Source organism: Drosophila busckii, chromosome X, assembly GCF_011750605.1.
Source record: "Drosophila busckii strain San Diego stock center, stock number 13000-0081.31 chromosome X, ASM1175060v1, whole genome shotgun sequence".
In the NCBI taxonomy this organism is placed as follows: domain Eukaryota; kingdom Metazoa; phylum Arthropoda; class Insecta; order Diptera; family Drosophilidae; genus Drosophila; species Drosophila busckii.
In genome coordinates this window covers 22,122,588-22,194,676 of record NC_046608.1, presented here as the reverse complement: position 1 = coordinate 22,194,676, position 72,089 = coordinate 22,122,588, and the positions used below count along the sequence as shown (strand labels likewise).

At 32.8% G+C, this 72,089-nt stretch overlaps 3 protein-coding genes across 3 annotated transcripts in view; 1 reads left to right on the top strand and 2 right to left on the bottom strand.

The window, feature by feature from the left end:
* Nucleotides 1-7,313: 7,313 nt before the first annotated feature.
* LOC108605778 lies at nt 7,314-9,355 on the bottom strand. Its single transcript, XM_017995581.1, has one exon. The coding sequence runs from the start codon at nt 9,227-9,229 to the stop codon at nt 7,553-7,555; it is 1,677 nt and encodes a 558-aa protein (XP_017851070.1). The 5' UTR covers nt 9,230-9,355; the 3' UTR covers nt 7,314-7,552.
* A 10,406-nt stretch (nt 9,356-19,761) lies between these two features.
* Nucleotides 19,762-54,460, bottom strand: LOC108605415 (protein folded gastrulation). The gene is made up of 4 exons (XM_033294529.1): nt 54,334-54,460; nt 42,528-42,636; nt 21,367-22,899; nt 19,762-19,774 (listed from the first exon to the last, which is right to left on the bottom strand). Exons 3-4 carry the CDS (start codon nt 22,800-22,802, stop codon nt 19,762-19,764), a joined length of 1,449 nt encoding a protein of 482 aa, XP_033150420.1. The 5' UTR covers nt 22,803-22,899; nt 42,528-42,636; nt 54,334-54,460.
* A 14,240-nt stretch (nt 54,461-68,700) lies between these two features.
* The window catches only part of LOC108606668 (protein artichoke), a 22,472-nt gene continuing 19,083 nt past the window's right edge, over nt 68,701-72,089 (top strand). Inside the window, exons 1-2 of the mRNA XM_017996998.2 lie at nt 68,701-68,926; nt 70,770-71,032. Coding sequence (XP_017852487.2) covers nt 68,701-68,926; nt 70,770-71,032 — 489 coding nt within the window. The remainder of the gene's footprint in view (nt 68,927-70,769; nt 71,033-72,089) is intronic.

Sequence of the window (72,089 nt, the reverse complement as noted above, 5' to 3'; positions counted from 1 at the left end):
TTATAAATTTATTTTCACTGACAAGTTTGCTGTTGAAAAAATTAAAGTATAAATATTAATAAATTTAGAAATGGATTAAAAGATAACATGAAAACAAACTAAAATAATATCTAAATTGATTTACATTGATATAAAATTAAATACTTAATTTTTTTGAACTTAAAATACGTAAAAATTAATTTTTACTGTTAAAAAGTTCAAATAAATTTATATATGTGTTTAAAGTGAGTATGGAAACAAACTAAAAAATTTTTTTTATAAATTTATTTTCACTGATATAAAATTAAATACGTAATTTTTTTAAACTTTAAAACAAATTTGTCTGCTGTTAAAAAAATTAAAGTAAAAATAAAAATAAATTTATATATGTGTGTTTAAACTGAGTATGGAAACAAACTAAAATAATTTATAAATTAATTTGCATTGATATAAAATTATATACGTAATTTTTTGAACTTAAAATGCTTGAAGAATATTTATTAAAATATATATAAATATATTAATAAATTTATATACATGTGTAAAAAATGTTTCCAACAAACTAAAATAGTACATAAATTTATTTGCACTGATATCAAAATAAAATTTATAATTTAGTTGTGTCACATAATTCGCTCGACTCTGGGCCGCTTAATTGAGCTTGAGCGCTCACTAAATTACCAAATAGGCCTTTTGTTAATTGAGTTTTAGCAGCAGCAGCAACAACAACAGCAACAGCAACAATAATAAAAATACTTACTACGCTTCTTGCTGTGCTTAACATTTTATGTAATTGCAAATATTTTCACGTTTACGCATATTTTGGGGGCTGCCTGCAATAAATACGAAAAAATAATTAACTCATTAAATAAGCATTTGTTGGCTGCAGCAGCCAAAGCGCGAAAGAGCGAGCGAGAGTGTGTGAGCGAGACAGAGCTACTCGTAAATATTGCTTAATGTTTTGGCATGATTCTGGTTCGTAGCGTTTTTGGCAATTTTGGCGCATTTTTTTGTTAAGTGTATGGAAGGGGGAGGGGGTGTGAGCATTATTATGTGTGTTTTGCGTTTTGACTAATGCACACACACACACAAGTGTGGGCGTGGCAAGCGCTGGTTGCCAACTCAGTGTGGAGAGTGTAGCAGGTAATTTGCGTTGCTGCTAGGCCGCAATTAATGCCCCAAAATGCTTAGAGCGAGACAAGAGCAGGCATAAGAGAGAGAGAGAGAGCGAACGATTGCCACATGGCCGGACGGACGGACGAACGGACGGACATCAACATTATCGTTTGCTCAACAACTTGCGGCGAATAATAATAAAAGCATCATTTATAATATTATTTCTTGCTAGCCATAAATATAAATAAATACATATGCATACACACACACATGTGCATGTGCATGTTAATAATTTAGTTAATTAATTTGCACACACACAAAAGCCGCAGCACAGGTCTAAAATTCTTGACTGTCTTAAATTTCTTACACTCAATTAACATGCAGCATTATTTATCTAAATTATTAGACTACAGCTATGTGTGTGTGTGTGTGTGTGTGAAAGAAATCTGTGGCAAGCGCTTAATGGCAAATGGCTGCTGCTGCTGCTGCTGCTGCTGCTGCTGCTGGAATTTGTAGCAACAGCAACAACAATGTCAACAACAAATGTTGCAATTGTTGGCATTTGCAATTATTCATACGCCACGTAGACAAATGTGCTGACAGGCAAACACACACACACACGCATACACACACACATACAACAGATGCACGACATGGCTAGTTTAGATTTGTTACCGGCTTGTAATTGTCGCAGATAATTAAGTTGCCTCTCAGCTCACAGTCGTAACTTATACACAGGTGTCGTTATCTCTGCCCCCCACACCTCCCCTACGCTCCCCTCGCTTGTGTCGTTTACATTAGAATAGCCAAAGGACCTTTCGAGTTTGCCCATTTGGCCAGCAGCAGCAGCAGTCGCATCAACCGCAACGCCATTGAATGCTTAATTGTTAGTGTCTGCACGTGTATTAAGCACACACTACAGCTATCTCACTCTATCGCTCTCTCTCTCTCTCTCTCTCTCTCTAGCTGTCAAGTCAAAAGTAATGCCCCAGTGAGCGAGTGAAATCAAGAGTATTAATGGTCTTGTAATTAGGAACACAAGCCAAGGCAATATGGCCAGCCAGCAGCCTGAGGGCCCAAAGCTAATGCATAACTTGATCAAATTCAGTTGCACACTTAATGCATAAGTGAAGTATTTCATTTGTAAGCAGTACTGAAAGTTAAATATACAAATTTTAGTACTTAAAGCAGCGTTCAACAATTTTTAGCATCAATTATTAATTTGAATTTTTAGCTTAACATTGTCCAAGTGCAATGCAAATTTATTAGTAAAATTTAAAATTATTAAAACTCTTATTTTTACACTTAAATAATTTTAAGTGCTAAATAATTTGTTTTAATAATAATTTTGTTATACGTAAATATAAAAGTTATGCTCGTTTTATTATTATATTTGTAATTAGTACTTATTACGCTAATTATTAAAACTTTTTCTTAATAATATTTTTAATTTTACATATATTATTAGCATGAGTTTGCAATAATTATTATGGCTTACTAATTTACATTTACTAATATTATGATTGCAATTATTTTTTATTTACACTTCTACTATTATTATAATTATAATTCTATTTTTTATCTATTTTATTTCATATTATTATTTATTATTATTATTTATATTATTCCATTACATTAATATTTTTATTTACCAGTTAGTTAGCTCCTATTTTAATGTTAATCGATTTAATTTGCTAATATTATGATTGTTATGATTTTTTATTTTTAACACTATTACTATTATTATCATTATCATTATATTTTTCTAATTATTCCATTACATTAATAATTTTATTACTTTTACTATTTTTATAATTATTATTGCTTGTTTTTATATTTACTAATATTATGATAGCAGACTCTTTAAAATTTTATATTATTTTAATACATCGTTTATTAAATCAGTACAGCACATATATTTTATTATTATTATATTTTTTGTTTAATTGTTGTTTTTTTACTATTTTTTTTTTGCTTGTTTATTTGCATATTCTAAATGTCCTATTTTAATTTACTTTTTTTGTTTATTTTGTTTTTACCATCTATATCTTTTTATATAAATATTATTATACATTTTGTGCACATATAATACTTATTTGTATTGTTACCATTATTTTTCCTATTATTATAATGCCTTATTACTTATTTTTATATTGCTCTTATTTATTATTTTAATATCCTTTAATATATTTATATATTTCTACTATTTTCTTTGTTTTAAATATTATATTATTTTTATCACTTTTACTAATAATATTATTATTATACATTTTTGTATTGGTTGTTGTTATTACTTTTACTTACATTAGTATTTTTACTTTTTTTATAATTAATTATAAATATTATTACTTGTTATTATATATATATTATTTTAATATACCTAATTCTAAATATTATAATTATTTTATATCTTTTATAATCTTTTGATTATTTGATGTGATTTAATTAATTTCTATGCATAAATTTCGACTTGAGCTGAGCTGAAATCTTCAAGTCTTCAATGCATGCGTCAGTTGCAGTTAACTTTAGGCTAGAATCCAAAGGCTTTTGTCCTAAAGAGGGCGTGGCTAGAGTCGAAAACTCAGCTGCTGCTGCTGCTCTTGTTGTTTTGCTTTGCGCTGTTGTCCTTGTTAGTGCTCATTATGTCTATCAAAAGAAACAAAAGTGCACAGTTTTTTGCGTCGAGTCTTTTGTGAAATATTAAAACACATAATTTACAAGTAACAGCAGAAGAAGCTATAGCCAGAGTCAGAGCCAGAGCCAGAGCCAAAGAGAGCTATAGGTAAAAGCCAGAAGGCAGCCAGCCTGGCCAAGATTAAAACCCTAAAATGCAGCCAAACAAAACTAACAAAAGCTTGCAACAATTTTTAGCTGCAATAAGAACTTTTCAGTTACAGACAACAACAACAACAACAACAAAATTACCCAAGGGACGACAGACAGAGACAGAGATAGTGATAGTGAGCGAGCGAGAGCGAGCGCATGAATTATGCCAAGCTATTTATCAAAAAAAAAAAAAACAAAAAAAAACAACAAAATCACTACAAACTGCAGAAGTGTGCGGCATATAAGAAAAAAGTCTTGAGCTGATTTATTTATTGTATATGTCTGGGCATTAATAAATATATTTGCAAGCAGAGAAAGTAAAACAAATTTCAGACAATTTTTGAAAGTAAATGCAAATAAATTGCGATAAATTTAAAAAAAATGCATAAAGCAAATGCGAATAATTGAAATAAATAGTAGTGAATAATAAAAAATACAATGAAAGCAGAAATATTTTTAAAAAATTAATTATTAAACTAAATAATTTAAATAGAATAAATATGAAGGTAAATGCAAATAAATAAATAAATGCAAATTAATTTTATTTTAAATAATGAATAAAGCAAATGCAAATAATTATAATAAATAATAAAAAACTAAAGTAAAAATTATTTTTTTTAACTAAATAATTTAAATAGTATGTAAAGCGAAAAAATAAATGCAAATAAACTGCGCATTTTAATTTTTATTATGAATAAAGCAATTGCAATAAATAAAATAAAATGGAAGTGAATAATAAAAATTAAAGTAAAGCAGCTATATTATTAAAAGTTATTTTTTTAAACTAAAAAATTTAAATAGTATGAAAGTACAGCGATTAAATAAATGCAAATAAATTGCGCATTTTAATTTAAATTATGTATAAAGCAAATGCAAATAATTATAATAAATAGTAATAAATTATAAGCACTAAAGTAAACATTATTTTTTTTTTAAATAAATAATTTAAATAGTATGAAAGTAAAGCAAATAAATTTTAAATTATGAATAAATCAAATGCGAATAATTGAGATAAATAGTAGTAAATAATAAAACTAAAGTAATTTTAAAGCAGCAAAATTATTAAAAAAATTTTAAACTAAATAATTTAAATTATGTGCTTCAATTGCTTAAATAGTAATAGTAATAGTAAATTAAAATAGTATATAATTATGCTAAAAAATAATTAAAATACTTTTTAATTTTTTTTTACTAATTTTGAAGCAAATTAAAAAACTTAGCTTTAATATTTGTACTTAACGCTTATTTTTATTATTATGTTTTAAATTTGAACGCCAGTGGGCGTAGCAATTGTGGGAGGGGGCGTGTCAAAGCTAAGGCTGCATAGAGTCTAAAGTCGACTCAAGCTGAGTGAGTCAATTGGATTCGATTGCAGCATTTTGTCAATGTCCATAAATAATTTGAGCTGAGCTGAGGCAGCATGTGGCATGCAACAAAAGAGAAAAGAGAAAAGAAGCAGCAGCAACAGCAATAAAATAAATAAAACAAAATGGATCAAACTTGTGCCATTTAATATTAAATATTCTGTCTCTCTATCGCTCTCTCGCTCGCTCGCTCGTTGCGCTGCTGTTTTTTTTCCTTTGCTGTTTTTGCTGCGGAAAAGTTTTGCGCGCAGCGCTTTTGGCGGTTGCAAGTTGAACTAACAACAACAACAACAAATAGTTGAAAACTTAAAGTGATAAATAAAATCATAAATAATTGCGCAAAACAATTAAGCAATAACAAAAGCGACAAGCGACTTGAGCAGTTAATAAGCAATAAAAATAAAGAGAGCAGAGCAAAAAGATTGCTCAAGGCTGTGTTCGCACTTAAATTAAAAACTTTAAGTACTTGAGTGTGTGTGTGTGTGTGTGGCCTAAATAAACTCATTGACTTGCAAATTTGGCAGCTCGAAGGACACTTGTTATATATTGATGAGTGGCCATTAGTGAGCCCGAAGGACACGGCGTTGGGACTAATTGCGGCCTGGCTGACAAATTTCACACCTTTGCCAATGCCAAATGACAAATAAACAAACCGACAAACAACAATAAACATCAAAGAGCAGCAAATCGCATGTGTGTCCCTTTTTTTCGCTCCCTCTCTGCCACAATAAAGCGCAACACGTCTAATAGAGCCGCTAACTGGGCTAACAAACCAACCAACAAGCGTTGGCCAGCAAAAGCAACAGCAACAACAAAAAGTAAGAGAAACCAATCAGGCAAAGCAAACAGCAGTAACAAATAGACTGAGAAACAAATACGCTAAAGAGAAACAATTGCAAAAGTGTGTGTGAGTTAGTTAGAAAAAGAGGGGGAGAGAGAGAGAGTGAGGAAGCGAGTTAGAGACATTCAATTAAAAACTCTAGTTAACAAATTTTAAACAAATTAAGCAGCTCTCTATATTAATTAAATGCACTTTAATTTAAAAATTAGCGCATAGCATAAACAAGAACTCTAAATAATTAATTTTTAATAATTAGTTGAATTAATATAGCAATGTTTATAAATGTATTAATGTTAAACATTTATTATTAATTATTTAACATTTTTATAATAATTAAATAATAATGATAAATTTAATTGCAAATTTATGAATAATTACCAAGCAGCTTAAAGTTTTTAGTTTAAAAATTAAGCAATGAAAATGATGATGCGTTGCCATTTAATTTAAATAATTATTGTAATTTATGTTGCTTGTGTAATTATTATAAGAAAAAACAATAACTCTATAATTATTAATTTTAAAAATATTGGCAATATAATATTTAGTTACAAAATTTCAATAAGATATTCAAGTTAAAAATTAGCAACTTATTAAACATTGTTGCTATGCTAATTCAATTAAATTTGCAAATTTATTAATATTTACCAAGCAGCGTTAAGTTTTTAATTTAAAAATTAAGCAATGAAAATTATGCGTTGCTAAATAATTAAATAAATTTGAAGTTGGTAAAGTGCGTTAAATTTTACCAATTTAATTTAAGTAATTATTGTAATTTATGTATAAAAACAATTAGAAAAAATTAATTCTTAAATTTCTTGAATTAATATAGCAATGTTTATAAATAAAAATATTGGCAATATAATATTTAGTAAAAAAAATATTAAAGTTAAAAATTAGCAACTTATTCAACATTGCTATGCTAATTAAATTAATTTGCCAATTTAAAATATTTAACAAGCAGCGCAAAGTTTTTAATTTAAAAATTAGGCAATGAACTTAACTTAAATTAACTTAATGCAATTTTGCTAATTTTATTTAATAAACTAAAATAATTTAAATTTTTTTAACACTAATTTAAACAGCAGTAAATAATTGATTGCTTATTATTATAAAAATATTTATAAAATTACTTCATATACACAGCTTAATTTATTTAGACATATTAAAATAATTAATTTGTATTGTTAGCAAAACAAAGATAGAGAGAGTGAGTGAAAGAGAGAGGTAGAGTGGCTGGCTGGCTGGTTGATTAGAGTTGCACTTGGGTTTAAATTGAAAACCAACAACAAAATGTTTGCGCAACGTCAGTGGAGGCGCCTCCACTCCAAAGCAGCGACGAGTGCTTGGCAAACAGGAGCAAATTGCCAAAGGTAGTGGGAAGAGGAAGAGTGAAAGCCAAGAGTGTTGACTTGGCCAAGTGAGATTGCTAGACATTGAACTCTTGCTGCAGTTGCTCCTGCTCCAGCTCCAATTGTTGCTGCTGCTGCTGCTCTTGGTTTGCTCTGCTGGGCAGCAGCTGCAGCTGACGATCTGGCAGCTGCGACGTCGACGTCGACTGCGGAAAGTGAACTTGACGTACGTCGGGCAGACTGCGCTGCGGCGTGGGCAGCGGACCACCAAAGATTTCAAGGAAACTTGGCAAAGGCGGCGATGCTGGCGGCGGCGACGCTGCTGCTGCTGCTGCTGGAGTTGTGGGCGTGCTTCGATTCAGTTGATGCAGCGTGAGGCAAAAGTTTTGAAATCCATGCACAGTGTGATAGCTGCTTGGCCCTTGTGTGTGCTGCTTGGCAGTGGGCGTGGGCGTGGGCGTGGTTGGAATTATCGGCCGCACGCCCGGCGACCAGGTGTGATGATAATGCGGCGCATCCGGCACCTGCTGCTCCTGCTGCTGATCAACATCCAAGCGATCGATGGCGCACTGCAGCTGCGGATCACGCAGCGCCACCTGGCGAGCCAGGCGCACATCATGCCGCCAGAATTGCTCGTCCCGCTGCATGGCCGGCGCCACCTCCTTGATGCGCAGCACGACCACGCCCATCAGCCAGACGCACAGAATGTTGAGCAGCGCCAGCGCCATGCTGACCACAGCGCAGAGGAAGAGCTCGACCGGCAGCTGGGGCGAGTAGATGCGACGCTTGGAAAGCGCCACCAGCAGCTGCTCATCCAGCTGCAGCAGCAGCGTGCCCAGCGCCAGCGCCCACAGCAGTCCCGCGTTCACCGCCGGCGGCAGCAGCGACGCCGAAATGGCCACGCCCACCAGCGAGCCCGTATTGCCGCCCAGCACGCCAATGGCCGCCGCCGCGCCCGACGCCAGCGCCGTGCCCAGTCCAATGGCCAGCGAGTGCGTCTCGCAGCGCGTGAACATCTCCTCGGTCAGTCCAGCGCTCAGCACAAAGTAACGCGCCAGGCCGCGCCAACAACAGATGGCGCCACCGCACACGAATCCCGTGCCCAGCGCAATCCCAATCCCAATCAGCTCATTGCGTATCCCCAGCCAGCGCAGCTGCGTGTCCCCAACGACATGTCCAAAGATTGCCGCAATTATGGGCCCCATCAGCGGCGAGATGAGCATCGAGCTGGAGAGGAACAGAAAACTATTCTCGAGCAGTCCAATGCACGAGAGCAGCGCTGCCGCCATCAGCAGCACGGCAAAGTCAAAATTGATGGTCGCATCGCGTCGCACCACACGCACCACTTGATTCACATTCAGGCGACAGCGCACCGAGTCCATGAAGCTTTGCCAGCTGCCAGCCGAAGATGCTGGCGCTTGCGCTTGCTCTTGCTGCTGCTGCTTCGGCTGCTGCGTCTCCATGCAGCTGAGCAGAGTCAACTGCGTGCCCAGACGCTCGCCAATGCCCCAAGCCGCCAGCGCTGCCAGCAGCCGCTCGTAGCGTTCGTCCTGCCGCAGCTCGAGACGCGCCTGCAGCTGCTGCCCGCTCAGATCTTGTGTCCAGAACACTTGCTCCACCCCCAGCTGCTGCGCCTTGCGTTGCAGCAATTGCTGCAGCGTTAGTGCTGACTCATCCTCCTGCTCTGACTGCTGCTGCTGCTCTGGCTGCTCCTCTTTGGGCAGTGTGACCAGCACACACACCAATGCATTCATTTCTTAAAATTCGCTTTGCCTTAATTTTGATTTTGCACTTCGTCGACTGCACCAAGCGGCATTTCCACCAAAAAAAAACTAAATACAAAATTCAAAATTATAAACAGCTCCAAGTAATTTGCTACGCTTGCTTGGCTACAAATTAATAAATTAATAAACATTAAGCTGCAGCTACGTGCACCTCACGTTTAGTTGCATTTGAGTTTGTAAATTATTTTATAATTTATACAAGCTTTGAAAAATTATATAATAATTTTATATAACAAAAATAATATAACTAAGACATTAAAGCGACATTTAGCTTAATTATTTATTTATTTAATGACAACTATGGACAGTCGACGATAAAAGAAAAGGATTATAAAAAATATTTAAAATTAAATTTAAAAAATATGTAAAATTATGTTTTTGTTTTTAGCTTTGATAAACTTATAAACTTATAACTAACTTAATATGTTATTTTTTTTTTTTAAGAATTTTTAAGTATTTAATTATAATATTTAACTTATAGCTTAAGCAATTTTACATTATTGTCAGTCAGACGAGCTGAGCAGCGACTTTAATTGATTTTGCCCAAATAGCAGCAACTAAAACAACAAAGTTAGTCAATGAGCTTATCGTAGTTGACATTAAATATTTATTTATTTATAATATCTTTCTGCTATTAAAAGCTTTTCATTTAAATATTCAGCCTGTAGGCCTTTGTTGCTCTGGCTACAATTCAAAATAAAAACAATATAAAAAATTTAAATATTTGTACAAAAAATGTAGCAGCCTGCTTAAGCAGTAATTAATCAAATTTTATACAGCAACTTTAGCAACTTTTAAAATGAAGCATCACAAAAAATTTAAATGCGCTATTCGAAAGTTTTTACGCTCTATATTATTATTTTTGTTTGAACTAAATAAAAATGAAAATAATTGAAAAAAAAATATATATATTAATCTTTAGCAGCAATTCTATAAACATAACTACCAAGTTAAGTTGCTAACAATTGTTCAATTGCTATGAATTTATTGCCTTTTGCCTAACTTAGACTAGTTCATGACTAAGTCAATTGAAAATAATAACAAATTTATTCACCGCTCAGCAAACTTTAGCATTAAATTGATTAAGAACATTTTTTGAATTATTAAGCTTGCAAACTTATGATAAAAATCAAACTAGAATTAATAAAATTGATGCTTAAATTATCAGTAGCTCAGTACACGTATTTTTAATAATTAATAAATAACATAAATATTTCAATTTCAATGTAAATTAACTAATTATTAAATATTGCGAGCAGCTCACATTTTTTATATATAGTTATATATATATAATTTTATATACATAATTGTATCTAATATAGTATATGTATATAGCTATTTATTATTATGCGATTTATTGATTGAATTATCAGTTCACATATTTTAAATAATTAATAAATAACATGAATATTTCAATAATATGTAAATTAATAAATATTTAATTTTTATTGATATATTTGCGAATTGCTTACATTTTTTTAATTTTTAAGAAGCTGCATATATAATTTTATCTAATATAGTATATGTATATATAGCTAGCTTATTATATTGATTGAATTATCAGTTTACATATTTTTAATTAATAATTAGCTGCATTTGAAAAATAAATATCTGCTTAATTATTTCAATAATTTGTAAATTAATTAACACATTTTTTATTTAGATTATTTGCATTTATTTAAAGTTTTATTAAATTAGACATATGCTTAAAATACTTAGCTTAATAATAAATTATATTATCTTTAATTATTTAGCTATCAAAATATGTGCATATATTTATTATATTTTAAATAATTTAATTTAAGTTATTTATATGCGAATATTTTAAATTTTATTAACTTGGGCATTATATTCATAGCTTAATCACAAATTATATGCAAATTTCGTTATTAGCTTGAATTAACTTATTTAAGTAAATGCTGCTAAGCTATATAAAGTTTATATATAATTCAAAGATTTCGCAGGCTAATTGGGGCTATCAACTGATCAACTTAGTTAAGTGCAATGCTCAATGTGCTAATTAAGTAATGTATTGCTATCTCGCTCTCGCTCAATGACAATTGCTGCAAGTTGCACGGTGAAGCAAGAAAAAGGCGCCAACAACAAATGTCAACAATGTGCAACGCCATGAAATATTATGAGGCTGTTTGGCAGACGTTTGCGGTTTTGCTTTTTGGCAGTAATAACACGTCTGTGTGTGTGTGTGTGAAAATCACACAGGCAAACAAATAAAAATGAATGAAACAATACACAGCCAAAAAAGAAAAAAAACAACAAAAATGCAGAAAATATTGCACGCAACCAAAAAAGCGCGCAACAAAAATAAAAAAACACAAACACACACACACTCACACACATATTTGTGGCAAGCTGTCTGTGTGTGTGTGTGTGTCGCATTCCACGCTGTCCATTATCTAGCGGTATTTTTTACGCTCTCACTCTCTCTCTCTCTCTCTCATGTGCGCTGCCTTTTGGCAGCTACTGTCTGTCTATGTGTGTGTGTGTGTGTCTTACCAAGATCAAGCGTCAAAATTACATTGTTGGCATACGCTGCGTATTTTTTTTTTTGTGTTTTTCGTTCTTTTCATTTTTTATTTGCTGTTTGCACTGCAAGCTGCAGTTGCGCCCCCGCCCCGCCCCCCCTTTACACGCTGCGCTGTTATTGCGGCTCCTGTTGCTGTCGCTTGGTCACCTCGGGAATCCTTGCCAGTCAGCCCAGCTCTCGTCCATTGTCCATTGTCCATTGTCCGTGCAGCTTTCGGTGTCAGTTGTGTGCGCCTCTGTTCATTTTTTTTTGTGGGCGTTGGAATTTAATTACATTTTGCTATGCGAATTGTAAATACTCTTAGTTATAGTTCATTGTTTATTATTTTATATTCAAATCAACAAATAAGCGTAAAAGTTTAAATACTTGTTGCCAACATTATTTTTCAATATTGCAGCATATTTTATATTTTATATGAGCTTAAAAAAAATGTAGAACTTAAGGCTTAAAAAAATATATAACAAATTTCGCACTAAATTTTTTATTTATTTTAAGAGCAATTTCAACAGCTTAACATGTTTTTATATAATAATTAAATTATAACAAATTTGGCACTAAATTCAATAAGTTTTTATATAAAATTAAATTAAAATTTAAAAAAACAAATAATTTCGCAATAAATTTTTTATTTATTTTAAGAGCAAATTTAATATTTTAACATGTTTTTATATAATAATTAAATTAACAAATTTGGCACTAAATTTTGTATTATTTTTTAATAGTATATCATAGCAATTTCAACAAGTTTTTATATAATAATTAAATTAAATTTTAAAAATATATATATCAAATTTTGCATTAATTTATTTTTTTTTCTTTTTTGAATTAACAGAATTTTCATAGCAATTTCAACAAGTTCAATTAAATTAAAATTTAAAAAGAGTTCGCATTACATTTTTTATTTTAAATTAATTTTCAGCAAATCAAAAGTTTTGTATAAAATTAATTAAACTTAACAAAATATAAACATAGGCTTACATTAACTATGCTATGATAATTATGCTTAACATTTGTTTTTTATATATAATATTTATTTTTGTTTTGTTTTTTAATATTATTTTTTATAATTAATAGTTATATATATTTATTAAATTAAGTATGAGACTTAATATGCATAAGTCTATTACAAATTCTAATTAATTTATTTATTTTAAATACAACAATATAATATTATAGTAACAAAAAGAAGAAGAAGAAGAGTAGTAGACAAGCAACAAAAAAAATAACTGAAGAGCAGCGCAGCAGAGAATAAAAGAAAGTATATTGTGGAACGCTTAAATGAATAAAGCGCAGCAAGTGGTGAGAGAAAGAGAGAGAGAGAGAGAGAGGGCAGAGTGCTGAGGGGGGGTGGGGGCTGTTGCTGGTACAGCGTTGATTGTTGCAATTTCTCGTTAAATTGAATTCAGAGTCATTTCAATGCCAGCAGCTCCCAAGTCTGACACTTTGAACTGCCCCCCCTCACACTCTTACGCTCTGGCTGTCTCTTTCGCACGCTGAGTTGCACTGCTTATTTATGACAAGTGGCGAGACATGAGAGAACATGAGAGAGCCCAACCAGGCGGGCGACACAATAGCCACAGGGACAATGTCGCTGACAATGGGGCAATGAGGCAATGAATATGGCAGCATTATGCGATTCCCAATGTCGAGATACTGATTGCAATGGCGATTACGGTTTTGGTTTTCAAATTACACAAAACACATATTGGCCAAAGAGAGAGAGAGAGAGAGAGCAGCAATTCGAGTGGGTGGGGCGCGGACTGCGGCTAGCTGCGCCTTTGGGCCTGGCTTAACATGTTTATTGCCTGTTGCTATTTCCGCTGAGCCGCAATTATGAGCTGCACCCCCCTCTCTGTCTCTTTCTCTTTCTCCCTCTCTTTCTGTTTGCGCGCGTGTTAAAAATGCATTGGAAATGCTGCTGCGGCTGCTTGCCACACACGCATTACGCACAGGAAGTGCGAATTGCCACAATAATGAAACTCACTCGCAGTTTGACTTTCGACTCTCTGGCTACGCCCTTTGATTGGCTTTATTTTTGTGAGTGGGTGCGCATTGGGGGTGGGGGTGGGGGTGGTTGACAGACTTGTTTACAATTTCACGCTCACAGCTGTTGAATTTCAATTAAGTTCACTAATCAATTCAATTATCAGTTGCACTCAATTTTAATTTAATTAATAATTCGCTGCGCTTGAAAAATATTTACTCACCTATTTCAATAATATTAATTAATTAAAACATTATGTTGAATTTAATTTCAACTACGAACTAATTATTAACAATAAGTAGTTAAAATTAAATTCAACATAATTTTAATAATTAGTTAATAATTTTTACTTTTATTCAATTGCAATCGCTTTAAGCTGAGCTATTCAATTGGCGTTTACATGAATTACTATAATTTGTACTTGTATTTGCCTAATCTATAATTAATTAATTATTTACTTGACTGCCTTGCACATTGCACAATTCAAATTCAAGTTAATCCCTCAATTGATTGACAGATTACAATTAACTTTGTTGTGTTTTCAACACACAGAGGCCTCAACTTGTACACTGTATTTAATATTAATTAATTGTTAACTAACGCCTGGGCGTCAATTAGTCTGGCCTTCCGGGTCCCGATGTATACATCTCATTCTTTTTCGAAAGAAATATTTAATTTTAAAAATGTAATTAAATTATTTATGGAAAATAATCCTAAATACTTGCTAAATAATAATTATTCATTTTATTTTCAATGACAAAATTGGTATTCAACTAAATTAATAAAGATATGTGTGAAAATGTTACTTATTGTTAATATAGTGAAGTTTACATTGGCATCAAAGAATGCTTAATAACAAAACCGTAGGTGACACAGATTATTAATTAATTTTTATTTAATTTATTGTATTTAAAGTTTACAAGGGCAACTAAATAAATGGAACACAGCATATGACAGCCAAAAATAAAAATAAAAACTCATAAAGAATATTAAAGCAAAATACACAAATTTATTAAATTTAAAAAAGTTTAAAAAATATTTATATTGCATTTATTAATGTGTTTTTATGACTCATTACTTTAAGTTTAATTTTCTATAGTTTTCAGACAAAGCAAATGCAAATAAATAATTACTATTATTAAACAAATTTTGATTATTTGCAAACATAATTTTAACAAATTACAACAACACTTTTATATAAATTTCAATATTAAGCAATAATCTAAAAATTGTTCTCTTTTATTTTCAGAGCATTGCAGCTGCGGCTTGTGGTAAGTGCTTGGAAATTGTTTTTGCTCACTAGAGATACAAAATGTGAAATGATATTTAGCAGAAAATTTCTGTGGCTTTCGTAATTTACATTCAAAATTCGACTAATCTGTGTGCTAAATGTGAAGCAATTGACAAAATGCTTGTGTGCCTTGGAAAATTTGCTAGACGGTTGCACATTTTGTGTGGCAAATTAGTAGCAGCTGAAGTGGCAAGTGTTAGAAAGAGAGACAGAGAGAGACAGAGAGAGAGAGAGAGGCAGCCAAATGTAAAATTATTCGCCACATTTAAATGTAATTTACATTTATTGCTATTAATTGAGTTGCAGCAACTGGCGGCATATTATGTGTATGTGTGTGTGTGTGTGTGTGTTGTGTTCATTGAGCAGCAGCAATCGACATATGGCGAAAACTAATGAACCGCAGCCTTGACTGAAATCCGCTTCACTAAAGTTGCAAGCATATAAACATATGTATATGAATAGAAAGAGACAGGTAGACTAAACAAAGTCATTGGCCAAATTGCAGCAATAACAATTGCCTAACGCAAAAATTTCACTTTAAGCAACAAAATCCCAAACAATTCCAATTACTTAACACAAATGTTTGAGTAAGTGGCTAAAGCTTCTAACGCACACAGTGCCAAATAAATAAGGTGCAAACAACTCATATATACATGCGTGCATGCGTGTATGTGTGTGTGTGCTCAGGTAGTTTTGGTTAGCAAGCAAATCGCTATCGTCTAACGTTATCCTTATCATTGTTATACTTAAGTTAACAACAGCTTAAACAACAACAACAACAACAACAAGTTCGTAACACTTGTGCAGCAGTCTTACACTAATCAAGCACACATACACACACACGCACACATTTTACGATTGCTTACAGTGGGCCACAGCCAGTTAAATTGGCCATAAAAACTTTAACTGCTTGCGCAATAAAAATTAAGTTTATTGTAAGCTCTCAAAGCTGTGAGCGCGCAAAACGAATTGAAAAATTTAAGCAACACACAAGAAAATTCAAAAATTCGCGCTTTAGCTTTAAAGCAATTGCTGCTAAAAATTTCATTTAAAAATTTAACTTGCATGCTAAACATTTTCCCTTTTAGAGTTTACAAATATTTTTTTTATAATATGCATTTTAGATAAATTTGATTTGCATTATTTTATTATATTTCCTTTTTTATTTTCATCATTTAATATTATTTTTAACAATTATTTTAACATTTTACATTTCACAAATTTTTCCAATATTATTTTTAACAAATTTTTTAACATTTTACATTTTATTATATTTTCTTTTTCATTTACTACATTTAATATTATTTTTAACAATTATTTTAACATTTTCAATTTTACAAATTTTTCCAATATTATTTTTAACAAAAATTTTAACATTTTGCATTTTACAAATTTTTCCAATATTATTTTTAACAAATATTTTAACATTTTACATTTTAAAAATTTTTCCAATATTATTTTCATTTTAGAAAATTTTCTAATTCAAACAAATGGTTTTAAAAATTTGTATCAAACAATTTTTTTTTTCTAATTTTTAATAAATTGCAAGCTATGCTAAATTTAAATAGCTATATTTAATTTTAAATTATTTATAGCCAAAATAAACTATAAAAATATGCTTTTTGGTATTTTTTGGTATTAATTAGTAAAAAATAATTTTTCAACTAGCTAATTTTTAATTAAATTCAATTAGCATTAATAATACAAACTAATTGCAAAAAGTACGTTTATTTTTTTTAAATTACAATTAATTCAATTAAATTAACAACAAATTAAATAAATTAAAAATCTTTTATTTTGCATTTATTATTTTAAAATCCGAAGAATATTTTTCAGAATTATATTAAATTAAATTAATTACAACTTTAAAAAGTTAAAAAATCCTTTTTTTGCATTTATTATTAAATTATTTATTAGAATTACATTAAAATAAATTAACAAAAGATATAAAATATTAAATTACAAACTATTATAAATTAAAGCAATTAGCAATTTAATTTTTTTGGGTCAATGTGCTACACTTTGGTAGCACTGTGCGTATTAGTTGCATAAAAATAAAGCGACAGCCAACAATTGATTCCTATTGAGCAGTTAATGTTGATAGTTGCACCCACCCCCAAGCCTAAGCTGCCAACTTAAGCCCCAGCCCCGAACTCTGCTGCGTGTGATGTGGGCGCTGTTAATGTGGATTGTGCCACATTTTGTGGCAAAAAAGCTTTTGCACTTTATTTGTGTTAGTTTCAATTATATAAACAGCAACTTGAGCCAGAGCAGCAGCAGCAGCAGCAATTACCGCTTGATTTAGCATACGCGCACACACACACACACAAGTGTAAATATACACACACATAGAAATGAAGGCAAAGCATGACAAACTTATTGAGATTCATTGAGCAGATTGTGCGTCTGCAGTTTGAGTTAAGTTTAAATGCCACCCAGCGCCCAAGACTAACGCGCTCTGTCTCGCTCTAGCACGCGCGCGCTCTCTCTCTCTCTCTCTCTCTCTCTTCGCTTCGCTGTTAGGCAGACAATAGCTAATGCTTCAGCTTCAGCAAATACAAATACAAATACAAACAACACGCATACGCCTCCAACTCTTGCCTGAATTATGAACGTATGTAAATGTATGTATGTGTGTGTGTGTGCATCTGTGTGTGTGTATTGTTTACTTTGCATAAAAGCTTAGGCATTGAAAACTAAAATACTGCACAACTCACACAACAACAACTGAGACTTTGTATATTGCATGCTTACTAGGCGTCGTTTCATTTATATTTTATGCACACACACACACACACACACACACACATGATCACACACACACACTGTAGCACATTTAAGTGCGTCGTTTTGTAGTTTCCGTTGCGCTCCTTTGCTGCTTCGTATGCGCTTAAGCTTAATAGTTAAATAAACAGAAATTTCCTTCTTTGTGCCAAACTGTTGCCATTTGGCTTATGCCAAAGCATGCGGCGTGGGCGTGGCAGGCCACACACACAGACAGACAGACACACAGACAGACAAGTTAAGCGCTGCACTTTAATAAATCGTACGAAATATTCTTCCATATGTGAGTTAATTAGCTGCATTAATTTTACAATTTAAACAAATTTATTAATTGACAAACTAAACGTAATTAAATATTATTGAACTACAGTTTAAATTATTAAAGAAAAAACTGCGCCAATTAATATTTAATTAAAACTAAACGTAATAAAATGTTATTAAACTACAGTTTAAATTATTAAAGAAAGCTGTGCCAATTAATATTTAATTACAAGCCTGCTTATTTAAACTACATGCACCATCAGCACTTTTAATTTATTAAACAACAAAAAAAAAAATGTTAAATAAATTGCAAGCACTAAACAGCCAAATAATTTAATTTTTTAAGTGCAAATTTTTTAATTATGCATGACAAACTATTTTTTTTATAATATTTTTAAATTTTTTTATTTTAAAATTACAAAAGTTTATTTTTCTTTTCAATTCTTTAGATTTTTCCAGAACAATTTCAACTACTTAAAATTACTAAACAAGCCAAATAATTTAATTTTTTAAGTGCAAATTTTTTAATTATGCATGCCAAACTATTTTTTTTATAATATTTTAAATGAAATATAGTTTAATTTATTTATTTTAAAATTACGAAAGTTTATTTTTCTTTTTAATTCATTTGCTTTTTATTTAGTTCAAACGTTTGCAGTACAATTTCAAGTACTAAAATTACTAAAAAGCCAAATAATTTAAAACTATTTTTTTTATTAAATTCTTTTAAGAGTTGCTTTAATAATAAAAATTAAAAAACTTGCATCGATTTTAAATTGCTTTTTTAATTATAGTTTAAAAAATTGAAGAACAATTTTAAGTACTAAACAGCCAAATAATTTAATTTAGCATGCAAAACTAATTATTTTACTAATATTTTTATTGAAACATAGCTAAAGTTTTATTATTTTTATTTTTATTATTTATTTCAATTTCATTTATATTTTTTTTCAATTTATTTATAATATAAGCCATTTATAGTGAAAGAATAAAATGATGCGCTCTAAAGTATGCAATAGTTGTGCGAGCTACGCTTGTTGCTGTCAAATTGGCAAGCAAAAGTCGCTAGATGGCGCCCAAAATCAACTTTAAGCAGCAATGCGAATTAAACAGGTAGCAAAATGTGTGTGTGTGTGTGTGTGTAAAACCAAAATACACTTTCAATTTTCAATGCGCGACACTCGCGCTCTCTCGCTCTCGCATAAATCTGCGGCTGCTGCAATCAGCGCTTAATGCAGATCGTTAGGCAAACAGCGCTGAATTTTTTTTACTGCCAAACATGCACACACACACACTCTCACTCTCTCGCTCTCTCTTGTGTGTGTGTGTAAATTTTATTCGCCATGTTAACATGCCTGCTGCATATGTTTACCTAAAGAAAATTTTAGCACAAAATACACACGAAATGAAAATAAAAAAAAAAAGAAGCAGGAAAAAGACGTAGCGGTAAAATTTGTGCTAATGGCATTTGCGACACACACACGGCGGCAACAACAACAACAACAACAGGCAAGTGTGACAGATATTTTAGCATATTATGTGTGTGTGTTTGTGTCGCTCTGTCTGTGTGTGTGTGTAGCAGCTTCCTGTCGCGCTGATTTTGTTAGCGCTGACAGCTGTCGCTGGCATCCGTTGGCTCAAATAGAAAAACTAAAAAAATGCAAGTTGCAGTAATTTAAGACGTTGCCGCTCAAAGTTTCATTTAAGCCAAGTGCAAGTCCTTGCCACAAGCAATTCATTTACTCTCAGCTCAAATCCCGCATAATCGCAGCAATTCATAGTTGAGCAAACTTGCCCAAAGCCGCTGGCAAGCCCAAAATTAGAAAATGCAAAATTGCTGGAGACCCAAACCAGCCCCAGCCCCAAATAAAACAAGCTTATTATTTATTTAATATTTTATTATATGCACTTAATAATAAATCGTAATGCGTATTTGCGTTGTAATTTTTTTGTTTGTTGTTTGAACTTTGGTTCGGCTTAACGTTTTAAAAAAAATTTGTTATAGTTGAAAAATTGATTAGTTTATAACTTTGTACATGCAATTAGTATTAAAAAATAATAAAAAATACATTTAAATATGCAATACATTAATATATATATTTTTTTGTATAATTTGTGTGTGCAGCAACAATTTACATTTAAATTTAAAATTAGCATATATAAAGCAAATATATATAAAGCACACTTGACTGACATATAAAAAACAAAAAAAAAAAAAAATTACAAAAGTTACAAGCCAAAGTGAACTATATTACAAAATTTTAAATACATTTATTTTAGTTAGTTATGTGTGTGTGTGTGTGTAGCTAAAAATTAAGCATAAACTTTAAGTAATCACAATTAAATATTGCAGCAGCAGCAACAGCTACAAAAAAAAAATTATATATATAAAACTAACTTTAAAAAAAAAAAAATGTACACATAAAATTAAATTAACAACATAAAAGCAGCAGCTAAATACAATACATAAAAGTAGAAAAGTGCACACGACAAGAAATTGAAACTTCAACAAACAAATTGAAATATTGTTGCCGCTGCTTGCAACAGCAATTCGAAGTTGCTCCAAGTGTAGCAAAGCTTAAGCGTCAAGCAATGCACAGAGCACAAAGAAAATTAAATTTAAGTAAGTTTAGCGTGTTGTAGGCCATGTTGCTGCTGCTGCTGTTGCTGTGTTGCTGCCACGAAACGTGCTAAAGAATCTTAAGAGCAGCGAACGATCTTCGCCATTTTGATCGGTTTGACGATCCAAGCGCCAGCCCAAATTGGGCAGCCACCAAAAGGGCGTGTAGCTGGCATCAGTGGCAAGTTGATTGCTGCTGCTGCTGCTGCTGCTAGATGTTGCTGCTGTTGTTGCTGCTGTTGTTGTTGTTGTTTCTAAGCTATCTATGCTAATTATTTTACTATTTCTATTGCTACGTTGTGTATTAATACTGGCAACAGTTGTTGCTGCTGTTGCTGTTGCGCGCTCAGCAACATTTGTTGTTGTTGCTGTTGTTGCTGCGCTGCTGTCTGCTGCTGTTGTTGGCATTAGCTTAGACCAAAATGTGCTGCTGTCTGTTGCTGTTGCTGCTGTTGCTGTTGTGGTCTCAGCTATTGTGCTGCTGCTGCTGCTGTCTGTTGCTGCTGTTGTCTCAGCAACATTTGTTGCTGTTGCTATTGAGCTGCTGCTGCTCTCTGTTGTTCCTACTGAGCTGCTGCTGCTGTCTGTTGTTGTTGTCTCAGCTATTGAGCTGCTGCTGCTGCTGCTGTCTGTTGTTGTTGTTGGCAGCGCTGTGCTGCTGCTGCTGCTGCTCGCTTGTTGCTGCTGCTGCTTTACCAACTCATTTATAATGCGCAGCTCCTGCTCAAAATTCATTTCACTTGCTGCTGCTGCGGACTCGCCATGAGCAACAATTGTATTTGTCATTAAATTGTCGCTCAGCATATTCAAGTTGCTGCTGCTGCTGCTGCCAAGTGGCTGATAATAAAACCGGTCATCAGCAGCAGCAGCAGCAGCATTGCCAGCTTGATCTATAGCAGCAGCAACTGTTGCTGCTGTTGTTGTATCAGTTGCTGTTGTTGTTGTTAACTCAACCGGTTGCACTTTCGATTTTTGTGCGCCAAGTCGATTTTCATGTTCTGTGGTTGCTGCTGCTGCTGTTGTTGTCGTCAGCATTGCTGTTGTAGGCGTAGTGCTGGTTGCTGCTGCTGCTGCAGCTGCAACAATTGGTGCTATATCCGTTGCTGTTGCTTCATCAGCAGCCAAGTCTGAGCTCAGCTGATGACTGAAAACTGCTGGCGGCAACTGTTGCAGGCTGTGGCTGCTGGCGGGCAAAAAGGCGTCGACCTTGAGCAGCTGCGCCAGCTCCGCTTCATACTCAGTTGTTGTTGTTGTTGTTGTTGTGATGGGCGCAACACCCGCCGGCAGCACAATGGCATCGATGGGGCCAAAGGCAATGTTGCTGCTGCTGCTGCTGCTGGCAGCAGCTTGCAAATCGCCAGCAATGCGATTTGTAGGCGCAGGCGTGGGCGTGGTTGTTGCTATAGCTGCTGCTGTTGTTGTTGTTGTTGTTGTAGCAATTGTTGTTGTTGCTGTTGCTGTTGCATTTGGTGGCGCCGCGCTCAGCTCTGTTTCGGCTTCGGCTTCGGCATCCGCTCCCGTTGGATATTTCTTTTCGAATATATTAAATTTAAGCGGCGCATCCTCGCTGGGCAGCGCCTGATCCTCTGCCTCGCTGGTGGTTGGCGGCGGCGGCGGCACCAGCAGCGGCACATCGAACAGCAGCTCATCGCTGTCGCTATCGATGTCGCTATAGTCATAATCCGTTGGTCCTGTCGCCGCCGCTACGCCCGTGCCGCCCGTGCCCAGCAGCCCAATCAGCTCCTGTTTTATCAAATCCGTTGGATCGATGTTGATCTGCGGTATGCAGCGCTCGTTGTAGAGCTTGTGGCCCGGCGGGCAGTGGCGAAAGGGGAGGGTGAATATCGATTTGGCCGTCACCTTCTTTTGCTTCTCCAGCGACTTTTGCTCGTGCGGCAGACTCAGCCACTCCTCCCAGGCCATGCGCTGGGCATTGCCCTCAATGGGTCGCGAGGTTATCGGCAGCGCCGGCCGCAGCTCCACTGCCTCGAACAGCAGCAACAGCAGCAGCAGCCAGCGGCAGCAACATGTCGTGGCGCCTCTCGATGATGATGCCATAGCGGCAATCCTTCAGCTCCAGATTGCCCACCCGCAAATTCCACACACAGCAGCTCAAATTGATTTTCCTTTCTACGCTGCTGCTGCAATATCAGAGCTGCAAAGAGAGAGAGAGAGAGAGAGAGAAAGAGATAGCATTATATATATGTTAATATCTTAAGCTTTGCTGCCGCTTGATTAACTGTTAAACCAACCCCCCAACCAACCAACCAACCAACCTACCACATGTGGCATGCACCTTTGTGGCCACACACAGCGTTCAATGTACCATGGGCTTGAGTGACTAAATTTGTGCTCAAATAATTCAATACGCAAATAAAAGCAAAAGCATAAAATACTTTAAAAAAAATGTCAAGCAAAATATTTATTATACTTAAAAATTAATAGCATAGTTCAAATTTAAATATTAATAGAAAAATTTATTAAAAATGTTGCAATAAATTGCACTTCAAATTAAATTTACTAATAAATTGCAATTAAAATTAAATGAACTAATAAATTGCAATTAAATTAAAAATTTATCAATAAATTGCAATTAAATTTAAATTTACTAATAAACTGCAATTAAATTTAAAATTTATCAATAAATTGCAATTAAAATTTAATTTACTAATAAACTGCAAATAAAAATTTATCAATAAATTGCAATTAAATTTAAAATTTATCAATAAATTGCAATTAAAATTTATCAATCAATTGCAATTAAATTTTAAATTTATCAATAAATTGCAATTAAAATTAAATTTCAAAAAAATTTAAAATTAAATTAACTAATAAACTGCAATTAAATTTAAACTTACTGTAGTATAAAAATATAATTTTCATAAGTAAGTTAAGAGAAATTAGCAAAAACTTTTAAATAATGTGAAAAGAAAAACCAAAAATTGCAATAAAAATATTTTTATATTGCAGCAAAGTTTTTAAATAATCTCGTACACAAAATAAAATAGAAAATAATTGCAATAAAAATATTTTTTAAATTTAAAATTCATTTAATTTCATTTTAAAGAAAACTCAAAGGCAAATAAGTAAAATTTTCAATTAATGTCGTAAGCAAAATAATTGCAAAAAATATATTCAGATTGCTTTTAATTTCATTAAAGAAAATTAGCAAAATTTTTAAATAATCGCCACAAAATATTTGAAGATTGCAGCAATTAAATTTAATACAAATTTTTAGTTATTTAAACTAATTAATAATAAATTAGCTAAGCTAAACTAATAAGAATTTATAATTGTAATTTAAGCGCTGCTGTTCCACTGTGCCTGGCTTTGCACAGTGGCTCGAGCGTCAATCAACGCGCACACTAAGACGCTGAACTTGGGGCAGCGTTTTAATGTATTAATGGGTAGAGACGGACGGACGGACGGACAGACAGACATATCAGTCATCGGTGTTGTCATAATCAACAGCAACAGCAGCAATAATAATAACAATAGCAGCAGCAGCAGCAGCAACAACTGCATCAACTTGTTGCTGCTGTGGTAGCAACAACAACAACAACAGCAATCATTGTTGATGTTGCACTTTACTTAAGCGCACACACACACACACGTACATGGGAATATGAGGCACGCACAAAATGTTTATTTATAACGAAGACAATGCGTTAGAGCGAGACAGCGAGAGAGCGAGAGCGAGATAGCAAGATGTGCGTGTTTATATAGATGTAGGTTATCTGGCGGGTTCTTAGAATTTATGAGTTCAAGTGTGTGGCACATTGCAACCGCCACTCGCGACTCGCGACTCGTTGCTGCCGCTAACTGTTGCACTCAAGTTTATGGCTGCCGTTGTTGCTGCTGCTGCTGCTGCTGTTGTCATTATTATTTGTTAATAGCTTTTTAGTGGGCACAGGGTCTCAACGCACACACACACACACACACACACACACATAGACACTCATAAACTTGCCCGCCTCGACGTTCACTTGTCTTTATTTTATTTTATTTTTCTTTTTATTTGGCAGTGCGTGTCGCATGCGCGTGTGAATGTCAAGTACCTTACACACACACACACAGACGCACACACACACACACATGCCTGATAAGGTTAATGACATAACGGCACTTTGGCTGATAAAGTTGTGGCAATGACTTTGACAAGCGTCGAACTGCATTTTGAACTCTTTCATAATCTGCAATTAACCCAAATAAATTTAGAGAACTATTGCCCCCAATTCAATTTATCCATAGCTCTCAACACACACACACACGCACACACACACACAATGTCAAGGCTATAAAGTAAATTTGAATCTTAATCTCAACTATGCCAAGAGCATGAGAAGTCAAACAAACCAAAGTCATAATTAATTTTAAACTTATCAATTCTAATTAAAATTAGTAAGCTAAAGTATTAAGTATACTAAGCAATTAAGCAAGTTATAAACAAAAGAGAAGCAATGGCAGTGTACGAAAAAAAAGTAAAGAGCATAATTAAATTTAAATTAAAATTTATACATCTATGAAGCTATGAATTTAAGCAAAAATACTAGTGAAAGAGAGCAAAAGAGAGAGAGGGAATATTATATATAAATAATGAGCTAAATTAGTTCTAAAGTACGAGCTAAATAAAGTTCTAAATTTAAATTAAAATGAAAAGAAATTTTTAAGCGCTGAATTTGAATAATAAGCTATGAACGAGAGCAAGAAAGAGGGAGAGAGAGTGAGAAAAATTATTAAAAATTAATGAGCTAAAATAATTTTTTTGGAATTTAAATAAAAGTAAGTAAATTTTGAAAGAGAGCAAGAGAGAAAGAGGCAGTGATCGAGAGACAGAAAGAGAGAGAGAGAAAGACAGAGTGAGAGCAAATATTAAATATGAATAATGAGCTAAATTAGTTATAAAACGTGAGCTAAATAAAGTTATAAGCAAAGTGCTAAATTTAAATTAAAATGAAAAGAATTTTGTAAGCTTTGAATTTAAAAAAAAGTACAAAAATTACTAATAGGCTATGAAAGAGAGAGGCACAAAAAGAGAGAGAGAGAGAGACACACACAGAGAGAGAGAGAGAGACACACACAGAGAGAGAGAGAGAGAGACACACACACAGAGAGAGAGAGAGACACACAGAGAGAGAGAGAGAGAGAGAGAGAGAGACACACACACAGAGAGAGAGAGAGAGAGAGAGAGAGATTGAGAGTGTGAGAGAAAATATTAAATATGAAAAATTGGCTTATTATTATTCTAAAGTGTAAGCAAAGAATTAAAATAAAAGTAAACAAAAATATTAGAAAATATTTAAATTATTAAATTAAAATTTGCGCTGCATTAAAATGAAAATAAGTGAGCAAACAACCAAGAAATTGCTACAAATTGATTGAGCGAAAGAACAAGAGAGATCGAAAATATATTGCATATGATTTAAATTCAGCAAGAAAAGGCAACAGTGAAGAAAAAAATGAGTTTTTAATTATTGAAGAAAAGTGATTGGAAAATACAGTCAAACATGACTAATTAAAAAATGTTGCACTGGCTTTGAATTTTCCTTCTTTTTTTATTTTTATTGAAGCACATTCAATGCATTTCACAATATTTTGTTGTTGATGAGCAGCAGCAGCAGCATGCAGAGTCATGCAGCTTATCTCTAGCTGTGTGTGGCAAGTTGCTACATGCCACATTGCTGTGTGTGGCATTTGCACAATCGATACAAGTTTGAAAACTATTTAATCTATATTTATGAAGCTATTGCAAGTAGCTCGATACATTTGCTTGCTGTCTTTTTTTTTAAAGAGAAAGAGAGAGAGAGATAGTGCATAGAGTGATGGACATGTGTGTGTGTGTGTGAGTTTCTATTTCTGTTTGCCTGTCACGCGGCATTGGCATCAAATGTTAAATCAACAGCTAAAAGGACTGCAGCAAAAAAATATACTGAGTGCCTGTGTGTGTGTGTGTGTGTGTGTGTTATATATATATTATATATATATATATAACAGTTCAACTAAAGCAAAACTAAACAAAAACTGAACTGAAGCTGAGTTTGAGCTAAGCCGAGTTGAGTTGAGTTGAGGGTTGAGCTGTCAGCAACACACACACACACACACACACACACACACACACACACACACACACACACACACACACACACACACACACACATGCACACCTTGGCGCCATCGAAATTGAAATCAACTTCACACGTCGCAAATTTTTAATTAAAAATCAGCAACTGCTGTCAGCGTTTTTATTTTTTCGAAGGATACTTCGCTCGCTCTTCATCTTTTTTGTTGTGCTTGTTTTTTGGACAACATCTGATGCTAGAAATCAAAATCTTTTGACTCACACACACACACACACATTGACATGTTGCTAATACATCAGGACAACAACAACAACAGTTAGCAGGACACGTAGCAATGCGCTCTGTTTCGTGCTCGCACGTATTCAATTCAATTCAATGATTCAATCCACAATTCCGTTGTAAGTCGCTCTCTCTCTCTCTCTCTCTCTCTCTTTTTTATCTGTGCGTCAAACGCTTAACGCAAAATGCCACCAAATGCTGTGGGCACCTCCACAGACATTTGATAGCCCCACCAAAAACTCATCTGTCCATGTCCAGCTTCCTGCTTCGTGTCCATGGCCATGGCCATGTCCCTGCTTATCAACATCAGCTACACATACGTCCTGTTTGGCTGTTTGCACGTGTTTGTTTGCTCATAATCCCTGTCAGCGAGCAAGGACATGCGAACAACATTTTTGAAACATATTTTTTGTATTTTTATCGCTCGCCCAGCAAAGCTGCAGCTTGTTCAAAATTATTAACTTATTAAAGCAATAAACTCATAATTTTGTTTAATTCAAATTCACACTAATAACTAATACAAATTTGAAATCATTTTAAGCATGCAAATTACTTTCTGATTTTTGAAAATTTTTAATCAATTAAATTCTAAATAAAACTTGCTCTACGCTTGTTCAATAAAAATGAATAGAAATTGACTTTCAATAATTTATGCTGCGTAGAAAATTACAATTACTTTTTAATTTTTATATTTAATTTAACTTTAATTTTTATGCTATAAATTTTTAAAACTTTAATAGTTTTTGATTTATATTTTTTTAGTTCAAAAATTTACTTATATAATATGAAATTTTATGCTACAAATTTTGATTAAAAAAAATGTACACTCAAAGTTTTTGATATATTTTTTTAGTTATAAAATTTAAAAGTTGTTTAAAAAATATATAATATTAATTTTTATTTTAATTTTCTTAGTAGGAATTTCAATCAAAAATTGTAATTTTTACTAAAAAAAAATTGAAACCTAGTAGTTTTTGATTTATATTTTTTTACTTTAAAAATTCATTTAAAAAATTGCTACAAATTTTTTTATTAAACAAATATACACTAAAAGTTTATGATATATATTTTTTAGTTGCAAAATTTAAAATAAAAATTAATATTAATATATAGTAACAAAAGTATCAAAAAAAAATGTAAAATTAATTTTTATTTGAATTTTCTTAGTAAGAATTTCAAGCAAAAAATAACTAAAGTAATTTTTATTCTATTAAATGAACAAGTTGCTGACTAACTAAATATTTTAAAATTTGTATGAAATTTATTATTAATTGCTTTGTCTGCTGCATACTGTGGCGCAGTGTAGTTCGCGATCTCTCTCTCTCTCGCTCTCTAGAATATGCTGGAATGTAAAAATGCTAATGGCTTGGGGGTGGGGTGGGGGACTTAGAAAAATTGCAGCTCAATTGCATCAAATACAAGATGAGCTCATCGATATTTAAAGCGTTTACAGTTACAGTTGCAATGCTTATCTGAAATAACGATCCGTCTATTATATATTACTATATCCAAAGGCACAATCAGTCATTAGCTCATTGCCAGCAATAAAAAAAAAAAAACAAAACAAACGACAGCGTCTGAATGTTCAAATGCGTTCAATTAGCTGTAAATACAAAATGTATCTAATGTTGCTATTCGACTGCAGATACATTCGAATTGCTTATTATGCATGCAACAACAACAACAACAACAACAGCAACAACAACAACAACAAAGTCGTGCATTTATATTAGACCGACTCGAGTATGTCAATGTCTGGTCAAGAATTATACAAAACGCGAGTTGGTAGCCAAAGGCCCAAAGCTGCTTTCAATGCTGTTTGCCAACTGTTGCTAGTTGGCCAGGCCTACGCACTAGAGATGGCCACGGGCCGAGCTTCGTGTCACGCAAGTGTCACGAAAATAAGTAAAAAAAAAAAGTTAGCAGTGAATTACGTTTAAATAAAAATAATTATAAGCAGCGTAATAAGCAATAAAATATAGAGAATAGAGCATAGAAAAATAATAAATATTTTAACGATTGATAGAATTCAAAAAAGAAAAATTAAAATTATTTACAACATCTGCGTTGAACTTTTTTACAATTTTTTTATTAAATTAAAATGTTTATTTCGTGCTGCCATCGCTACTACGAGCTGTTGTTTTGCCTTAAGGGCCAACTTAAGTTAAGTAACTGGTATTGACTTGTATTTATTTTAAAGTTTAAATAAAATTATAGTTTAAGGTATTCGGCACACAAATTTAAAACAAAATTAAGCATCAGATATATTTAATTCAATTGACACAATACCCTAGATGCATTATTATCAAACTCTTCTATTGATCCACAGTAAAGTTATTGCTCATATAAGAAATTTTCATTTAGAGATAACAAAAACAATATTCAATACAAATTCTCAGGCTGGCACGTAGGCTTCAATGAAACAATACGCACACACACACATACATAAACAGGCAATTACCTGCATAGTAGTTGTGCAAACAAGTTTAATCAAATATAGTTAATTGATAATTATGCAAATCAATTGGCGAGTAATTACAGCCAAGACATTGCCAATTGTTTTTACACTTCATTTGCATAATATTTAATAGCAATTCACACCAATATTATAAAATAAACAAATATAAATTAAATTGCAAAAAAATTAAAATAATTTTTAATAATTTACAGCAAGTAAAATAAATATTTTTAAATTGCACTAATGATACATAAATTTTAATAAAAACAAAGTGTATTTGCATAAGATAATAGACTGCAAATTTAAAATTTGCGTCCTGCCCCAAAAAAATACAAATAATTTTAATAATTTACAGCAAGTAAATAAATATTTTTTAAATTGCACAAGATAATAAATTTTAATATATAAAAAAGTTATTTGCATTAAATAAAACTGAAAAAATTTTTTTAATAATTTACTGTAAATAAATATAAAATATTTTTTAAAGCATTAAATTGCACAAGATAATAAACTTATTATATAAAAAAAAGTTGCATTAAATAAAGTTTTTAAAACATAAAGTGCAAGCAAACAAAGAGTTGGTGGAAAGATTTGGTCAAAATACTTTTGCCCACAACTTTAGTACTGGTGGCAATAACAAAGCGAGTCCTGGGCCACTTCATTGGCAGTTGAGAGCAATTTAACACCGCATTGTGGTTTATTTATGACCAATGCGGGCGGCTGTCATTTAATTTATCAGAGTTGCTTAACAAGTTTTTTTTTTTTGTTTTTTGTTGCACAAAGGGCGCACTATAAATACCGTTAAGGCGAATGCCTGTGGTCGTGTGCTAGGGTTAAACTTGCCTTGAGGCTATTTTTAACTCTCTTGTGCGCTTAGCTTTAAGCCAAGCAATTAAATCGGGCAGACGAGCCAACTAAACTTTGAGCCAATAAAGCAAAAGCTGTTAGCTCGCTCTCGCATGAGATCAGCAAACAAAAGTTAACAACAATTGTGAAATTCGTTGAGCGCATAAATCAATGCATTTTCGCTCAGTGTAGCGCGCAAATGAGACGCAACTATCTCTGGCTTATCAAATAAATTTACACGAAATTGCAAACAAATGGCAATGTTTGTGCTACGTGCCACATGCGGCATGCAACATGCCCCCAGCGCTATAAGTTTGCTTAAGCATGAAAATTTATAGAGCCCGTTGTTGTGTTGAATTTTCCGAAAAGCAGCCAATGCGTGTGAAAATGGCTAAAAAGGCGTGAGAAACGCAATTAGTTTTCAATTACGAGTGGCACGCAGCAAGTGGCAAGTGGCACGTCTGATGAGTTGTGAGTGGCAAGTGGCAAGCAGCAGTTGCCCCCATCAACGAGCAGCAACAATTGCAAAACAAATGTTGAGATGAAAACGAAAACAACAAAAAGTTGAAAAAGCAAAAATTATAAACGAGTTGCCTTTGGAATCGATTCGTTCTTTTCTTCTTCTTTTTTTTATAGTAGGCCAACAAATTTTGGTGCGTTAAACGTGCAGACAGTCGACTGTGTGTGTGTGTGTGTGTGTGTGTGTGTGTTAGCCCAGTCCGCAGTGCGAGCCTATTTAGCGACACGATCCGCACGCAGACGCGTGCCGAATACATAAAAACACAAATAAAATCACAATCACTAAAATATAAAAAAACCACAAATCAAGTTTTTTGTTTAATAACAAAAAGTGCAAGCAGCGCAGTTGAAATAAATAAATGCTGCATTCATTTTTGCTTTAAACAATATAATTATATTTTAATTTAATTTACAAGACAACAACAATTTGGCAGTTTTTGAAATAATTTTGCTGCAGCTTTTAAATTGAAATAAAGCAAATAAAAATTATAACTTCATTTATATTTTTATTCTAAATTCTTTCTAACTAACTATCTATTATATATAATTATTATATATATCTCAATTTTTGTTTGCAATAAATTTTGCTTGCGCTATATTTGCTCTAAAAATTTAATACAATTTAATTTTAATTTTAATTTGACAGTTTTTAGTATAAAAATTACAAATAAAAATAAACTTGCTTTAGCAAATATTAATGTAACTCATTTTTCTATACTAAATTCTTTCTAACTGTCGCTATTTAATATATAATTATTAATTATTATTATTTATTTTTTGTATGCAATAAATTTTTGTTGGTGCTAATAAAACAATTAATAATATATTAAATTTAATTTACACATGCTTAGTACATTATAAATAATAAAAATACAAACATAATTTAAAGCAACTAGCTTTTAAATTGAAATAAAGCAAATAAAAATTATAACTTTAGCAGCAAACACATTAACATTAAATTATAAAAGTATATATATATTTAAAATATATAATATCAGTATATCTATTATTATTTTATATATATAATATTAATTAAAAAAATATATATTTAAAATTTTATATTTTCAGTTTTTAACATAACAAGCGTAAGCAACAGGTGAGCTAAATTTTATTTATTTTATTTTTTTTATCTAGAAAAACAAAATTATTAAATTTGAAGACAAAAGGCTTAAATTATTTGCATAATTTTTTTAAATATAATTTTAAGCATGTGGTTTATTATTATCTTGTTTTTTACATACAATAAATTGTATTAAGCAATTTTGCTGAGAGCTTAAGCTGACTTAAGTTTGATCTACAGCGCTAAAGATAAAAAAAATGGAACGAGTGCTTTACGAACAATACAAATCTATAATTATTCTAATAAAGAGATCAATACGTAATTGCTTAAGGCTAAGACCACACAGACAACAACAACAACAACAAAAACAAAAACCGCTTAAATGCATTCCAAGAGACTTAAAATTGATTTGCATAAGCAGCAGCCAGAGTCGAAAACAGAAATCAATTTGGTACAAAATTTATGACGGCTACTGTATTTGTGTGGTGTGTGTGGTGGGGTGGGGGGGAACAAGGGCATAAAATAAAGTTTTGATTTGTTAAATTTTGGTATTTGTTGCGCTCTCGCTCTCAGTTTCTGGAAAATGTTGCACAATCTGCGCTGCTCAAATTTTTTTCTCATCGACTGCAATTTGCAGTTTTGTAGCTTTGAGCCTAAATTTGTTTATTTTTGGCACTCACTTGTATTGGTTTTGATAATTAAGCCGGTCCCAGCGTAGGTCGCAGTTTGTATCCAATTAGTGCAAAAAAAAAAAGATACAAATGTATCTATGGCCCAAAAGCCGCAAACACTTTACACACACAAATGCACAAAACAAAAACTTGGTACATAACGTTTCAAAAAATATATATATATATTTAACTTGCGTATTTTTTCGTAACTGCGCTGCGGTTTTTTGTTTTTTGTAGTTGGTTTGTGTTTTTTTGGTTTTTTTTTTATTTTCGGCGCGAGTCGAGCGAGTTGTTTTTAGTTGAAGATCTGAATGCAGACTGAGTAGAAAATATACACGAAAAATTTCATATCAACTAATAGAGAAGACGTCGACAGCGACGCTGACGGCGACGGCGACGGCGACGACTAGAGAAACAAGCAGCAAAGCAGCAGCAGAAGAAGAAGAAGCAGCAGAACTGCTACAACGAACAAGAAACCAAAACATTGTCGAGAGCGCTAAACAAGAAAAAAAATACAGCAGCAGCTAACGAAGAAGAAGAAGAAGCAGCAGCAGCAGCAAAATAGAACTGCAGAGAGCGAGAGCGGGAGAGTGCGAGAGCGAGAGCGCGCGCGCGGCTGTAAGAGAAAGGTAAACGGAGAACTGAGTGGGGGACCAACAACGATCGAGAAGAAAATCAAAACAAAAGAAAACAAAACAACAAACTTGTCGAAGAGATAAACTTACGCAATGGCCAAGAAATGAGAAGAGTCAGTAACAAGAGCAACAATTTATGCTGCAGGCCCAGGCGCAACACACACACACACTGAGAGAAATAAGCGACACAGAACGACAACGTCAATTGCTCAGCTCAAATTGCAATTGAATTCAAAACTTTGTTAAATTATTTAATTGATTTGCGCGCAATTTTTAACAGTGTATGCAATTTAAAGTTATTCACTAAAATTTATGCGCATTTGTAAGAAATTCTCAGCGTATTTGTTTAGCTAAATAATTAAATTAAATATACAAGTAGCAAATTTTGAGCAGTGTATGCTTGTCATTTTTATTAAATACATTTATGCGAATTTGTAAAAAATTCTAAGCGTATTTGTTTAGCTAAATAATTAAATTAAATAGCTGCAACTTATATCAGTAGCAAATTTTGAGCAGTGTATTAATTTAAATAAATTTATGCGAATTTACAAGAAATTCTGCGCAAGTATTTATGACATATTTCAAAAAATTATATTATATATTATATTTGCACTAAAGTGCAAACTTATATATGTAACACATTTTGAACAGTGTATGCATAATATTTATTTAACAAATTTAGGCGAATTTGCAATGAATTTGAATTTGTTTTGCTAAATTAAGCAAATTTTATAAAACTTTGAGCAGTGTATGCTTGTCATATGTAATAAATAAATTTATGCGAAATTTTGTGCAGTGTATGCATAATTATTTATTTTAAAAATTTAGGCGAATTTGCAACGAATTTGAATTTTTGTTTTGCTAAATTAAGCAAATTAAATTGCGCAAACTTATAAGAAATTTGAGCAGTGTATGCTTGTCATATGCGCATAAATAAATTTATGGCATATTGCATATTAATTAATATTTGTTTAGCTCAATTAAATTTGCGCAAATTTTGTGCAGTGTATGCAAAGTTTAATTATATTTTTCAATTATTCAAATTAGCATATTTTATTTTTTTATATATATGCATGGCATTTGTATATAATGCAAGCAATTTCGCGCAGTGTATGCATATTATTATTAAATAATTAAATGAATTTGCAGCTTAAGAAAAATTATAAAAATGTATGTGCAGCCAATTGCGCGCAGTGTAAATGCAACAAGTTGTGTGTGTGTGTGTGTGTGTGGCAACAACAACAACTTGGTTGCATTAATTTGGCGGCAAATCTTTGCCACTTGCCACTTGTTGTTGCGGCAAGTGAAAGACAAACAGACGAAAGACGAAGAGAACCAAAAACTAAACAAAGACAGACGCAGCGTTTTTTTTGAATTTAGGCAAAACACAAAAAAAAAATAAATAAACAATGCGTGTGTGTGTGTGTGTGTGTGTGTGTGTGGAACGTGGCCAGGTAGTCGCGCTAGTTGTCACTTACCTGCGCAAGCGGCAAGAGCCTTGAGCTACAATTGTTACAGTTATGCGTGAGATAAACAGAGCGCGCGATAAAGAGAGCGAGAGAGAGAGAGAGCGCCAAGCAGCAACAGTTGCTGTTATCGCTCAGATAAAAAAGCTAAAGCTATATACACCTTGATTCTGACTTTGCATTGAGTAGCAGCAAAAACAAGCGCAAGGCAGCAGCAGCAGCAGCAGCAACTTGCAACTGATAACAGCCGCATCCTTCACCCCTCCCTATGCTATGCCAAATCTTATCAGACGCACTGTTTTAGCTCAGGGTCGTCGTCGTCGCCCACGCTCATCTTTTTGCGCAATGCCTCTGAGCCTAGGTCAATGTTAATAGCAATTAACACCTGCCGCAGTCTGTCTCGCTCTCTCGCCTCTCGCCTCTCGCTTGCACTTTAGAAAGTGACGCAAAAAATTGTCTGTAGCATTTAATCGCTTAAGCTTTCGTTTACTTTTTTTTTGCGCGCTGTTTGCAATTCAATTAACGCCGTCAATGTCAGCGACGCGCCAACGTTTCAGTCTTCGAGACTTCGAATGCAAGATCAGCAAATAGAGCCCCGCATAGAGCTTGAGCTCGAGTGGACAGCCCAGACAGCTTAGCAATCGACGAAACCCAAGCCCAGCGCCAAAAGTGCGCACCCTGCAGTACGCAAACAGTTGCCCTGCAGTAGCTAGTGCCATAGCTAGCAGCTTTATGTCATGCAGTTACTTTCGCTAAGCTTTGAGCTCAAGTTTTGACTAATCTTTATAATTTTTGTAACAAAAATTATGTCCAGTGATTTTAGCTCTCATTTAATAAAAAAAAAAACCATAACTTTCAATTTATATAAAACAAATTCATAGCAAATGTTTACTTACTAAGTAGCAAATTTTTATATAATTTTTTACAAATAGCAGTTTTTTAATTAAAATTCAAAATAAATTAAATTCTTGCTTTTTAATTAAATATTGAAATTAATAAATTTTTAAATCAAAAAACTTTTTTGGTAGTTTTTATAAATTAAATTTTTGTTTTTTAGTCAAATATTGAAATTAATAAATTTATAAATCAACAAATTTGTATATAATTTTTTACAAAAAAATATTATTAAAATTCAAATTAAATTAAATTTTTATTTTTTTATTAAATATTAAAATCATAAGAATTTTATTTAATATTTTAATGCAAATTTATTAATTTATAGTCAAAGCTTTCAACAAATTTGTTGCGTAAGTTTTATAATTTTTATATGTAACAAAAATTATGTTACGTATTTTTTGCATTAAATTTATTAAAGCGCTTATTTTTTTTATATTAGTTTTTTATACAATATTTAAATGTAACTTTTTCTATCAAAAACAAATTCATAACAAATGTTTACTGACAAAAAAGTTCAAAACAAATTAAATTTTGGCTTTTTATTTAAAAATTAAAATAAATAAATTTTTATATAATATTTAAATGCCAATTTATGGTATAAAATAGCAACACTTTCACTTTTTATAATAAAAAATTAAAAAGAAAAATTTACATTTTTATTGTAAAGCAATTTTGACAAAACAAGAAGTTTTCCATATCCAAAAGCAACAAATTTTAAGCATATTAAAATAATAATTATTAATTTAACATTTAAGACAGCTAAGTGCAAAAAGTTGAGTTGATTTTTGTTGTGTTAATGTTAAAGTTGCGGCAACTACTTCAAAGTTTTGACTACTGCAGGGTAGCAAAAAAAAAAAAAATGTTGTTGTTGTTGTTTGGCAACACGTTATGTGTGTGTGTGGGTGTAATTGAGCTACTGTAGCTGCTGCCAGTGCATGTTGCCAGCAGCAGTTGCAAGAGCAACAAACGGGAATTGGGTGTCTGTGGTTTATCAAAAGGTCTTAGACAAGTTGCAGCTGTAGCTGTTTGGCTATTGATGTGTTGCTATTGTCTGGCCAAATTCTAAACAGACAGACAGACAGACAGACAGCCAGCCAAATAAATAAACAAACAAATCATCAGCAGCAGCAAGTGCAAACACATGAAGCGATATAACTGTGACTACCTCACCCAACAAAATGTGCAGCGCCTAATTGCATTTAAAAAAAAAAAACAACAGTCTCGACTTTGTGTTTTTTTTTTTGTTGAATTTCGAGACACGATAAGCATCGATAAGGTCGACTGGAGACAACGACGAACAGACAAATAATTTTTCAAGATAAAAACGTGCATGACTTGAACTTGCTTTGCTCGCTGATAACTTTGGCGTCAACAAATTAATGTTTAAACAAAAAAAAAAAGTATAAAAGTGCTGACAATAAATCTGCCAAAACTAGAGAGAGAGAGAGAGAGAGAGAGCGCGGCGTATATAATTTTAATGTAGTCAAATTGCTAACAAAAATTCAATTTGAAATTAATTTTTTTTTTTAGCGCTGCCTTGTTTTTAAATTTAGCTTAATTTTTATGTTAATTTTGCAATTGCATTTTACGTTTTATTTTTGCATTAAAAAGTGCGCTAAGAGTTTAACGCGTAGTTCGTGACTAGCCAACAATAAAAATATAAAAAAAAAAAACCCAAAAACAAAGAGAAAACAATTGTTTACTTTTATTTGTTGTTGAAAAAATTCACGCACTTTGCGCAGAATTCAAGGCCAAAGTTTTAGTTGTGACATATTTACTTAGCCCCCCCCTCCCCACTTCCCCCACGCCAAGTTTTACGCCTGTGGGCCAAACCAAACTGCATGTGATAATAGAAAAATTGCCAAATTAACAGTTTGTTTATTTTTTTTTTTTGATTTCTTGTGTGAACGTGTTGTGAATTTTTTAATTTCGATATTCATATTGATATTGAGTTTCGTATTAATCAAAAGTAAAATAAAAATACAGCAACAACGTTTGAAGCGAATCTCGAGTGAGATTTCTATTTGCATAGCTTGTGAAAGTTTCGCTGCTGCTCATCAAGAAATTGATATTGATAGGCTGATTGACTTTCATAAATATTTAACACAAGAGGCGCGAAACTCTAACATATATGCATATCATATACTATAGCGAGGTGTGTTTCAAATCGCAGAACATTGTCCAATCTAAAGTAGCTCAAACAATTAGCATAATTTAAGAACATTTATGTCAAAATATTAAGCAACAATAAAAAAAGAAATCAGCAGAACGAACGCGCTTAACACCGAAAATTCTGTTAGTATTTGAAACTAAATAATAATTATTTACTAATTTTATTCTAAAGGCGAACTCAATTAAATTACAATAATTCAGTTTAGTTAAAATGTATAAAGAAAATTAAATTACAATTATTTTAACGATTGGAAATAAATCAAAAATAATTTTAAAATAATAAGCATAATTTAAGTAATTAATATATAATTAATAATAGTTTAAACTATTACTAGAAATAGCTAAAAAAAATTCAATCGTAAAGCTGAAGATTTTTTAAACTAATAATCAAAAATTATCGCAATTAACAAAAAGTAAATGCAAACAATTTTAAAATAAATTAATTAACTGCATAGAAAGTTAATATTTTAATAATAATCAAAGCAAATTATTGAAATATTTGCAGCAACAATTTTATAAAATTAATTAAATGCATTCAAAGTTAATTTTTTAATAATAATCAAAGCAAATTATTGAACTAGTTGCAGCAACAATTTTATAAAATTAATTAAATGCATTAAAAGTAAATTTCTGAATGAAATGCATTAATGCGAATTATTTGTCATAAATAAATGAACAAAACTAATTGAGCTAATTAATTAATAAGTTCAACCTAAGAATGCAATCGATATACAATCGATATACAAGCAGCGCAGCTATCGATTTAATTGAGTTGTTAGGCCACTTGGAATTGCGCTCAGCTCAAGTCTTTCAAACATTTTGTTTAAACTATTTAAATAACTCATAAGAACGCAAAATGCTCTTCATGTGGTTTCGTCTTTTTCGAGGTTTCGAGTGCAAATATTGTTGCTGTTGTGTTTTTTAGTGCAAATTGAAACAAAAATATGGCAAATGCGGTTGCATTTTAAAGCTTTTTACGTTTTAGTGCCTCAATTGTGAATTTGCGGCTTATGCAACACACAACAGACATTTGTGCAAATGAATTGTGCGACAAAATCAATTTGCATATTGCGCGACGCATTTGCGGACACAAGTAGGCGGCAGCAGAGTGCCACGCCCACAACACAGCCCAGAGCACAGCACATGGTATAACGATTTACAAAATATTTTTGTGTTCACACTCAATTAATGCCAATTGACTGCAAAATTGCAAATACCTTTGACACGTTTTCATTTGCAATGAGCAGCAAATGGAATTGGCAAAGGGCAGGGGGCGGGGCAATTGCAATGGGAGCAATATATGTCTCTCTGTCTGTCTGACAGGATGACAGAGCTCACTATTTAGGCAGCGGTTGGGCAATGTAAAGTAAATCAATAAATAAATTGCCGCAATGCAAAATTCATGAGACAGTTCAAAATACAAATACTAAACAACAACAGCAACAACAACAAACGTATGTATGGGTATCAATAACCACACCCACCGCCTCTCGCCCCTCGCTCTCTGCACTGTGGACAACCGCAGCAAATTATTGACATTTTGTACGCAATTGAACTTGTTTATATATCTATATATATTTATTTAAATATATGCGCCGCAGCACAAATTTCAATTGAATTAAATGCCAACGCACTTAATTGATAAATAATTGTTATTGTTATAGTATTAACTGGCTTGAACTATCACACGAACCTATGAACTCTTCACATATGTGTGCGGCTCAATTTTCTTTAAATCAAAAGTGGGATTGGGGCTGACATTTAATAGCTTCATATATATTTTATAATATAGAAACGGATGTCAACTCAGCTCTCAGTTACTGCTACATATATTTTAATATAGTAGTAGTACTCATAGGCGTAGCCAGTCTACAGTGGCTGGGGGTGCCAAAAGCTTTCACTTACTGCTTCATTTATTTTTATAATATTTTATATTATTTTATAAATTTAAAAAAAAAAAGGTTTAAAGCACATGGGATTTTTTTTAAATATATATTGCAAACTCATGGGCGTAGCCCCTACAGGGGCTCTCAGTTACTGCTTCATATATTTTTATTATATAGAATTATGCATACTAAAAAATCTAAAAAAAAAATTAATATACATTGTAAATTCGAAAAACTCTTTTTACGTAAGTTAGGCACATGGGCGTAGTCAGCATATAATTTAGAGGGGGGCCCAACAGTTTATAGCTATTTAATATATGTTTATAGCAAATAAATTAACAAGCTAAGCTAAAATAAATTGAGATCATGGGCGTAGCGAGCATTACGTTTAGAGGGGGCTTAACTATTGACCGACTAGAACAGATAAGTGCTCCAACTGCATCTATATAACTTTAGATGCGCAAAGCTCTTATGATGCATATGCATGGGCGTAGCCCGCATAAAATTTAGAGGGGATTCAACAGTTCATAGTAACTGCCTAATATATTTACAGAGAGCATAAATTATAGATACAAGCATTAAAAGTCTTGGCAGCCATGGGCGTAGTCAGCAGGTAATTTAGAAGGAGTAGCAGCTTTGCAAAAAAAACTTTGAACTCATAGGCGCAGCTAACATATAATTAAGGCTTACTTTTTAATATATTTATTTGATTATAAAGATCGTGTCTATAAACTAGAATTATGATAAAATTTTCAAATTATTCTCCCAGTTTTCATTAGCTAAGGGGTTGAGGGGGTTGCCTTATTGCTTTTCGCATAGAATGAGAATTATAAATTTTTAGATCTTCAGCACTTGGTCAGAGACTTATCTGTTGGACTCGGGCAACACTTCCGCGTATTTTCGAGCAACAGAGAGAGAAATAGAGAGAGAGAGAGCAACAGAGAGAGAAATAGAGAGAGAGAGAGCAACAGAGAGAGAGAGAGCAACAGAGAGAGAGAGAGAGAGAGAGATAGCAACAGAGAGAGAGATAGCAACAGAGAGAGAGAGAGAGAGCGCAACAAAGAGAGAGAGAGAGAGCGAGAGAGAGACAGACATATAAAGAGGTGAGCATTAGGCATGCAGCCCTGGTATATACCATTAAATGCAAATATAGCGAACAGACCTTGATCAGCTTGTTACGATTTTCGAGCTCGAGTTCGAATTCGAGTCCGAATTCGATTCCGTTCCGTTTCGTTTCGTTTCATTGGGTTAACCCCGTTAGCGTGAATTTTCGTCAGCTCAGCGAACTTTAAAATCAAATCAAGTAAACGCTGCACTTAAAATTCATTGTGTGCTTTCATTATAATGCATAAATAATTTTGTTGCTGTTATTTATTTTAATTAAAATTATGTCAACGCAATTGAAATGTTATTGAACCAATTTAATAGCGGGCGAGTTCATTAATTTGGATTTTGTAACTTTTATTCAATGCACAGCCAGCAGCAGCAGCAGCAACAACAACAACAGCAACTGTTGCTGACAACAACAGCAACAATTATCATATGCGCAAACTTATCAAAAGGGTTGTGATGGGGGGTGGGGGGCCACAGGTGAGCCAGCATAATTTATGGCAATTGTGATAAAGAAAACTCAACGCGGCTAGAAAATGCATTTCCCAGCAGAAAATTTTTGCGGCTGCCAAGCACGTAAACAGTTGTGTTTAATCAACTAAAACAGCAGCGCGAATAAAATCTGCATATATATATATTTATGATATATATATATTTAAAATTGTTCAAAGCCAAGCATTCTTCATTCACAATCAACAGATTTGCTGTCTCTCTCTCCTTTAACCCGCATGAACCCGAAACTCGCACTCGAACTGAACTGAACTGAACTGAAACAACAACAATTGCGATATTTATGCAATTTATGGCTTGCAAATTATCAGCGCGACAAAAAACAAGCAAATTAACAATAAAATATTAAATAAAATACAATCGAATTGCAATTTACTACGATTTATGAGCTGCTACGTGTGTGTGTGTGTGTGCGTGTGTGTAAACTGCTTGGCGTTGTCAAAATGTTTTAAATTATTTATTAATTACAACATTTTGTAGGCAGCTCATAAATTTGAGTTTACTAATGTAAATTTAATAGATTTTTGCACAAATAAAAAATTTTATTCAAAAAGCAATTGGCAGAGAAAATTATATTTATGCATTAAATTTTGTTTAAGATTGATTAATATTTTTTTTAATATATTACATTAAAAACTTACATATCGATATTTTTTGAATTACAAATTTTTAAATAATTTGCAAGCAATTTTTTTAAACAAAAAATATAGGAAAAATATTTTTTGAATGTAATGACATTAAAAATTTAAAAGAAAGAAATATCGTAAAAATGTAGAAAAAATTATATATTTCTAAATAAAAAAAAAAACGAAATTTTTTGTAGACTGAAAAATATTTTTTTAATACATTACATTCAAAACTGAAATATATTTATTCAAAATGCAAAAAATAACGTAGAGAAAAAAATCCAGAAAATTTTTTGTGAAATAAATTTTGAAATTTAAGACTTTAAATATATTTATATATACATATATTTATTGATTTAACAATATATTTTATTGAATTAAATTTAGAGAAAAATAATCAAAATTTATGTTAAATAATTTTTGAAATAAAAGGTCTTAAATTTATTTTTTCAAAAATAATAAATATGCAAATATAGATTGACAAATATTTTTTGAATACTGCTAGAAATTACAAAAAATCCCCTATAAAATATATACCATAAAAATATGGACTTATCTATAAACTTACCACAAAATGAACAACATATAAATATATCGTATAATGTCGACTATATAGCTGCTTATAAGTTTGTCAATCAACAACAAAGTTTTCGCTTGCTCTAGAGTTGGTGGGAATGCTGCAATTGAATAAAGCAGAAGCAAATGAATATATAGAAATTGAAATATATATATAACTTAAGCTCAAAATATTCGAAATTCGTTTTGTAAATATTTGAGGCATGTGCCGCAATTTCGCAGCTGTTTGTATATAGAATTTAATTCTCCGACGCAATTATTATTGTTGCTGATAGCTTTAGAGGAAGTGTGTTGGGTTGTGGGCGTTTTGTGGGCATATCAGAGGCTGTGTGACCTTGAGTAGAATTCCACACTCAAGTTAGTTTAACTTAGTTTAGGGCTGTTATTTCAAAAAGAAACACACAAGTTTTTTTTGTTGTTATTGCTGTGATTAAAGCTGTTTACACGAATTTTTGTTTTTATATAAGAAAATGTTTATCAGTCAACGATTTATATGGAATTATCTGGCAAGTCTTAAGACCGCACTTCCTGGCGCAAATTTCCAGTCGCCGTCGCTGCCGCCGCCGCCGCATGTGGCGCATTTGTAACAAATCCAGTTATTTGTTGAATTTGACAGTTTAATTCTACGCCTCGATGAGCGTTTGCCTCGCTCGAATCGCATCGCATCGCATGGGCATGGAGCATGGGCGAATCCAAATACGAACCCTAAACACCCAACGCGCCATATTTTATGTCGATGCCAATCTCATTCGCTTGTCTTTCTGTCTGTATGAGCGTGTGTATTGCTTTATTTGGGGCACTGTTGATTTGAAAATCAAACAGGTTTTGTAGCATTCAACTTGACATTCAATTTTCAATCTGGCTAACAATGAAATTTCCCCACCCAACACCCACTAAGCTGAAACAATAAAAAAAGTAAACAAAGGGCAAAGTTTATTACACTTTTGACTCTAAAAAAAATATATATATAATTTATATATATGCAATAAAGTATTTTAAGCATTTGCTGCTTACTGTTACGTATTGACTGCCTAGCTCTAGCATACCCTTTGCTTACACAGCGCAGCTTTTAAAGTGTATCAAAAAAGTAAAAAGTTAAATTTGCATGCATACAATAGAAATTTCTAAGCAATACTTTATGAGTATATATATATATATATATATGCTTGTCTGAAGTGGACACCAGATTTTCAGGTTCGTTAAGGGTTAGGTGAAAACTTGCCAAGCTAAAAAAAAAAGAGCAAAGCGCCAATCAAGAAACATCATAAAAAATTAAGCAATAAAAAAATTGGTGTGTGTGTGTGTGTGTGTGTGAGCGAGAGAGTAAGAGTAAGAAAGGCAACAACAAATAAAATAATAATAAAAACAAGAAGCAGCAGCAGCTTCAGCTTAAAATGCCGTCAAGTGCCAAAAACACGTTTAAATGTCAAAATGTAACTCCCCAGGCAACAACAACAACAACAACAACCAGCTGCAGTCGCTGCGGCGCCGCAAAAGCAACAAAAATTTCAGCTAGCGCCAACGCCAGCGCCAACTGCGACTGCAATTCCGAAGTTGAATTTTTTGCAATCATTTCGTCTGCTTATTAATTTTTAAATATTTTGCTGCATTATCTGCTTACTTGCTTTATTATTATTTTGTTGTTGTGCATAATTTGCGCTTATGCAAAATATATAAATAAATTAATTTTTGCGTTTTTTGTCAATTAAAGAAACAACAGCAGACACATTAAAGTGTAAATGATTTTTTAGCAAGAAAAAAAACGTTATATTATTAAAAGTAATTATTTACTTAGCGCATAAAGAAATGCGACGATATATATACTTGGCATAGCTGATAAATAATGTTTATTATAAAAATTACATTTATTTTGCAATTAATTGTAATTAATTAAGCCGAGCTGTGCTCAACTTTGATATAAACATAATAAAATAATAAGCTGCAGCTTATTTCAAATAATTGAAAATGAATTATTAATTAATTTTGTGTCTTACAGTTTTTTAAATAACAATAATTTATTCAAGATTATTTCAAACAATTGAAAATGAATTATTAATTATTTTTGTTTAATTAGAAAATGTTGTGGATTGAATTGAATATAAATCTAAATTTCTTAAATAAAATAAAAATAATTAAAAATTAATTACTAATTATTATTTCAATAATTTTTGCTTCACTAGAAAATTTTGTGAATTTAATTGAATACAAATCTAAATTTTTTAAAATAAAAATTGAATTGAAAATTAAATATTACTTATTTTTTTAAATTATTTTTGCTTCATACGCTAATTTTGTGGCTCATTGAATACAAAACAAAGTTTTTTAAATAATGAAAATAATTCCTTAAAAACAAATATGCTTAAAAAATGCTTTAATTTAAATTGTTGTGCTAATAAATTAAAAAAAAATTGCTTTGATTCAAATTTGTTAGATTGAAAGTTGCAAATTTTAAAAATGCAATTTCTTTAAATAAAATTGTTGTATTAAAATATTAAAAGAAAAGCTAAAAGCAATAATCAATAATTTTGCATAACTTTGAACTATGCAAACATTGTTAATTAGTAATTAAAACAAACAATTAGGCGGCATTAAATATTTAAATTGTTAAACAAAAAAATCTTATAAATTTTAAGCGCACAAAGCAACAACAGCAACAGCCTTGAGCAACAAATAAACAAACAAACAAACAGTTTCGAGTGCTGCGTGATGCATTCATAAATTATGAATATAATTTTAATTTTATACATAACCAAAGTTGCAAAAGCTGCAGCTGAGTGAGCGACGACGACGACGACGACGACTCTTTGTCGATTGCAACAGATCAGAAAATGAAAATATAATGTACAAGTAAAAAATGAAAATACAAATGTGATTGCATGACAGGGGCACGCCAGACTAGCGGCCAAGACATGATTAAAGCTCAATTAATTGCCACTGACAATGACAAGGAGCCGCTGCTGACCACGCCTACAACAAAGTCTTAGAGCCGATGTCAGGGGCAGCCCAAACATAAAGAACTTTGTGTGCGGATGCATAAAGCGCATGGGTGGGCGTTCAAGGGGGGGGTGGGAGACTAGAGTATTATCAACGAACAACGAAAAGTGATGCGAAGAGCGAGAGCGAGAGAGCGCGACTGTGGCACGCCCACTCGAAGGGGCCGTTGCACGATCGTTTTTTAATGGAGGTCAACGTCTCTCAGTGTAGACTGCAGCGCTTAAGTTTTTTTATTTTATTTGCGAGCTTGTTTTCGATTTCGATTAGACAAAGATTGTTAGCAGATTAAACTTGAGAGAGCGAGAGAGGAAGAGAGAGCGCGCAGCAGCGAGAAGTCATTAAACTTGAGCGCTTATCATTGTGCTGGCTGCTGCTGCTGCACGAGAGCAACATGTTGCTGTTGCTCATTAGTTGAATGATTTTGAATGTAGAGCAGCCACTTGGCCGGCATTGATTTATCTGCCCGCTCACGTTCCAATGCACGACAAAGGGCTGTCGCCTGCTCGTGATCGCCACAGCGCGATCCATGGCCCACCCATGACTTGCAACAACATCAAGAGCAGCAGCAGCCACAGCAGCAGCAGCATGCGCGTCATCGCCTAATGCTCATTGCATTTACAATTGAATTGCTTGAACCACAAAATCATTGACAGCAGCAGCAGCAGCAATGTTGCTGCTGTTGTTGTTGCTGCGGTCACACGGCCAACAACAAGAGGGCGCCTGCAGTTCATGAGAAATTGCAGCAGCAGCTGCAGCTGCAATCGCGTTGCCATCAACAGCAACAGCAGCAGCGTGGGCGCTGGCCAATAAAATATGAAGAATGCAAGAATGTGGCAAAGGGCGTCTCTGCTGCTTATAAAGATTGCTGACAGCTCTAGTGGCTGCTGGGGGGTGGGAGCTGTCGCAACAAATTTAAATGAATTTCTCACACACTATAAGACACAACCCAAGCCATAGCCGACCGCCCGCCCCCCCTCAAACACAACTACACATAGAAAGAGACAGCAACAAGCAGCGTGCGAGCGAGTTAGCGCATCATGTTGCTCGTAGCTTGTTGCTAGTTAGGCAAACTTTTTATACATTTTTGTATTATTCACATTTTTTTTCTATATTTTTAATTTTTGCGCTACATTTTATATTTTTGTTATATTTTTTTTTATTAATATATTAATTTTTGCTCCACATTTTATATGCTTAGTCTAATTTTTGTTGTATATTTTTTTTTTGCTTGAAGTTCTTGTGTACATTTTAAATGCTTTTATTTTAATTTGTATTATTTTTTGCTATTTATTTATATTAGTTTTTGACAAATTTTGCACATATTTTTGTATTTATATTTAAATTGCTTTAGATTTTTTTCTTTATTTTTTGTCATATTTTTGTCATAATTTTTGTATATATTTGAAAAACAAAGAAAAATATTTTATATAAAAAACTGGCTTTATGTTTTTTTTTCTATATTGAATTATATTTGAATTTTTTTTATATATATTATTATTTTTTTCTTTATTGAATTTTTTGTTCTACATTTTAAACTTTAATTTGTATTATTTTTTTTTTTGTTATTTATTTATATTAGTTATCAATTGCTGCAAATTTTGCACATATTTTAGTATTTATATTTAAATTGCTTTGGATTTTTTTTATATAATTTTATATATATTATTATATTTTTGCATATATTTGAATTGGTTCTTTTTTTACATTTAAGTTTTTTCTTATTATTATTGCATTTATTGTTTATATTTGAATTTTTTGTTCTACATTTTATATTTTAATTTTTATTATTTGTTTGTTATTTATTTATATTAATTTTTGAATTGCTGTACATTTTTTTCACATTTTTGTATATATATTTATATTGCTTTAAATTGTTTTCTTTATATTTTCATATTAATAATTATATATTTTTTATATTTTAGATATTTCTATATTAAATTTTTTGTTTTTTTATATTTATTTTAATTTGTATTTAATATTTATTTTTATTAATTTTGGATTTTTCATATTTTTATTCTTTTTTTTATAATTATTTTAGCTACAAATTTTACTGCTTTATTTTGCTATATTTACTTGAACAGCTTTAGATATTTATATTTCATATATATTAAATGCAATGCTTTTGTTATATACAGTATTTTTTAGTTGGTATTAACTATCTTTTTTTTTTATATGCATTTGCTTTGTTTCTTTGTCTAAAGTTTTCAAAAACTTTCAACGCTCTTTTAATGCTTTTTTGCATATTGAAGCAGTTTACATTTATTTACACGTTGCCTGATATTTTTGGCACTTTGTTAATGAGATTATGGAATTATGTTGTTTGCTGTTGTCGCTGCTGCTGTCGCTGCTGCTGCTGCTGCTGTTGGCGTTAGCTTTTATTGTTATTGTCGCAGTCATAAAATTTAAAAAATACACATGCAAAGAGCGAAAAAGACTAAAAGCACATATAAATAAAATAAAAACATGCAAACGCAACATACTGCATAATAAACAAGCCAACAAAAAATAAATAACTAACAAGAGCACGAAAAACCAAAAAAACAAAAGACTGCGAACAAAAATCCGTAACGAGAATTGTCAACCAAAACAGCGCTGACTACCACAAACAGCTGTAACGGATGCCAAGTTCGTTGCTGCTCTTGTTACAAACACCCCCCACCCCCCAACTAACCCCAACGAGGCGAGGCGTTGGTGTTGCCGCTAGCAGCAGCAGCAGCAACTGTGGCTGGCAAAAAACACGCGTTTTCATTTTGAGTGAGCAGCAACCCAAAAACTGCAGCGCACACAATGAGAGTGACCCAAGCCCCTGCCCCCACTGCCACGCCCACCAAAAAATATACAGCATGCACATTTGTACGCCCCCCCCCCCAACTCCTCCCCTCTGACTCTGCAATGTACATTGTAAAAACATATGCTTTCACACTAGGCCAAGAGCTCAAAGCAAAGACAGACCATGGAGTGGGTGGTGAGGGGTGAGGGGTGGGCGGGGCAAGTGTTGACTGTGCGGAAATAGAACAGGTGCATTGCTTTTGAATGCAACCAACAAATTTGTCAGCAACATAGTCGAGTTGAACAATAAAAAGCGCAGCTAACAAATAATTAAAATATTGTATATATATAAATAATTGAAATAATTTTTCTAAATAAATTTATCAAAAGTTAATGATTTATTTTAAATATATATAATGCATTAATTTAAGCATATTATAAGCAAATTGAAATTGTTGTATTTTTTTTAAACATACGTAATATACACATACTAACCTCTTTGTAAATTGGCAACAACATTTGCTTGTTGCTTTGATTTTTAAGTAAAACTTTTTCTTTAGAAAATGTAAAATAAATAATGAAAGACTTATCTGAGTTTTTCGACTAATATTTAGCAATTTGAAGTAATGAATTAGTAGTTTATCAGAAAAATATGCATTGCAGTGTTTATTTTTTAATTAATTAAAAATTATGCTTTGATTTTTTTTTTATAATAAAAACAACTTTTCTTTGATTTTAATAGTTAGTTTTACATTTGTAAGCAGAGCAGTGCTTATTTTTTTGTATTATTATTATTTTTTTTATAAATAAAAACCACTTTGCTTTGATTTTCAAGTAAGAATTAATAGAATTAATAATACTCAGCAGTGTAAAGACATGAAAAAATTCTTACTATTGGCATAAAAATTATGCTTTCATTTTTTACATTTATAAATAAAAACAGTTTGGCTTTGATTCTTTAGTAAGAATTAATAGCTAGACATACAAATATGCAGAGCAGTGTTTATTTTTTTATATAAATATTGGCATACAATTTATGCTTTTATTTTTTTTTATAATAAAAACAAATTGACTTTGATTTCAAATTAAGAATTAATAGCTAGACATACAAATATGCAAACTAAGTATCAAAATAATGATTTGCTTTTTTTTAATAAATTTTTTTTTTAATTTTGATTTTTAAATTTTGAGAGTTAAAATTGCAACTCACAAAATCGCATAGCAAACTTTATTTAGCATTTGAAAAATAATTTAATATTGCGGTATTACAATTTTAATTTATATAAATAAAGCAATATATATATATATTGATATTATATACATATATATTGATATCATATCATATTTAATAATATCATTTTTCTATTCGATTGCATTTCTTTTTTTTCGGACTTCGCTGAATCTGAATTCAAACCAATTGTTGCCCTTGAGCATTTGGCTCGCAATGTCAGCAAAGTGCTGTCCACTGGTGTTTGGTGTGTGGTGCTTGGGTAACTAGTGCAGCAGTGTGCAGTGCTCGTAACTTGCCCCACTTTGCTGCACTTTACATGCAATGAAAATTAAGTGCTTGTCACATTTGCGGTTGACAACGTTTAATTTCCCAGTATATATAAATTCTTTTTTGCTCGCGCTTATGCTTTTTCAAATAACAAGCCAACACACACACACACAGATACATGTGTGTGTGTTTTTAGTAAGTGGGGAAGCGTGTTGGGTCTCGCACATGCAAATGAAGGCGACACACAAAGCGACAAGCGCACGAAAATAATAAACAGGAATTTAAAATAATTAAATCATTTACCAAAAATACAAATACAGCAAAAGCAACAGCAACAGCGACACAGCAACAGCAATAGAAATAAAAAAACGGCACATAAAATGTGTAATAAAGTGTAATAATAAAAAACAAAAATTTATACATAAAAAGGAAAAAGAAAAAAAAAAACAATTGTAAGCGGAAGTAGCAGCGACGCATTCAGCTGTGACGTCGACTAAGCTTTGGTTTATATCAGCAGCAGGGGCAGCAGCAGCGACGCCAGCAGCAGCAGCAACGGAAGAAGCAGACGGCTCCCTTGCCCTTTGGCTCGCTTAGCAACGCTTTGGACTGCTGCCTCGCTTTAAAACAAGTCGCTGAACAGTGGTAACAAAATTTGAAAACTCCAGCATAAAAATAATTCGAAATAATTTCATAAAGTTGCAAGTAATAAATAACGCTAATTGCATTAAAAATTGATAAATCAAAGCTACCAAAACTCAAAATAATGCTAAAGCATTTAAAAAATAAATAAAATTAATTAAAATTAAATTAAATATTGAAAGAAAAAAAATTAAAACCAAAAATAATTGCAAAACATAACGAAAAATGCAACAAATTAATAAGCAAAAAAAAATAATAAAAAAAAATAAATATAAATTGCAAGCTAATAATATGAATTGCATAAATTAATAAGCATAAAACAAAAATATAAATGTTATTGATGAAAAAATATAAATTTCAAGCTTATAATATTAATTAAATAAATAAATATAGACAAAAATATTATTACAAATTACTAACGAATAGACTGAAGGTACCAAATAATTAAAAAAAAAACTAAATATATATATGCAGTTCAAATTAATATTAATTAAATAATTAATTAATAATATATAAGAAAAATCATTGACAAATACTATCGAATAGTTTTCTATTCTAGGCAAAATAATTGAAGAAACAAAATTAATATAAATTGCAAGCTAATAATATGAATTGAATAAATGCATAATAATTAATAATGAATAAATAAATATAAAAAATATTACAAACTACTAACGAATAGAAAGAAATGCAAAATAATTGCAGAAAAAAATAAATAAATATAAATTGCAAGCTAATAATATTAATTGCATAAATGAATAATGATGAAATAAATAAAAACAAAAAATATTATTAATTATTAAATATGCATTTAAAAATGCAAGCTATTAATATTAATTGAATAAATTAATATTTATAAATAAATGTAAAAAAAAATATAAAAATAATTGAAGAAGAAAATAAATTTAAAAATTTCAAGCTAATAATATTAATTGAATAAGGCAAAAATTATCGTAGAAAAAGTTAACACTAACAATTTAAATAGTAGCTATAATTTTTATAAATTTCAAAGTTGCTTTGTTTATTGTTTGCAGTGCTTTGCTTGCGTAGTTTGCTTAGTTAGAGACCACTGTACTTATGAATGGGGCAGAACATAAAGAAAGCCAAACGACGACGACGACGACGACGACGACGGCAATGCAAAGTGAATTACGAGCGAAGGCAAATAAGAACAATAAAAAGTTGCATTGTTATAGTCGCTGCCACAGTCGCTGCCTCAGTCGCTGCTGTTGTTGTTGTTGTTGTTGCAGGGGCATCAATTGAGGCAGCCAAGCAATGCACCTGTAGGCCAATTGCTTTAGCTGCAGCGATCAGCGGCGATTAGACGCCGCCGCCGCTTGGCCATTGCAACTGTTTACTGCTTCCGCTTGACGTCGCTGCCGCTGCCGCTGCCGCTGCTGGCGGCAATGACCACAAAAGCGTAACAAGCGCTGCCGCAATCAATTCAGCGGCTTGCTGCAGCCCTGGTTATGAGCATTAAGCCCAATGGCAGACTGCTGTTTAGCCTATGAGTGTGTGTGCGTGTGTGTGTGTGTGTGTCGTCGACACTTTGACGCATCGCTGCTTTTAAGCGGCCGCTGCATGCAGCAAGCGGCGGCAGCGGATGAGTCAGCGACAGCCGCCAGCACATTTTAGGGCCTAAACAGAATTTGTTGGTACTAGCGGCATTTCATGCTTAACTAAATGAGCGGGTTGGGGTGGCGGCTACGCTACGCTGCACATGGCCGCAAAGTCAAACGCAAACTGTTGACTCCAAAAAAACAGAAAAAAGAAAAACAACGATAGGGTCACAATTTAGTTTAAGCTTGGGTCACATACTAAAACTTATGCAATTGCTGCTTTAATTCTAACGCTATCTTGGCAGCCAAAGTACAAAGTACAGTTATGCACAATTAGAATTAAAGTTTGTAAGCATTGGGGAAGCTGCGCTGACTTCATCACGTACTGCGCTGCTTTAGCTTTGCCCAAAAAATTTCCATGTCGCAGTTTTGCTTAGCTGATTTTCATTTCACACTTTCTAATGCGCTTAATGAACTTATTTTTCACTAAATCGGATGTTTTCAATTTTGTCATAGGGGCTGTCCACATGTTAAAAGGGAAGCGATCGCTTGTGCTTCAATTTAAAAAAATGTAAAGAGTTGCTGCTCCCAACTGAACTGATAAGCAACACTGACATCATCATCCAACCATCCATCCATCCATCGCATCCATTCCATTCCATTTGTTTTTGTTTTGCCAAATTAATTCAACTGCGTCTGTTGCTGATAAGCCGAAGGTCAATTAGTTCATTGGGCCGTGAAATAAAAAAGTTTCGTTGCCCACAAAAAATTGCTAGCGTCAAATCACGCTATATACTATATACTCTATATATATATTTTGCATTTGATGAATCAAGCGCGCACTATATAAAGGATATATATAGCTCTATATCCGTTTCATTGCCCATCATAATTTCTTTTATCAGTCCTACGTGACTTTTCAGCTTAAGTGAGCACGTGTTAGTTTTAGTATTTAAAAATTAATATGCCAAGCATTAGTTTTAAAACAAAATGTTTTCTAGCTTGAAATAATCAAGTGAAAATTAATTAAAACTTATTTTCACTGCATAATTTTTTAAATTTTATTTTTATTAGGCATCAAATATTTAATATGCATTCAGTCTTAAGCAAAAAATATTTGCTAAATAATTTAGTTTCACTTCCAGCAGTTTAAAAAAATTAATTATTTTTCAAATGTAACAAAACTTATTAAATTAATAACTTAAAAGGCATTGGCATATTTTTGTACATTTAGCACGTATTTTAAATATTAAAAAAATTAATAGAATGCAATTTAATTTAAATAAGCATTAAGTACGATTTTTAGCTTAAATATTTTTATTTTTATTTAATTTAATTTTTAGCTTATTAACTTTAGTATTTTTGTGCATACTAAAATACATTTGCGCATAAATTTTATAACAATAATTTAATAAATAATTAAGTAATTATTATTAGCTTTAGTATTTTTGTTTTTATTTAATTTATTTAAATCAAATAAGCTTTTAATAACATTTTTACCTTATTAGCTTTAGTATTTTTTTATATACTAAAATACTATTTGCGCATTACATTTTATAAAAATAATTTAATGCATAATTTTGTTTGATACTTCAAGCTAAATTTTAAATTTGTTTAATCTAAAATTATAACAAATATTTGAAAATAGTAGAAAAAATTAAAACAACAAACTACAACAACTACGATTTACAAAAGTAAACCTAATAAAATTATTAACAACTTAATGAATAATTTAATTCAAGTTACTCAAATCTTAAAAATATTAAATTTAAAGGCAAGGCATTTAATTATTTGAGCATTTGAGTTTATTATTTAAAAAATATATATGTAAAGCTGAAAAGCATTTAAATTAAATATTTTAAAAAATATATATAAAGCTTGTTGAGCTTCATTTATTTAATCATGCCGCAGCTTTCGTGTAGATTTCTTGTTATCGAAAGTAACACGTTTGCGGATTTCGTTGTAATTAAAAACGAAAACCGGCCAAGACACACACACACACAGAAAAACATACATATATATGTGTGTGTGTGTGTAGACATATGTTTGTATATCCGCATCCGCATCCGTTAAGAGCAAAAAGCCGTAAAAGACTCGAGAGAGGCGCGCTCTCGATTAGAGCCCAAGAAGTCGAAAGTCAAAAGGCTCATTTGAGCCTAATCGCCAGCAGATGGCTAAGGTCTGTTTTTGGTCTAAACGCAAAGCCAAAGTGGGTAAAGCCAAAAGAGAACTGAGGACATGCCCAAAAGCAATAACAAAAGCAACAGTTGTGGGTTTTGTTTAATTTTCGTGCAAATAATTTGCGTGCGCGCATTGATAAATTAAAAACTAAAACTTACATTTGCCGTTTATTTATTCCAAGCCAAAGACTCGAGCGATAAAGAAAAGCAGCTGATCAAAGATTCACTTTAAATTGTTGGTTCTTGATTGTTGTTGTTGTTGGATTAATAGCAAATTTATTGTAACATAAATTAGCATACAAATAAATATTTAACACATAGACATGGGACACTGAAAAAAAAATACGTTCGTTTTGTTTGTTGTTGTTGTTCGCTTTAGTTTTAATTAAACGTTGCGGTTGTTGTTGTTGTTATTACTGGAGCTGTCCAGTTTAGCTTAGTTTTTGATTTTTTTTTGTGGTTTATCTAAATTTTATTTAGCTGCTTAAAGTTTTCTTGCTGCTGCTTGTTGCCTTTCATTTTTTGTTGTTGTTAACAGCGTTGTTGTTGTTGTTTTTTTATTGTTGTTGTAGCTACGCATTTGTGCATAGTTAATGCCATTACGCAAAAGAAAGATTCGCACAATTTATACAACAAAACAAAAAGCAATAAATAGATATCGATGTATATGCAAATTATTGTTGTTGTTGTTAATACAAATGCACGCACAGTGGTACAAAAAAAAACATACTGCAAATAAAAATAATAGTAATCACAATTGAAATTTTATTGTTTTATTGTCATTACAAGCAGCATATATATATAATATATATACAAGATTATTATTATCGGCGCCTGTTGCTGTTGCAACAATGCAGCGTGTTCACAATTTATATATATATATATTATATATATAGCTGCTTGCATGATGAGAATTTTTTTAAGCTTTATTTTTTTTTTTGTTGTATTTCGTTTTAGTTCACATTGCTTTTTGTTTCCTTTCACACAGATATTGTTATTGTTGTTATAATTATGATTGTTGTCAAATTCAAAACGAAAACGGGTCAAACTAAACTTAAAAGCAAAGCGTACACAAAAAAAAATTATAAATAAATTATAATGCAACAATGTTTAATGTTTTAGTTTTGGCGCGCGTTACAAAAAAAGTTCAACTAATAATTGAAATTTGAAATGCACGTTTTAAACGATAACGGTAAACACACAAGTGTTCAAATTCCGTTTGCTTATATTCGTTTTTAGATATATAAAGTTTATATTTTTAGCAAAGCGTAACAATTACACAAATAGCCAAGCAACTAACTAAATATAAATGCTCTATATACAGCGAAAAAAAAAAAAATGCAAATGATTTGGCTACAAATTCAAACACTTGTTGCTACTGTTGTTGTTGTTGTTGTTGTAGCTTTAAGAACTGAGCCAACGTTTTGAAGCTTCGCTTTTTATGCTCATTCGCACGCACCGTTACCGTTCACGTTCACAGTTGTTTATGGAATGAGGGCTACAATACACACAACACCAAAGAGTCGTACGTGCGTGTGTGTGTGTTGTTGTTGTTTCACTATGTGCGGGCGTTTTGCGCGCTCTCGCGCTCTTCTTATTTATGCGCGCGCTCTCTCAACAGGCAGCGACAACGTGTGCGCTGCTGGCTGCCAAACGAGCAGACAAGATCGTTACAGCTGCACGCACAAGAGAGCGCGAGAGCGCGAGAGCGCAGCACCAGACAGCTGAGCGCACAATACAAATGCATTGACTTTGACTTGCTCTAACTGAAGTTGACACAAGTGCTGCTGCTGCTGCTGCTGTCTCTGTCGCTGTCGCTGCCGACGCTGCTGCCGGCAATTGATTGCGCTGCTGCTGCTTGTTGTTGTTGTTGTCATAGTTTGAGCGCATTGAGACCTCTAACAATGATAAGAGCAGCGCTGCAGTTTAGTTTAACAAAATGCATTCTTCAAATTAAACTTTAACTAAAGTTTAAGCAATATTTTTAAGCTGCAAAATATGCATATTTATGCATAAAGTTGCAAGCTACAATTGTTAATAGATTTCAGCATGTCAAGACATGTTAGTTATGCTTTTAATTAAACAAACGTGTTCGTATGTATAAAGAACTAAAATAGAACTAAACTATAATATACTGGCACTAAAATTTGTAATAACAATTCTTTTTACTTATGAATTTAAGTGTTGAAAATTAAAAAACATAATAAGGCAGCTAAAAATAAAATCATTTTTGTTAATTAAACAAACTTCCTTACTGCTGCTTCAAAAATAATTTTTATAGAAATAATACAAATAAAAAGAAATAAAAATAAAATAAAATAGAATAGAAATTACACAGAATTTATTTAGCATATTTACTTTAATTCATTCTAATAGAAATTTCATATAATAATTGTATTGAAATATCTTTTCAGATGACTTTGATAACATATAGGCACCATATGCTTATGTAAACAACGCATTAATACGTAAGTAAGCATTTTTATTTAATTTCTTGAATGCTGCTAAATTAAATGAAGTTCAACAATCGTTGGCGAAAAAATCAATTTAAACTATCAGTTTCTATGCAACTGCCTGCGAGTGTATTTATCTATATATACTTGGGCTTAAAATGTTTTCCATTTGAAATGCAATTGGGAGTGGAGTGTGCGTGTTTTCGACTTGGTTACGCTTATTAGTTGGCCAACAGTTTTGGTTTAGTTCCAAGTTTTTTGTTGTCTCGCTCTCTCGGGGGAATTGAACTGGACTCTTGCTGAGCTACTCATCACACACACACACACAACACATATACACATGTAGAATAGTTGGGCCAAATGATTAATGATAGCTAGAAATGCATTTGGTTTGCTTTTGCTTTTGCCTTTGTTGGGCTGCAGCTAATTGAGAAATTTACATAGTGCGTATTGAAAAGAGATGGAGCAACAACAATAACAATAGAGAGTTTTCACCATTTGTGAAAATAGAAATTCTTGGTTTTCGTTTTTTTTTTTTGTATTTTGTTGGGAATTTCGGTTTTTGTGTAAATTTCCATTGACATCAATTTCCAGGCAATTTTTCAATTTGTCAGTTTCTTAAATGCCTTGGCCTAGGTCAACAGCAGCTACATAGAGGGAGGGGGAGCGGGAGGGGGAGGCACAAATCTAGGCAAAGTTGAATAAATCTGCAAGCGACTTTTTGTTTTGGCTTCAGTGCGTGTTAAGCCAACTGCAAATTCGACAAATGTGTAAACAAACCAAATCGAACTTTGCTTTTCAAACTGCTGCTCCTGCTCCTGCTCCTCATCCTGTTGCCTGCTCCTTAAGCTCATCCGCTTACATTAACTTTTTGCACACCGAGAGAGAGCTGCTTTCAGTTTCAGTTCTATCTGCATCCACCCCCCCCACCCCTTCCCCTCTCCCTTCGCTTCATTCCAAAAGGGATGAGCTTGGGCTACAGCTGCCAAATCTGACATTTTATGTTGCTTTCCATTTGACTGACGCTTTTGCCTTATTGATATCCCAAACTTTTGCTGGTAGATAATACCCAGAGTCATTATTATGATAGCTTACACACCGCTGGTCATTTGAATAGCACAAGTGATGACAAAAAGATTTAGTTATTAGCTTTTTATGAATAGATTTTAAATAAACAATTCAGTTGCAGCAATTTAAGATTATTACAAATATTTAAAAATAGTAGATAGCATAAAAATTTGTAAAAAATAAAAAATATTAAGCTACGATTATCAGCGGCTATCTAAATTTATTACAAATATTTGAAAGTAGCAGAAAAAATAAAAATTTTTAAAGAACATTAAGCTACGATTAACAGAATTAATTTAAAATTATTACAAATATTTCAAAAAAGTGGAAAAAAATAAAAATTTGTAAAGAATGTAAAGCTAAATATATTACAATTATTTCAAAATAGTAGAAAAAATAAAAATTTTTAAAGAAAATTAAGCTACGATGAACAGAATCAATTTAAAATTATTACAAATATTTCAAAATAGTAAAAAAAAATAAAGACAAGGAAAAAAAATATTTAAAAATAGTAAAAGAAAAATAATAACAATATAATAAAGTAAAAAAAAGTTCGTTTAGTTTAGCTTACTTTTGATTATATTTGACTCTTTTGATTTTTTATTTGTTATTGTAGCTTATTATTTTATTTTATATTTTTTTTATTTTATTACTTTGCCAATTTGTTGCTATTTAATTGCGCAGCATTGTTGCTGTTGTTTTTTATTTGTTTTCTGCGCACTTGTTTTTTTTTTATTATTTAATAATCTTTGCTTTAAACTTTTGATTCGCTTTTATATTTGTTTTATGTGAATTTCTGCTGTTTTCTGCGGCAGTTTTATTGCCAAATTGTGTTTCACGCTACTTTTAATTAGTGCCTGGGCAGCCAACCACCCAACCACCCACTCAATCAAAGTGGCTGTTTTTTAGGCCCATATAATGGCCAATTATGGGCACTTGGCAGCACTTTAACCGCTCCCACTGTAGCGCACACTCTGAGCTGAGCGAACGTTTTTAATGGTCAAGTGTATTTTTGGTTGGTAATGCCCCCCCCCAACACACACCCCCTCGAAAAAAAAGACTGTACTCAACTGAATTCGCTAACTAAGAAAAAGCTGCTGGGCTGCTGCTGCTTCTTCTTCTTCTTCTTGTTTGTTTTCTTCTTCATAATTGCCGTTACTTTTGCTGCTGCAACTTCTTGTATCTCTCTCTCTCGCTCTCGCTCTGCTGCTTCTTCACATTTTGTTGTTTGGTACTTTAAGTGAAATCAATTAAAAAATTTCTTTGTCTTGGCGTATGTTTGACTTTGTTGTTGTTGTTTTTTATTCCAAGTGGCATTTGGAATTCAATGGAAATTAATTTCTTTTGTTTTTGTTTTTATTTTAGGTATTTTTCATCTGTTCTGCTTCCTCATTTTCATTTTCACTTTTACAAATTTTTTGCTGCCGTTTCTTTAGTTTTTAATGTTCTTGTTTTCACTTTCAGGCAAAAGTTTTTGCTTTTGTTGTTTTACAAGTTTTGCTCGATTTGTAATGTGGCCAATTAATTAAACAAAAAAATAAATAAATTGTACAAAATTGAAAGTGAAATCAATCGACAGCTTAAAGCAGCAGTAAAAGTAAAAAAGAAAAAAACTGAAATATTTTTTGCAGGGCTGGGGGCTCGATTTATGTCGCTGCGTAAGTCAAAACGCAAATTGACAACTTAATGCCATCAAAGTTCAAAGTGCGCACAATAAACCCAAGAGCAACATGCAGCACACCCACCCACCCAACACCCAGCAGCAGGTTCTGCCACAAATTGTGGCAGCAACAAACGAAACATAAACTGAGCAGCAAAAAATAAAGAACAACAGACCGAAAAAAAAATGCCAATGTCTGTCTGTTGATATATCAATGTGTGTGTGTGTGTGTGTGTGTGAGCTTGTAGTTGTGGCAACGACATTGACATTCAAATCTAAACATAAATAATAACAATGATAAACATATCAACACGTCGACAGGCATTGGGGGCTCTAACCTCACACACACACACACACACAAAACACACACATATATATAGATATAGCTGCCGATGCATGTCAGGGCATATAGCCATAGATATAGGCAACATGCCACAGCAGTTGGAGCGTAACAGCTGCAGCAAAAAAACAAAAAAAAAAAAAAAAATTTGTAGCAAAGGCAGTAAAAAAAATTCAAAGCCCAAGTTAAGAAAAAAGGGCCAACAGCATTTTTAGGATTCATGCCTACAAATCGAATCAAGTCAAAAGAAAAAAAAATATCGACAAGCAAAATGCCAACAATAAAAAAAAGGGAAGAAGAAGAAGCAGCAACTTATTGACAATGACATGAATTGCAAGCGATAAAAGGTTGAGAGCAAAAATTTGCTTTTGGCTTAAGTCGAACATGTAAGCTGAACAGCAATTTGTCAGGCTCAGCAACAACAACAACAACAACAACAACAGCAACAATTTAAGCATAGCTATAAAATATATTTAGTTATATTGTTAATATTTGCAACATTTTTGCGCATTGATCAAAAGCTTGTTTGGCAACAGTAACGCACTTTGGCTTGCTTTAAGTACAGTAAACACACGCTAATGCAGCGCCATGCCATGCACATTGCTTGTGCATCATTGGCAGTGTCTACTGTAGCAGCCTGTGCTCAATTTTTGTGAGAGTGACAACAATGTAAAATATTTTTCAGTCACAAACGTCCGGCCTGATAACCAAGTGTAACAGACCGAATTGAACTACCAAGAAAAAAGATATATATATATAGCGTAACATGAGCCCAAAGCAAGCGACAACGTCGTGACATTTGAACTTGGCAATGAGTCATCAGTATGTAGAGCAAGCCAGCGATACTTTGAACATTTTTGTTTTTGACCTTCCAGGAATTTAGCCCTAAAAAGAGAGAGCAACATGCTCAGTTGGGTATGCTCCAGCCTATGGCTCTAGGCACATGCGTTTATCCAATTAATAAGTTACTTGCAGACAGCCTAACTGTTAAAGATTCGCTAGCAAATTTACATAAAAACTAAAGCTTAAGTCGTCGCTTTAAAGTAAAAATAACTTCATTTAATGTTGAAATATGACGCGAGGCCATTGGCTGCAGCTACAGCTTGAGCTTGTTGTCGTCGCTGCTTGTGGTCAACAACTAATTATAATCAATTCTAATCGTCTTTAAATTGCCTTTTCTGGGCCGCTCTTTAAAAGGTGTTGCTAGTCTCACTGTTATAGCTTCCGCCTTGGACTCAGCCGCAGTCTGCCCTCCCCATAAGTTGCTGATTGCTCTTGTTACTAGTTGCTGTTGTCTATTTAGTAACTGCACGTAACTTTATTAGTACGCATAGTAGTTTTTGCTTTTTTTTTATGGTTTCGTGTGTGTGCTTGGCGCTATTTTCGTAAGGCGCTGCTTATGGCTTTTCAGTCGAAGCAGCATGAAAGCAAAACAACCCATTTCTGTTATTTTCATTAGAAGACTTCACTTCAGCATAGAGAGAGAGAGAGAGAGAGAGCGAGTGAGTGACCCGCATTGCTTTCAAACCTTAACATGATCTATTTTGCTTTAATTGAAATTCTTACATTTCACTCAATATTTTCGCTATTCAATTTCACACCCTAAGCTTGCTTTAAGTGCATTGCGCGTTAAATTCTGAAGCGGACGGACGCTCGATGTTTTCCCACTCAAATTGACATTTTTCATTTTCGCTTAAAAACCCACAAAAACCGCCAGATTGTTTGTCTTAACAGCAACTGGCAGACGCATTCCGGGGGCCTGTCAATCACAGCTATGGACTTGTTTTCACCGCCCCACCTCTCCCGCACGCAATGTGCTCGTAATCTTGCTAGCTGTGCTCTGGCCTAGCTCAGTGAGATTTTTCTCGCTCCATCGCATTTGAACATCATTTGACGTGGAATTTTTACCAAATAAAAGTAGCACCAAGCACAGGGGGGAGTGAGGCAGGGGCGCTAATGTCTCCTGTCACAGGCCACAACGCCCATAGCCAGGGAGAAGTGTGAGAAGCGGCCAATTAACCACACTCTCCCCCTACCCCGCCAGCACTCATGTGCTGCTTAGCCCACTCCACTGTTCCATTTGGGTTTTTGAGCCCGTTGGCATTGCCATTCACACGTTCAACTTTTGCCGAAAAACGCGTCGCGCCTCTGCAATCTAACTGGAGCTAACTCTCGCTCTCTCTCTCTCGCTCTCTCTCTCTCCATTTGATGAATGGCCTGTCACATTTTCAACGCTACTACCAGCAGCAGTACTTTAGACTAAAAGGCTGGCAGAAAGAATTTTTGGCTACGACCTCTAAACGAAGCCAACATTTTGGTTTAAAGTCATCGAATCGAGCGAATATATTTGCATTCAATACAGAATATTGCATTTCAGCATTATATTCCGATAAGAATATTTCAGTTACGAATATAATATGTGCATTCTGTACAGAATATTCCATTGGAAGAAAGAATAGAATAGAATTTTTGAATTCAATACAGAATATACCACTTGAGAATAATATTCTGATTAAGAATATAATAATATTTCAATTACGTATATAATATTTCTATTCTATACAGAATATTCCATTTCAAAATAATATTCCGATGTAGACCAAACATAATACGAATTCAATTAAAAATATAATAATTCTATTCTTACATAATAATCCATTGGAAGATAGAATAGAATAGAATATTCCATATCAAAATAATATTTCCATGCTGTACAGAATATTTCATTGGAATAGAACAGAATTTTGGAATTCAATGTAAATTTAATATTCCATTTACGAATATAATATTATTTCCATGCTGTACAGAATATTCTGTTGAAAGCTAGAATAGCATAGAATCTTCTACTTTCATTCCGAACAGAACATTTCTTCCATTCTCATATGCAATTAGTTTGGTATTAGCTACAGTTGAGCTAAAATCTGCTTACTCATGTCTTTTGTTTGCATATTGGGCAACTTTGCTGCAAATCCCAACGGGAATATCAAGTGCAGCAACAATTGAAGGAAGAAAGACGTTCCTTATGCCGAGACATCCTTAAGCTTTTATCTTTTGAAAAAAAGAAATGCAAGCGCCAATCACAGAATTCCCCTGGCCAGGGTTTCCATTTGTTACAAACGCGAATGCTCTAACAACTTGATGCTGTAAATGTGTGGGTGGCAGCAAGAGAGGGGTAGGGTAAGCGGGTGAGGGAGGCAACTAGGGAGCTCTCGTGTGTTGTTCAAATTAAGTAAAAACCCATATCAAGAGGCAATGTGTATACGTGTCGTAGGGCGTGCTGTTGTTACGGCTGGGCGTGGCTACATAGCTGAGAGCCCAGTGCAAATACACACACACATATACATGCGAGTGTGTGTGTGTCTGCTATGTAATAGCATGTTACATGTATAACTTTTATTATTATGATTATACTTTCTGCTTGAACAACGCTGATGACGCTGTTGTTGTTGCTGCTGCTGCTGTTGCTGCTGTTGCTGCTGTTGTTGTTGTGGTTGCTACTATATAAAGCTGCAAGGCAGCTGAGACTGAGGCTGGCAGCTTGCGAGCGACTGCAAGCAAAGATACGTGAAAGTCACGTGAGTCATTAAAACGCAGTGAGAGCCAAAGCCAAGTCCAGGGCCTGACTGGGGAGTCGATGGAGGGTAGAGGAGGGTTGAGCTTGAGGTTGGTAGCAAGCTGTGCCATAAGCTGCGAACCAAAGCAAAAGGCAAACACAGGTGCAGCAACTATCTCGCTCGCACACTCCCTCTCACTCTCTCACTCTCTCTCTCTTTCTTTCTCTTGTGTGTGTGAATGATGAGCTGCTTACAACTATTAACAAAGTTGTTTGTTGTCTCTTTGCTCTATGTCTTTGTCTATGTCTATTCCATGCCATTTCCTTCATCTGTTTAGTTTTGTCTGCTCTGGAGCTAAGGATTTGTGTCAAAGCCTCTGCTGCAATCCTCTCCATTTCGTTTACAACAGCAGCAGCTTCTTCTTCTTCTTCTTCTTCTGCTGCTACTGCCGCTGATTTGTTTGTTGCATTGTTACTTATTGCGCTTGTCATGCTTTCAACATTAGTGATCAGCAACTTGCCGCGCAGAACAAATTGCTTGTGGACAATAAAGATTATTGTCATTTGTTCCCCCCTCCCACCCTCTCTGTCAGCAGCATCTAAAACATAAATATAAACTATTCTATGCAGCAAAGACATTTTATAAATTTTAGTAATTATAGCTGCATTCAATTATGGGTTGTATGTTTAAAGAAATTATCAAGCACAACAACTACAGTATTGATATTTAATATATATATTGAGCTTGGTTATTTTTTTTTCCCCCAGAAAACTGAAGAACTACAAATTCTTAGAATATTTTGCATACATACTATCATAAAAGTGCTAACAATGCTACAAATATTTCTCATATAAAGCCTAAATATTCCAAAAATATTTCCCAAGCTAACCAAGGGTTCTAAAATGAACCCTGCTTATTGCTTATTAGCATTTAAATGAGTTTTAATTTATTTAAGCATTGAACAAGTTGCTAAAAAATAAATGCTATATATTTCCCGTAGCCCTGAATATTCCAAAAATATTGCCAAGCTAACTAAGGTACCTTAGAAAAAGAACCCTTGGAACCTTAGAAAAAAAACCCTGCTTATTTGTTAATTTCTCAAATTTTATTGAGTAACATTTAAAAGCATTTTAATGTATTAAAACATAAATTTATAATTAATTGATGCAATGATATTTACTACAGATCAAAGCGTAATAATTCATTAGGTAAACTACGAATATTCCCCACATTTTATTTAAATGCAGTAAAATTAAAACTGCTTTGTATTTGCATTAATATTTAATGCATTAATGTTGTTTAAAAATTTAGCTTAGCTTAAGAATCAGTGCTATAGTTTTAGTTTAGTTTATAAAGTTAAAAACAAAATTAGCTGCTAAAATTTGTTAAGCAAACCAGCAGCGAATCTATGTAAAAAATGTTACTATATTTTTTTTTCAATTAAGAACATTAAGTGCAAATTTATACCATTTACATTTATATATTTTAATTTGCTACAGTAGCCACTGTGGCCACATTGCGTATTTTGATTTATTTGATATTTTTTTTCTGTTTGTTTGTTTGTTGTTTTTTGCACGTGTGTTAATTTCATTTGCCTCGTTGAATATTTAATTGCGTTCAATTGGCAAACATATTCATACACTTTACACAATTAACTTTCAATTAATTACACACACACACATACACAGAAAGAGACAGCGACAGCAGCTTTGCTTACGCATTTTGTGCAACTGTCAGTTGCCTTGGCTGCTGACCAACTAACTAACTTGTTAGCCAGGCTCTAAAGCGTTTGTTAGCCAGTTGTCAGTGGCAACTAATTGAAATGACCAACCCGGCCAGCAGGGTGGGGGGGGGGGGGGTCTCATTCCCCTCGTTACAAGCATATTTTTAATAATCCACTGAACAATTAAGGCAAATCTACTAATTGCACATTCCTCCCCTGGGATCTCCCTCACCCTGTCTCGTGTCACATGCACCTGTTCCCAGGCTGCATGAATATAGAAAAAGAAATTCAATTGAAATTGTAAAGGCTCCAGCCGACAATGTACGCTAATACCCAAGGGACTCTTGACGTGGCTTGCACAGCCAAAGAGCAATTTTCATTTACATTTTCCATTTATCATTTCCATGGCTGAAGGTCAATTTAGAATATTACTAAATTGAATTAGCAAACAAGAAAAATACAGCTAATAAACTTCTAAGCAGCTTAAAACACACAACTTAATTTTTATTTAAAAATTGAAAAAATAAAACATAATAATAAACATATTATGTTTATATATTTTATATATTTAAATATATTTGATTATTTTTATATGCTTTTTATTTATAATTAACAAATTAACAATTTAATTTATTATTTAGCGTAAGGTGCATTATTTTATTTTAACTTTTTATTTTTACTAAAAAATAATATAAAATACAACATATTTATTGCCATTTAGTGTGTATTAATCATATTTTATTGATATTTTGTATATATATTCTATATCATTCTATTTAAAGCTATTAATTAAAATTACACAATAAATAATTTCTTAACAAACTACAACAAAACTTTATTATTATGTAAACAAAATAAATATTTGGTGCATGCTCGCGATATCAAAATACAAATTCAATTGAAATTACAACATTGTGGGAATTGTGCATTTTACGCTTGCTACATACATAGAGATTAATTATTGGTTAAATCAAAATATTGTAGCATATTTTTTTGGGCAATTCAATTCAATTGCATAGAAATGGAAATAGCTGCAAATTCCAATCAAAAGCATATAATTTCTATACTATACTGGACTTTTAACAGTGCACAACACTATTTATAAAATCAAGTCAATTTGCTTTTAAGATCAAATTATTTATTATTTAATTTTTGAACAGCAATTTGCTTAAGCATCTTTCACTATAATCATAATTAATATTGATTCGCTTATTTTTCGTCGTTTCTTGGCAAAAACCGAAATTTCCGGCCAGTGCAATGAGCGACTGAGAAAAAAGACGTCGACGTCGACGGCAGCTGCTCAGCTGTCATAATTTTAATTGCGTTTAATGGCGCAGGAATTGAATGTGAATGCGAATGTGAGTGAAAGAGAGAGATAGAGAGAGAGAGAGAGAGACGGCTGGGACAAACGCATTAATTAGAAAACAACTCGAAGGCGGCGTCAGGATATAAAATAAAGCAACGAGCGACCGAAACCGAGCGAAGTAAAAGTAAACGCCAAAGTAATAAAAATAATAACAACCCAACCCAACCACCCACCCACCCCCTCTCCTCACATTAAGCCTGAAGAGGCAGTAAATTAGGCGCTCGAGACTAAATACCCGCAAAATTCACGCACTTGACACAAATTCCTTTGGGGCGGATGGCATTAAAATTAAAAAAGAGAAGCAAAAAAAACAAAAAAAAAAACAAGCGAATGAGTAAAAAATGATGCCAAAGCGTAAGCCGAGCAAAAAATAGCACGCACAGAAAATAATTCATAATAATGCGAAACTCTCTGCCACACAACGCGCTAAAATCGGTCAGAGGCGACGTCCTGGCCAGCTCGTCCTGCGGCTCCTGCTCCTGCGCCACAATGGAGTAAAACCGCACAGCAAGACGGAAGTGCGCGCAAATGACAAAATGCTGTTAAAGAATATAAAGCATAAAGAAAAGTGTAAGGGGTGGGATGGGGTGGGGGCCATAACTGCATAAATTGAGAATATGCAATGAAAACAAGACCGAATGACAGCTCATTTAACTACGGAAGCGTAACATCAAAGCAGCAACAACTTTTGGCAATTGTTCGTTAAAACTGAATGCAATTTACCCACCCCGAACCCCCCCCTGAACCCACCGAAAGCCAGAGCATGAAAATTAACGCTAACAAATTGGCTTAAACGACAAGAAGCTGAGCAAAATAAAATGCAAATACAAAATGTAATTAAAAAAATACTAGAAATAATATAAAATAAAATAAATAATTGAAAATAATAAATAATATATGTAAAAATAAATAAAAATATCAAAACGTAAAGACGTAAAATATTAAATATCATAAATAAATTAAACTAAATCACAAGCGCTGTTATAAATATATAAAAATAAAATTCAAATATAATGTATAAAACAAAATAATATAAAATATTAAATTTAAAATTGAAAATTGGCTGCTCACATATTTTGCATAAATCAAACAAATTAAATAAAACCACATATAAAATATATATAATTGAAATAAAAATTATAGAAAAATAAATAATAAAATATAATATACAAATATGAAACTAACATTTTATTGCAAATAACCCCAAACTAAAAAGAAAATCAAATGAAATTTAAAATGCTTAAGCAAATGCTCAGAAATATTTTTTATATATTTTTATATATAATTGAATAAGAAATAAAAATTCTAAATGCATAAGATAAAAAAATAAAAACTTTTAATTGCAAAAGACCTGAAACTAATCACTAAATTATAGAAAACTAAAAATGCTTAAGCAAATGCTCAAAAATATTTTTATTATAAATATTTAATTATTATTATTATCGAGAAATTATGCTGCAATTTTTTTTGGGCATATTTAAATTATTATATTATATATAATATATGTAGAGCCACTTTGGGGATATTGAAATTCTTTTATTTATTGCTATATTATATATAACTAACTAACATAAGTAACTAACTAGATATAAATGTAACTGTAACTTAAAACTAATCACAATTCTCTGCTTGACGCTTTCACTTGCAGATGGCGGCGTGAAAATCGCGAGGCAAACAATCAAATTTAATATAAAAACGTTCAGCAGTTGAAATTGCCAGACAAGCAACTCAACAGAAACAGAAAAAAGAGCGAAAATCAGTGGAAAGAGTGTGAAGAGGTGAACAAGTTGACATTTGATAATCGAAATCGAAAATGTGCAACGACAGCACGAGAACGACGACGACGACGACGACAACATCATCGAGGTTCACAAACTTATTAGCGAAATGCAGCAAGTCAACAAACGCCAGCAACACTAACAATTGTCAACAGCAGCAGCAGCAGCAGCAGCAACAACAACTGGGCGTGGGCGTGGTCGAGCTGCAAAAACAACGCACAAAACGTCAAAACATGCAGCAGCAGCAGCAGCAGCAACATTGGGTGCTGAAGCATAATCAGCAGCAGCAGCAGCAGCAGCAGCAGCAGCAACGTCAGGAACAAGGACATCAAATAAAGCAAATGGCAATGGCAATGGCAACAGCGATGGCAACAAATGCCGAGCCAGCAACCAAACTACATGAACACAAACACGAATTGCAAGTAGACCAAGAACAACGTCGTCGAAATTGCAATAATGTTGCTGCCGGATTGCAGCAACAGCAGCAACAGCAGCAGCAACAGCAGCATAGCTGTCTCTCGCTTTTGCTGTGGTTAATGCTGCTGGCAACAGCAGCAACAACAGCAACAGCAACACCTTCGATAATGGCAGCAACTATGCAACGCTCCGCCCGCTCGCTGAGCAGCGGTCACAACGTGCTGAGCCACAACAGCGGCAAGTCCAACGCCCAACGGGATCTGCACTATGAGCTCAACACCGGAGCAGGCAGCAGCAGCAGCAGCGGCAGCGTTGGCGTTGGCGTTGGCGCTGGCATCGAATGCCCAAGCTTTGATGATAGCTCCGCCTGTCCCTGCTACAAGTTTGAAGATGGTAAGTTACCAAACGAGAATGCACTTTGCTCCCAGTTCCCAGTTCCGTTGCTTCCGTACTAATTAAACGCATCAAAGCCGTAGCTGGGCTTAAACTCACACACAGTCTGTCTGTCTGTCTGTCTGTCTGTCTGTCTGTCCAGTGGCTGTAGCTGTGATTTGTTATTGTCTCTCACCCCCTCCAGCAGCAGCCGCCCAGCCGCTGCCTGCCCTTAAGTGCCCCGCCTGAGGGCGAGTCCTTGTCTAATCCACTGCAGTGTGCGTTGGCCAGCATTTAAACGCCGACACATGTTCTGTATGCTAAGATTGTTTGCTTTCACACCACACCACACTCTCTCTCTCTCTCTCTATGTGTGTGTGGGTGGGCGCTGCATCATCAACATATTCGCTTGAGTTTCTTATGTATGCATAAGCACACGCCATACCCTTGACACAGTCGCTCGCTCTCTCTGCTCGCAGAGCAAGTGCCATTAGTTTTAGATTGGCGGCTTAACTACAATACACTGCAAAAAAAAACAAAAGCAAGCATACACACAGCTTAAGCCTTGAGCAAGAAATTGTTGCACATACAAAAATTATTAGAGTACAACTCTTAGTTGTTGCAATTAAATTAAAATCAATTGTTGTCAGCTTCAAAATTTAAAAAATTTCTTTTCTTACTCTTATTTGCATTTTCTTTTTTTTTTAATTTTTTATATATTTTAGTCTTTTAAAATTATCAAAGATAAACTATTAATTTCAATTGAAACCAATTATTTTTTAATTTCAAAAAAATTTATATATATTTCGTATATAGAAATCATTAAATTACACTTGAGTTTTTCTTTTATTTTTAATTTTTTTAAAAATATTATTTCAATTGAAACCAATTCTTTTAGTTTCAAAATATTTTAAAAATTTCTTTTCGTATATAGATATAAGCAAATTACACTTATTTGAGTTTTTCTTTTATTTTTAATTTTTTAAAAAATATTATTTATTTATTATTTTTATTTATTTATTATTTATTTTTTGGTTTAAAAAAATTTATAAAATTTCTTTTCGTATATAGAAATTAGTAAATTACTCTTATTTACATTTTCTTTCATTTTTTATTTATTTTAGTTTTTAGACATTATTAAAGTAACACTCTTATTTGATTAATTTTAATTTAAACCAAGTTCCAATATTTAATTTTTTCTCTTTTTTTTTGAGTATTTTATACATTTTGATTCGATTAATTTTAATTCAAAGCAATTTTGTCAATTTTCAGATCAAAAAAATGTATCAGCAAATGCTTTTATTTTCATTTTCTTATTGATCAATTAAAAACAATTTTTTGTCAGTTATTTTTTGGTTTACAAAAAAATATATCAAATTATCATTCGCATATAGTAATTAGCGCATTACACTATTTTTTTTTCATTTTCTTTACTTTTATTTTTTATATATTTTAGTTTTTAAAAAATATTAAAGCAAAGCTCTTATTTGATTAATTTTGATTAAAACCAGTTATTGTTTGGTTCGAAAAAAATATAATGAAAATATCATACATAGAAATCAGTGAATTACTCTTAGTCATTTTTCTATAATTGTTGAATTTTATATATATATATATTTTTTTAATGATGACAACAAATTCGATTTTTTGACTTAGATTTTGTGCAAGTTTGCTTATTCATTTATTATATAATTTAATTTTAATTTCAAATGAAATGCAATATTTTGGCTCAGTGTAGCTGCTAAGGCTTTTGCCTTTTGCATTTTGGTAGCACTGCCCGACTAATAATATAGATTAAATTGCTGAATTAATTTCAAACTATTGTTGTTGCTGCTGCCAATACTCATGTCCCTTTGCCTTGCAGGACTATTTCTCGAGTGTCCTGGCACGACGGCGCTGTCGCTGCGCTCGACGCTTGAGCGCGTCTCGGCGCCGATACACTCGCTCTCCATTTATGACTTTGATCGCTCGGTGACTTCGCTCTCCCAGGACGTGATCCAGCCGGGTGTGCAGATTCGCCACTTGCAGTTCTCGCACTCGCATCTGGAGGCGTTGAAGGAAAACAGTTTACGCAATGTGCGCGGCAGTCTCGAGTCGCTCAGCATTGTCAATGGCAAATTAACGCAGGTGAGTCAAGAAATCAAAGCAATCAATTTCGCATTGCATACTTTTAAGCTTGCCACACTAAATTGGTGCATGTCTTGGCTAACAAATTTGCAACTGTTTTGGGGGCTAATTAGCCGCGCTCCAACATACGGCGCCAATAAAGTTGTGCTACCCAAAAAAAAAAAAAAGACCAGAAAAAAATGCAAATGGCTTTCTAAGCCATTAAATTTCCAAAAACAGCCGCCACAACAGCAGCAGGAGCAGCAGGAGCAGCAGCCGGAGCTGGGAACTACGACTACGCCGTAACCATAAAAAGTAATTTGCTGCCGCGAAATAACAAACGATCCAAAGCCAAAAACAATTGCGTTCAATAAAATAATTTTTGCACACCGAGAACGCAACGCGAGAGCCAAAACTGCGAACAGCAGGCAGCGAGCTGGAAACATGTGTTGGAAAACCACCCACAAGTGGGTGGGTGGGTCGAGTTGTTGGGTGTTGCATATTAAATGTGAAATGTGAAATTTTTGGGCTGCTGAATTAAAATATTGCCAAAAACTGAAGCGTTAAAGTGCGCCAAAAATATCAAAAGATAGCACAGAATTTAATTAATGCATATGCTTGATAATATGAATGATAATTGCATTAGACAAAAAACTAAATACTACAAAAAAGAGGCTGCTAAACAAACAAATTAATTTAAAATTGTTTACATATATATAAAATTATATAGACAGCAGTTCGTAATAATTAATAACTATTATTCGCAAGCCAAATACTTGAGGAATTACTTCAAAAATGAGTTAATAAATTAATTTAATAATAATAAATATATAGACAGCAGTTCGTAACAGCAGAACTTAAATAGAGCTTATACCCAGTGTTCCCATTTTAGCTATTTTATTGCTATATAATAGCTAGATCTAGTAGTTTATGCTACTAGCTAGAAATCAGATTATTTAAAAAGTGATTTGATTACTTTTGTAGCTCCCCTACCAAAAAAAATTGATGAAAATAAAACTTTTCTGCTTATTATTTCAATATTAGTTTTTTATTGTTTGAATATATTTTTCGTGTTCAT

Bases quoted from the DNA above. Each gene is read 5' to 3' on its own strand.
- LOC108605415 (XM_033294529.1), bottom strand. From the start codon at position 22,802: ATGGCATCATCATCGAGAGGCGCCACGACATGTTGCTGCCGCTGGCTG.
- LOC108605778 (XM_017995581.1), bottom strand. From the start codon at position 9,229: ATGAATGCATTGGTGTGTGTGCTGGTCACACTGCCCAAAGAGGAGCAG.